This window comes from Leptidea sinapis, chromosome 13, assembly GCF_905404315.1.
Source record: "Leptidea sinapis chromosome 13, ilLepSina1.1, whole genome shotgun sequence".
Taxonomy (NCBI): domain Eukaryota; kingdom Metazoa; phylum Arthropoda; class Insecta; order Lepidoptera; family Pieridae; genus Leptidea; species Leptidea sinapis.
In genome coordinates, this window is record NC_066277.1 from 3,541,156 (window position 1) to 3,609,157 (window position 68,002).

The 68,002-nt window shown below is 36.9% G+C and overlaps 3 protein-coding genes across 5 annotated transcripts; 2 read left to right on the forward strand and 1 right to left on the reverse strand.

Annotated features, from left to right (window-relative positions):
• The first annotated feature begins 12,518 nt into the window (after positions 1-12,518).
• LOC126967775 (uncharacterized) lies at positions 12,519-20,070 on the forward strand. 2 transcript variants are annotated; one of them, XM_050812463.1, is made up of 7 exons: positions 12,519-12,610; positions 13,528-13,697; positions 14,248-14,349; positions 15,733-15,872; positions 17,657-17,774; positions 19,295-19,555; positions 19,598-20,070. In XM_050812463.1, exons 2-7 carry the CDS (start codon positions 13,685-13,687, stop codon positions 19,960-19,962), a joined length of 999 nt encoding a protein of 332 aa, XP_050668420.1. In that variant the 5' UTR covers positions 12,519-12,610; positions 13,528-13,684; the 3' UTR covers positions 19,963-20,070. The 2 variants fall into 2 exon arrangements, with proteins under 2 accessions (XP_050668420.1, XP_050668421.1); XM_050812464.1 differs by having other exon boundaries at positions 19,295-19,429; positions 19,514-20,070.
• A 418-nt stretch (positions 20,071-20,488) lies between these two features.
• Positions 20,489-35,067, forward strand: LOC126967789 (collagenase-like). The gene is made up of 8 exons (XM_050812485.1): positions 20,489-20,592; positions 22,075-22,126; positions 23,428-23,590; positions 25,445-25,614; positions 26,449-26,550; positions 29,137-29,276; positions 32,884-33,001; positions 34,843-35,067. The coding sequence occupies exons 1-8, from the start codon at positions 20,548-20,550 to the stop codon at positions 34,917-34,919; spliced, it is 867 nt and encodes a 288-aa protein (XP_050668442.1). The 5' UTR covers positions 20,489-20,547; the 3' UTR covers positions 34,920-35,067.
• A 1,652-nt stretch (positions 35,068-36,719) lies between these two features.
• On the reverse strand, positions 36,720-59,225 carry LOC126967760 (DNA ligase 1). 2 transcript variants are annotated; one of them, XM_050812435.1, is made up of 12 exons: positions 59,061-59,225; positions 49,945-50,114; positions 44,512-45,038; positions 44,272-44,434; positions 42,911-43,121; positions 41,818-42,085; positions 41,448-41,548; positions 40,673-40,940; positions 39,851-39,961; positions 39,184-39,335; positions 38,125-38,347; positions 36,720-37,766 (listed from the first exon to the last, which is right to left on the reverse strand). In XM_050812435.1, exons 2-12 carry the CDS (start codon positions 50,108-50,110, stop codon positions 37,572-37,574), a joined length of 2,385 nt encoding a protein of 794 aa, XP_050668392.1. In that variant the 5' UTR covers positions 50,111-50,114; positions 59,061-59,225; the 3' UTR covers positions 36,720-37,571. The 2 variants fall into 2 exon arrangements, with proteins under 2 accessions (XP_050668392.1, XP_050668391.1); XM_050812434.1 differs by having other exon boundaries at positions 40,673-40,985.
• Between the last annotated feature and the right edge of the window lie 8,777 nt (positions 59,226-68,002).

Sequence of the window (68,002 nt, forward strand, 5' to 3'; positions counted from 1 at the left end):
GTTTTCTATTAAAGCGTATTTTTTTAAAACTATTATTTATTTTCCTCTAGTTTTATTTGGGATTGTTCCGTTTTTTCTCGTAGCCAAGGAAGTACTTAATATAATAAAATAATATTTACAGATTACACTGATATGGATAAGGGACGAGTAAGCCGAATCAATTACATGTTATCTATATAATTATCATATAATTAGAAAAACCCCAAAATTCGAAAGACACTAGCTTTATCAGATCGAATTTAAATCAAATCTAAGTAACTCGTTAAATTGAGGATTTATGAGAAGTGGCAAGATACTCATTGCCAAATTAAATCAATATTTAGAGCTTCAGCATTTGAAAAATCGACGATTTGCTTATAAATTTCTCTCATGCGTTGATATAGAATTTTCACTTCAAAAGTTGCACAATTAGTCCCATTTATTCATCCCAAGTGAACTGTTAAACTCACCACGCTACTAAGTACGTCTTGTTCGACTTTTTTACCATATCACCTCGAGCTTCCGACATTATGATGCTAGAAAAGTTGTGATATATTCCGCAAAAATAGATGCGTTTTTACCAACAATAAATAAATCAAGAATTGAAATCAATTAAATGTAACTAGTGTGGAATTAAATACAGCTTTTTTATTATTATTATTATTTTACTATCACACCAAACTATCACAAATTACAACACATGTTGCTTTCAATTTAATTAATTTTCGCGAAATAAGTAAGTAATTGTAATTGTTATGGAAACACGAATTGATCACAGACTGTCTAACTTAACGTACTTATAGACTTTACATAAGTAAAACTTAGGTAAGTGTAAGCTTAGAATAATCTTTAATTCGTTTTTATAGCTATTTGTCTGCTGAAATTTTGCTGAGCAAGATAGCCCAATGCAAAAGTCAAGTTCGCGTTTTATCACACTCAGATTCGATTTCACCTTAGAATCTAACAGAACTATTCAAATGACTTGAGTTTTCTTTAGTGTTAATTCCGCCAATATTTGTCTTTAAACAATTCGACACGTGTTTCGCGTCTACACGAGGCATCCTCAGGGCGTGTTGTCTCGCCAAAATCGCCAAGATTTTGGCGGAAATATAGGCGGTATTAACACTAAAGAAAACTCAAATCATTTGTATAATTATGGATTTCCGCAAAGTAACGCCTACTTCAATAAATTATCTATATAACAGAACGTTTAACACTCTTTCTGTTTTGCCAAATTTTATGTTGCATATAAACCCCCGTAGTATTGCCGTAAGTTTTACTATATCTATATATAATTGTGAATATACATATTTCATGACTCCGATAATGACCCGAAACTTTACGAGTACCTACCCAAACTAGGGCTTCCAATCCCGCGGCCTGAACTCAATCTCGGTATTTGCGGGATTACGAATTTTCAATCCCGCAGGATCTCGGTATTTGCGGAATCCCGCATATTGAAAACTTAAGGCAAATAAAACAATGAATTAATCAACTCCATATTTATTTACGTACATATTACTATTAAAATGAGCTCAATCAAATTATACCGTTTTTAACACAAAAAAATACAATAACAAATTCTCTATAAAAAATAAAACAACACAAATCGATTTCAAAAAATACACAAAGAAAATTCAAAAATCAACCAAAAAAAACATTTTAAAATGATAAGTTATTACCTAATTACTAGGATTGCCAGCTTTTAATTTAAACTGAAAATGTTACCGAAGGAAACAACATGTCCAAACTGTCGTCTGCCAAACTACTGCCACTATTTTTCACTCCCGCAGATCCCGCGCCCGTAATCTCTCATCACGCGGGATTGGAGAAAGGCGCGGGATCCCGCAATACCGAGATCTCGGTTTGGATTGGAAGCCCTAACCCAAACCATGAATATTTTACTATTTTTGAATATTAAACCCACAAACATATATAATAATTCTGTCTATGATTAAACCACTAGCTTAGGCTCATATTGACAAATCAAAATTGGTGACGCGTTAACGGGCTGTCAGGTCGTCTAAAGTATATTATTTCAAATCAAATCAAAATCACTTTATTCATGTAGGCCACGGAAATGATACGAGAACTTATGAATGACAAAAAAATACTTTTCTTATACAATTTACCGCCACTTCATAAAGGGTTGAGCTAATGTGAAGAAGAGGTAAGAAACTCATTGCCTATGTCTATGGCGTAGTATATTCATTCCACTTTCACTCCTTGGAGACCATTTTTTTGCACCAACTATTCACAGCAACTCTCGGAACTAGAAGTTGGGCGAGTGGTATACTTTTCTTAATGAAAATAAGGGTCGAGACGAGCATGACGTTCAGGGGATGGTAATTGATACGCCCTGCCCATTACAATGCAATGCCGCTCAGGATTCTTGAAATACCCAAGAATCCTGAGATGCAATACAACTGCCTGTCACCTTGAGACATAAGATGTCAAGTCTCATTTGCCCAGTAATTTCACGAGCTACGGCGCCCTTCAGGCCGAAACACAGTAATGCTTACACATTACTGATTCACGGCAGAAATAGGCGCCGTTGTGGTACCCGTAATCTTGCCGGCATCCTGTGCAAAGGCCTCCCACTATAAATAAGAGATAGGCACTTACCATAGCCTTGGAAAACTCCAAGGTACACTACACTCCTGACCAGGCAATGGTCGGACAGTCCTAGAGATATATCGGTACCTAATTATCGGGATTTGTGTTTAGAATAGAATAAAAATTTATAGATGACAAACCACCAGCACACAATTATTAAATAGCAAACGAGACTGAGTAGTAAATTCTTAGAACTAACTAATAAAACCAATTAAATAATACAATTTATTGCTAAAAACGCAAAAAGGTGTGCGGCAGTGAATGTCACCAAATGGAGTTAACTCAGTAATAAACTGCAATGGCGTGGCGCCAATGTAGCACTGGTTTTCAGTAGCCCCAACATTATGGAGACCTATTGAATATAATTCAATTAAAGTTAAAATTAGTAAATAAAGGCAGTAGAGATATATTTTTTTTAATTATAACTCTTAAAAAAATAAAAGAAAATGAATGTAAAAAGAAGATCTAAATGTACGATTGAAAAATTTAAAAATATGTGGTTATCTATATATAAAAAATGAATTGCTGTTCGTTAGTCTCGCTAAAACTCGAGAACGGCTGGACCGATTTGGCTAATTTTGGTCTTGACTTATTTGTGGAAGTCCAGGGAAGGTTTAAAAGGTGAATAAATATAAAAGTGTACGAAATTAAATAAAAACAACAATTTTGTTTTTCCTTTGATGTGTCCCCCGTCGTCCGATATTTGTTTTGTATGGACATATTTTCTATGAGAGAATTTATTGACGCACGGTTTAACAGTTCTGCTGTAAAACAATTTCATTACAACAACAGGGAGCATATTTTACGAAATAATTCTTGATGTTATGAAATATTATATATAAGATACATAATAGCTTTAAGGGTAAATGTATACACTTCTACAATAAAGTCCCAGCCACTGTTCAGGCATTGTCTATAAATAAATTTAAATGTTTTATAAAAAAATGGCTCTGTCGTAAATCCTATTACTCCACTGCTGAATATCTAAATGATCGGACAGCCTGGGACTAGATTGTGATTATTTTATAGCAACTGTACAATATTGTATATTTTTATTGAAAAGAGCGCAAAAAAAAAGAATGCTGGGAGAGTTTCTTGCGCCGCTTCTTCTCTCTCAGAGCGCCATTTGTTTCCGAAGCGGTAGTAGTATCTAGTAGTATAAGAAATGACATCAAAAAGAATTCTAAAGGAATCAATTTTGAGAAAATAAATGCCTTTTATGCCTTTTATGCCTTTTTATTATTGACAAATTCATAAAAAACAGTATTTTATTTATTATATACAGAACAACGTCTGTCGGGTCAACTAGTTTATAATAAATAAATGATAATATAAATTATGGTATAAGATTTAAAAGAGGTCAGTTACACAGGTTTTAAATGTCATTAAGTTGGTAATTTTTTGTTTAAATATTGAAATTTTGAGTGGTATTGCTAAGTTGCAGTGGAGGTCGTAAATCTTACGCCTTACGCCTGCCTTAAAGACCGGCAACGCTTCTATGATTCCTCTGGTGTTGCAAGAGAACGTGGGTGGCGGTGATCACTTAACACCAGGTGTTCCATACGCTCGTTTGTCCTCCTAACAATTATTAACGTGACATTTTTCATTAAGAGTCGCGGACCAAGTCGCGAGTAAAAGCTAGTCTTATAATTGAATCAATCTAAGAAAAATGATTCACATAGCTTACGGCCGTTCCCAATATTCAGTCTATCTCTTACTTAAGATAAAAATCGTAACTATCGTTGACTTTTCTGTCCCTATACGGTAACTCATCTTTTCTGTTTGTTTCTGTCTGTCAATGGGAGGACGCATAGCTTACCAGCAGTAGAAGTTTGTATGGAAATTGCAATTCACGCGTCCCAATGTAAGACGATTATTCTCAGCTAATTACTGACAGTAGAAGGTAGTAATTTATGTCTATCTGTAGATAGTATATTGGGAACGGCCGTAAGTCAACATAACATGAAAGATAAATATCGTATTAATAGAATTATTCGCAGAAAACATATTATGTACCTACCTGATTAAGGAAAAACCCAGGACATATAATTATTAATGAACAAAGATTATCTTTATCTTTTGCATATGTTTGAATTACATATCTGTTTTTATTAGATTATCTGTTTTCGATAATCGTAATCATGAAATCATCATGTTTCTGACTATTTAAGACGGGTGAGTAAATTATACGGAACAGAGGGTCGTAGAATCTAGACAGAAACAAAATGTTCGGTTACATATTATTAATTGGAAGCCTTCTGTGTAATCAGGTATCTAAATTCAAATTCATATATTATTTCTATTAAAAATAGGTTTTTAACGTCAGAAATACTTACACCCAATTCAAAAATGTATTCGCCTGAACGGGCAGGAAAATCTGGCAGGTCTCTTTTTTAATGTATGTTGAAACATTTTTTTTATATGTGTCGCTACACATATAAAAATTTGTTCACCGCCCCGGTCCCTCCATTCTCAAATTGTGGTCGTTAGGAAAATAATTTAAAATTAATTTAAAATTATTAAATAAAATTCATTATACTAACCTTCCTGTTTTCCTTAAATGTTAAAAACCTTTTAAGACAGCTTTACGAAATTCTTTGAGAGAAAGAAAGAAAATGTGTGCTCACACCTCTCTCTCCTGCCCCTACAGTAATCTTCTTCACTTAAATCTTCACTAAGTGATATCTATCTCCCTCTCAACTTCCGTTCGCCTCACGACTTCACGCATTCACCAGCTGACTCCCCATGTGTCCGTCAAAGGTGCATAAGGAAGTCTTACTTCAAAAAGCTAAGACTTTAGCTGCCAGTGAAAGTTGCGTGCTAATTAAAATATTTGTATGTGTATAGGTTTCACCTCACCTTTCCAGTGATGAAAGTGAGTTGAATACGTCGCAGTACATCATCATCATTTCAACTGGAAGACGTCCATTGCTGGACAAAGGCCTCCCCCAAAGATCCCCATGACGGTCCTGCGCTGCCCTAATCCAACGTATTCCGACGATCTTGACCAGATCGTTGGTCCATCTTGTGGCATCTCTACGTCTTTCGGCATGTGGTCGCCATTCGAGAACTTTCCTGTCCCAACGGCCATCTGTCCGTGGAGCTATTGCCACTTCAGTTTCGCAACCACTGGGCTACGTCGGTAACTTTGGTTCTCCTACGGATCTCGTCATTTCTGCATAAACTGCACTGGAAACTCCAAGCATAGCCCTCTCCATTGCCCTCTGGGCAACAATGACCTTCCTTGTAAGGCCCATAGTTAGCGACCACGTCTGTGTTCTGTATGTCATCACTGGTAACACACACTGGTTAAAAACCTCGTCTTCAGACACTGTGGTATTTTAGACGAGAATATTTCACGGAGCTTCCCGAGCGCTGCCTATCTGAGTTGGATTCGACGAGTGACCTCTTTCCTGAAATGAAATGCCCAACTGGATGATTTTGGAGTACATACGAATTCGTAAATAAAAAACACTTTATTAGATGGCCGTGCTGAAAGATGACACCGACGAAGTTTAAGGCAGTTGGAGACTCCGAGCTCGTCCTTATTAATCTCATTTTTACAAATATGTTTCCTCATTGCAGGCACTGTGCCACCTGATTCCATCTCAAAGGGTACTTCATGATGAACTCTACAAAGCACCTACCGCGAAACAATCAGGTAATTAATGTAGTATGCAATACGTTGTTTTTCTTTAAAAATATTAGTCTCACTAATATTGATATTTAAAAAAATAATAAGATCTGTATAATCGTCAAAGAAGTTGCTGTTTTAGTCTACGATTCTCGGATATACTTATGTATTAAGCTAATTGTTTCAAAAAGAAATCATAATTACTATTATGCTTCAATATTTTTAAATTTAATATTACTAAAACTACAAATTAATATACAACAATATCTATATATATTAGAAATTAGTTTGTTCATTAAAAACATGGTGAACTTTTTAAACCAGCAAATAACTATTCCATATTAGGATTAAGAGATCCAACTCGCCTTTTGACGCCATAGTGTAGAACAGCGCTTCATCAAAATAACGCAAATGTTATGTCTATTAAGGTCTTTAACCACTTCTAAAAATATTAGTGAGAGCCTGCAACAATAATGCATAAAAAATTAAAGTTATGGCTAATAGATAAAATGCTTCTATTTTAAAAGAATTCTTTAGCCGAAAATAAAAGTATTTAAAAATTATTATTTGAGAGTGGTACCAACATACTATATATATAAATAAAACTATATAAATAAAATAATGTTTTTATATGAATTCGTCAATAATATATCATAACATCAAAAATTACTTCGTAAAATATGCCCTTGCTGTCGTAATGAAATTGTTTCACAGCAGAACTGTCAAACCGTGCCTCAATAAATTCTCTCATAGAAATTATGTATGGACACATCAAAGGAAAAACAAATTTGTTGTTTTTATTTAATTTAGCAGCATTTTCGTATTTATTCACCTTTTAAGCCTTCTCTGAACTTCCACAAATAATTCAAGACCTAAATTTGCCAAATCGGTCCAGCCGTTCTCGAGTTTTAGCGAGACTAACGAACAGTAATTCACTTTTATATATATAGATAGATAGATTATTGAATTATAGCTATGTATATAGCTAATAATTGTAATATTGACAATCAAATATTTGTACACAGACTAGTAAAAAAGAAGGACTCCGCCCTCTTTTAATACTATAATATCATTGCTCCGTGCCGTGCTATTAAGTATTAATTAAGCAAGTGAAGCACCGTTATGCTAGTGTGTGTGCGGTTACGGGGGATACTAGTTACACAATTTTTTCTCCCTTAAGTAATCATATATGGCCACAAATACTTATATAGTATCGTTTTTACAATTTTTCACAACGCACAACGGCATTTTTAAAATATTTAATTGAGACGCAAACAGATCTGTCACAGACAATGACAATTCTCATAATGGCCGCCTACCGGCCTTTTTTTTTTTTTTTTTATGGAATAGGAGGACAAACGAGCGTACGGGTCACCTGGTGTTAAGTGATCACCGCCGACCTTACTCTCCTGCAACACCAGAGGAATCACAAGAGCGTTGCCGGCATTTAAGGAAGCGAGCTGATACTGGGGTGCGCCAGACCAGAGATGACAGCAATACTCCATGTGAGGCCGGACCTGCGCTTTGTAGGCCGGCTTGAAGTATTGCCGTGCTCTATTTATGACGCCCAGTTTCTTTGAAGCCAGTTTGGCTTTGCCCTCCAGATGGCCACGGAATTGGCAATTGCTCGAGATTTCGAGACCCAGTATTCCGATACTAGGCGAGGCTTTAAGGGAAGTGTTCTCGAAGAGCGGTGATACGGCAAATCGGGTTTTTTTAGTGGTAAACGCGCAAACTTGAGTCTTCTGGGGGTTAAATTGGACAAGGTTCAACTTACCCCATTCCGCGACCTTCTCGAGAGAGGACTCGATAGAAGACACAAGTTTCTCCCGGCACTGGTCGACGTTTTCCCGAGAGAGACCTGCATGGCCCGTGTATACGGCATCACCAGTGCTGTCGTCTGCATAGCAATGCATGGAAGTTTTGCGAGGAGCGCCTTGTGCCATACACGATCAAAGGCCTTCGCTATATCCAAACCAACTGCCAGGCCTTCCCCCTTGCTTGCAATAGCCGCCGCCCATCTATGTGTTAGGTATACCAGAAGATCGCCAGTCGACCGACCATGGCGAAAGCCGTACTGCCGGTCGTTGATCAACTGGTGACCCTCAAGATATACCAAGAGCTGGCGGTTAATTATGCTCTCCATGATTTTGGAGAGTAGGGAGGTAATAGCAATAGGCCTGTAGTTTGCCGGATCCGAACTGTCTCCTTTTTTTGGGATCGGATGGACAAGGGCTGGCTTCCATGAATCAGGGACTACGCCTTTTGAATAAGAGTGCCGGAATAAACGCGTTAGCACCGGCGCCAACTCAGGGGCACACATTCTAAGCACGGTTGGAGAAATGCCATCCGGCCCGCTCGACTTCCTGACGTCCAACGAAAACAGAGCTCGCCTAACAGTTTTCTGTCGGAACTGTACTTCAAGCATGGAGCTCTAATACCGCGGGATGGTCGGCGGTGTTTTTCCGTTGTCGTCAAGAGTCGAGTTGGAGGCAAAAAGAGTGCACAGGAGATCGGCTTTCTCTTTTGCCGTATGGGCCAGGGTGTCATTCCTCATGTGCAACGGCGGCATGGACGGCTGGTTGAAGTTACCAAGAGCAGCTTTCGACAACGACCAGAACTTGCGTGTTCCGGTCGGGTAACTGGAAAGCTGCTCGCCAATTTTGACGACGTGCTTCGATTTCGCACGGGCGATTTGCCGCTTAAAAAATCTGGAGGCACGGTTATATTTCCTCTTCAGAACTTTGCAGTTCGGATCCTTTGAGCCCAGCGCCGCAACCCAAGTTCGATACGCCTGTTTTTTGCAGTCAGATGCTGCTTTAACTGACGCATCGAACCAGGGCTGTGATCTGCCACCGATCGGTACTACAGAGCTTGGTATAAAAATATCCATGCCCTGCAGTATCACATCGGCTACTGCAACGGCGCAGGCACTAGGATCATCCGAAGGGAAACAAACCCCGCCCCAAGGGTAGGATGCAAAAAAGGAACGCATCCTATCCCAATCTGCCGACTTGTAGTGCCAAACGCGGCGGGTCGCTGGTGGTCTGCGACGTTGGCGTCGGATAGGCACTACACTCCTGACCAGGCAATGGTCGGACGTTCCGAGAGGGGCGTCGACAGAGACCTGGTAACCATCGGGATGTGTAGTCAGCAGAAGATCTAATAAGGACGGCATGTGGCTATCCACATCCGGGAGCCGCGTCGGCGACTCAACCAATTGGGACAGACCATACGCCAATGCAAAATTATGCACAGATCGCCCTGCGTAGTCTGTGGTACGTGATCCAAGCCATTCGGCATTGTGCCCGTTGAAATCACCCAAGACTACGATTTCAGCGGAGGGGATCTGAGCAAGCACGTCATCAAATGCCGCTTGAACGCAGCCCATGAGGTGATCCGTTTCTGCGTTACCACTATGGGACCTGTAGACACACGCATAGATGCGGACGCGGTGCTCTAAATCTACGCGGAGCCAGAGAGAAGACAGGCCCCTACCCTCAAAATTGCCGAGACGGCGACAGCAGATATCCTCCCTAACGTACACACATACCCCGGCATGAGGCATGAAATTATGCTCAATTTTGTACCCGGGGTACGTTAAATATGACGTGTCGCTAGGTCGAGATATCTGTAAGGAAACACAAGGCCGGCTGCGCCGTCTCAAGGTGGTGGTGGACGGCGTTTAAGTTGGAGTGAATTCCCCGGATGTTACAAAAGTCCACATTAAGCGTGGAGCGGGGTGCCGTGGTGTTGCTGCCCTGTTTGTCCTGTGACATACGCGGTACTGTGCCCTCCCCAGAATACGAGGGGCAGCCCGAGCGCGAATGCTCGGGGAGGGATTCTCCGGCTCTACAAGAGCCGGTACCCTCCTGGGGTACTTTCTTTTTTAGGACCGCTCTCATATTTTGTTGGGGGGGGGGGGGGGGGGGGGGAATGGCCTCCGGTCCTCGACACTAATCTATGCGAAACATAGCGGCACCAGGCCGCTACTTCACGCCGGTATTCTGTGCGAGTGTGGTAAGTAACCCGGATGAGTCTGGCCCGATTGTGCAGACGTCATAAGACAGCAGCGTGACTCTCCCACTTTCAAAAAGCCCGTAGTCGCCTCTTACGACACCCTTGGACCTGGGACTACCCTATTCTTTTTACGCCCCGGGGCAGCACAGGGCAAAATAAATTAACCTCCCGGCCTGTAATAAATTTATTCTATATGGTGGTTTCCCTGAAGTATGGAAACGTGCAAACATTGTACCAGTTCATAAGAGCGGCTCTAAACATTTTGTGGAAAACTATCGTCCCGTTTCTATTTTATCCGAAGTAGCAAAGGTTTTTGAACGACTTGTTCATAATGAACTTTATCCTGTTGTCCATAGTACAATTTTAGAGGAGCAACATGGTTTTGTTAATAAGCAATCTACTATTACCAACCTAATTAATTTCACTTCTCTTCTATTTAATAATATGGACAATAACGTTCAAACAGATGTGATTTATACTGATTTTATGAAGGCATTTGACAAGGTGGACCATGAAATTTTGTTAGGTAAAATTGCTTTTAATGGTATACGTGGTAATTTGTTACGCTGGTTTTCTTCTTATATTACAAAAAGAACTAAAAAAGTAGTTATTAATGGATTTAGGTCTGAAAGTATAGATGTCACTTCTGGCGTACCTCAGGGCTCCATACTTGGACCTCTCCTGTTTATTATTTATGTTAATGACATAAAGCAGTGTTTTCATAATTGCAAATTTTTACTAGATGCTGATGATCTAAAAATATTCAAGTCAATTACAAACCTCAACGATTGTGAGTTAATCCAACAGGACCTAAATAGATTATCTGATTATTGCAGAAAGAATAAATTAACATTAAGCCTACATAAATGTAATTCTATCAACTTTTCAAAAAAAAATGCATTATTAATTATAATTATTCTCTTTGTAATGTTACATTGAGTAAAGTTTTATCTGTTAGGCACCTAGGAGTTATCTTGGATAATAAATTACACTTAAATCTTCATATTGACAAAATTGTTAATACTGCTTTCAAAATGTTTGGATTTATCATGAGAACATGCATTGACTTTAAGAAGCCCTATACTTTTTTACATTTATATAAATCCCTTGTATGTTCCCAATTGGAATATGCCTTTCCTATTTGGCACCCTCTTTATAAAAAGTATTACGAAATGATAGAAAATGTCCAACGTAAAGTCTTAAGATCCATGAGTTACAGATGCTACTATGGCAATTACAATATGTCGTACGCAGATTGGATAGATAAGTATAAATTACTATCCCTTCAATCAAGGCGCAAACTTCTTCAATGTATGTTTCTGCACGGCATTATACATACCAAATTTGATTGTACAGAATTGACCAACAAATTAAATTATGTAATTCCTAGAACAGCCCATATCCGAGGACTGTATAATCGTAAACTTTTTTCAACTGGTAAATTTCGTACTAATGCAGGAATAAGATCACCTCTGCATCAATTAGTTGACAATTACAACAAAGAATTCATTAGTGTTGACATTTTCCATTTATCCGAGAGCCAGTTCAAGTGCCAAATTAAAAAAAAAATACTGGATAATATTTGATTTATTTACATACATTCTTTTAAATACCTACTGAACATCATAAGTACTTTAGGTTAATATGATTGTATATATAGTCATAATTTAGTGAAGATTTGTGTAGATAATTATTTCTTTTGTTTTCCTTTTTGTGTTTATTAATTGTTTGATTTTTATAAATTTAATTTACTCCAACTAGCCATAATATTAAGAACATTGTTTATTTCTCTTTAGTTTCAATTAGTATTGTATAAACATTTCTTTTTGTACCTAACACTGAATACCTCAAAGTTTTTCATAGTAATATGTGGATAGCGTATCTGACTACAATTTTATTAGACTTAATTGTTATTTCTTTATGTAACTTCTTTGTAAGTTGTAGTTAATTGCTTTTCCTAATAATAATAAAAAAAAAACGTGTTACCGTGTATTTACACGTTAATCGGCTTGTTTTGGTGTTACACTGTTATGTAAGGTAACACGGAGTCCTTATTTTTATACTAGTCCGTGTATTTGTATGCCTCTTTATTGGCGAATTGGTCTATCTATCAATTGTTAAGAACTATGTTATCACGACTCATACAATTAAATACATATCATTTCAAAAAAATATTTTCTTAGGCAGTTTTTTGCAAATAGGCCCAGGGGCACGCATCTCGGGTGGATGGACCGCCCAACCTGGACAGCATCCTCACCAGGCTTACCTGAGGATCACCAGTCAGATCGGAAACATACTTAGCTGTGGAGGATCTGTCGTACACCCAAATTGGGTACTCACTTCAGCAAGTTGCGTTGCAAAGTAAGTTATATAATCCTACAAAAAATTCATACCAAATCTCTTGTTATTATTTTTCGTTCAGCACAAGAGCTGTAAATACAATCTTATAATAACTGATCTTTTGCGTTTTGCCCCGTGCTTCCCCGGGGCATAAAAAGAAAGAGAAGTCGAAGGCCCAAGGGAGAGGCGACTTAAGGTATTAGTAATTTACCAGTGGGAGGCTTCTTTGCACAGATTAATTATCGGTACCACAACGGCGCCTTTTTTCTGCCGTGTAACAGTAATGTTTAAGCATTATCGTATTTCGATCTGGACAGCGCCGTAGCTAGTGAAATTACTCGGCAAATCAGACTGAACATCTTATGTCTCAAGGTGATGAGCGCAGTTGTAGTGTTTCTCAGAATTTTTGGGTTTTGTCAAGAATCCTGAGCGCCACTGCATTGTAGTGGGCAGGGCGTATCAATTACCATCAACGCTGAACGTCCTGCTCGTCTCGTCCCTTTTTGTCATAAAAAAACTGATCTTGTGACTTGAACAAGTCCCTGTATCGCATTGAACCATTCAGTTGCCAACAACGCATCAGTCAAAATCGTAGTCTTGTTATACAAGGGTGGAAAGTAGGTTATGTAAAACATATATATATATATATATATATATATATATATATATATATGTTTTACATAACCTACTTTCCACCCGTGGGTTTTTAATGTCAGGAGTTTAAAAATTTTAATTTTGAGAGTTAAATGCTAAGACGTACGGATTCATTTATGTTTCTTCGAATAATATCAATTCGTTTTAAAGGCAAATGAGAGTTTTTGTAAAACTGAGCGTGCCAACTCAGTCTAATCCTTTACCCACAAAATACAGTATCTGCGGGCCTAACGAGGTGGAATGAATGGGTGGAAAAAGCTATAAATTGAATGTATTTCTTTCAGCCGTGTCTCTGTAATCGTCCAAGCTGGTTTAACTCAAGTTTGGAATTCCGAATACACACTAAGCAGTTGGGAATGGTATACCCACCCCACATTTAGCACAGTTTTGGCAACCGTAGCGCAGCCGAACGATATTGCTCTTGTCAAAGTGGCTATACCGATGACTTTTTCACGTAAGTTTTATCAATATTTTTATAGAATTGGACAAAATAGACGCCGACATAGCCTAAATGATAGCGAAACTGAAGTGGCAGCGGGCACGGCACATAGATTGACGGACAGATGGCCGTTGGGGCAGTAAAGTACTCGAATGGCGACCACGTACCGGAAGACGCAGTGTTGGTAGGCCCCCACAAGATGGACTGACGATCTGGTCATCGCCGGAATACGTTGGATGAGGGCAGCGCAGGACCGATCGCCGTGGAAATCTTCGGTGGAGGCCTTTGTCCAGCAGTGGACGTCCGGCTGATGATGATTGTGATGATGGACAAACTAGAGCCTGACCTTACCTGATGGTACTGATCACCGCCGCCCGTCTTGCAACACTAACACCTTTGTTGCAAGACGGGCGGCGGTACAACGTAGTTTGCAGCTGCAGTGGATTCATAATACATTGTAAATTAGTTTACAAACACTACGATCTAGTCTTAGTTAATTATTTGGTAGGTAGCCATTAAGTGAGGCACCATACCTTCAAAATAACTTAGCCACCTTTTTTTTCAGGGAATTTGTCTCCAATTTTACTGCAGCCAAGCATTGATGCGTACACGGACTATTCTGGTCTTCAACTTTACGCCAGTGGTTGGGGAACCATGGGGACCAATGGTAAAGAATTCACAGCTATTACTAAATTAAATTATGCGTCATTCATACGAAACAAAAATAAAATTATGGCAACGTTAATTATTTTTAAGAACATTTCTACATTATTGGACTTACTTTCTACATTCCGAGATTTCAGTTTCACGTACCAAATACCTTCATTGACGAATTTAATATTAACTAGTAGGAATTGTTACAAAGAAAATAGTTTGGTTCGTTCTGTTCCTTTTCCAACGTCCAGGGACATTTTCACTCCACGACCACGCTATTTGCTAGAAAGTTCTACTTCGCAAAGCGACTTTTTGGAGACTTTTGGACCTCTGAGATGTCCATTGCATGTATTTAATATCCATCAGTTACAGAGGCTTAAGCCCGTTTTGCCCCCTCTAAAAATACCATTAATTCCGGATGCCGGCTACATTATGGATAACACAACGGCGTCTATTTCTGCCGTAAAACAGTAATGTGTAAGCATTACTGTGTTTCGGTCTGATGGGCGCCGTAGCTCGTGAAATCACTGGGCAAATGAGACTTAACATTTTACGTCTCAAGTTCACGAGCGCAAATGTAGTGCCGCTCAGAATTTTTGGGTTTTTCGAGACTCCTGAGCGGCACTGCATTGAAATGGGCAGGGCGTATAAATTACCATCTGATGAACGTCCTGCTCGTCTCGTCGCTTATTGTCATAAAAAAATCCTTTTATAAGCCGTTATTTATAAATTAGTTAAAACTGCTTTATCAGTTCTTGGAACAGAAATCAAACTATTTTCCAACTAAAATAGTAAATTTAAACAATTAATTAATAATTATTAGTTCATTTCTCAATTTTTTATAAATCGCTTGGCAAACTTGACTCGCATCAGATGTTTCTGGCCGTGTGCAATTCCTATCCCGTACTTATGAACGTAGTGTTTTTGTGGTGTTAGATATTATGTCCATAAATTTATACATGATTTTGATAAGTATTCTGCTTTTTTCAGAAAATACTGACTGAATACTGAATATTTAAGATTTGTTAAGTATTCTTTACAATCAGTTACAAATCTACATATCCCGTCTTTTATTTAATAATTCAAATTAGTGGGGAATTGTTGATCAGAATTGAACCCACATAGCGAAACTGAAGTGGCAGTGGGCAGGGCACATAGTTTTGCAAACAGATGGTCGTTGGGCAGTAAAGTCCTCGAAAGGCGACCACGTACTCGAAGATACAGTGTCTCCCCACAAGATGGACCCACGATCTGATCAAGATTGCCGAAACACCGATCGTCATGGCGATTTTTGGAGGTCGCCTTGGTCGAGCAGTGGACCAGCTATTTCGGCTGAAGTGATGATGATTGAACCAACACTATAATATAACACCCGTTCGTTTTATATTTATTTCAGGTCCAGTCCCTACAGACCTTCAATGGGTATACTTAAGAGGTATTAGCAATGTGGAATGCAGGGCATTATTTGGCACTGTTGTCAATGAGAACACTATTTGTGCACGTTTCTATAATAACACGGCACAATCTATCTGTGAGGTAAATATAACTATGTTCTTATTTTTAATTATATCTTTAAACGAGCAATTCTTGTATATCTGAATCTCGGAAACGGCTCCAACGTCAACGAAAATTCATAAAATTTAGAATACAGGGCATTTCAAGGGCGATAAATCGATTTAGCTGGGTTTCAATTTTAACAAATGTAGTTTTATCCGTTATAATCAGAAACAGCTACAATAACTTTAGAATACAAAGGTAAATTTCGACACTATATACAAGACTATAGTAGCTCAGATGGGACATTGGGTGATCCGGAAAGCAGAAGACCCGGTTCGAATCCAGATGTCCTATTAGTTTTTTTTTTAATTCAAGTTTGTACATTCTTAAAAATCCGAGCAAGGCTCGGTCGTCCGGATATTTATATCTTTAAACGAGCAATTCTTGTATATATATAATCTGAATCTCGGAAACGGCTCCAACGAAATTCATAAAATTTAGTATACAGGGCATTTCAAGGGCGATAAATCGATTTAGATGGGTTTCAATTTTAACAAATGTAGTTTTATCCGTGTTTTAATGAGAAACAGCTCCAATTACATTAGAATACAAAGGTAAATTTCGCCACTATATACAAGACTATTATAGCTCAGATGGGACATTGGGTGATCTGGAAAGCAGAAGACCCCGGTTCGAATCCAGAAGTCCTATTAGTTTTTTTTGTTCAAGTTTTGTACATTCTTAAAAATCCGAGCAAGGCTCGGTCGTCCGGATATTTATATCTTTAAACGAGCAAATCTTGTATATATATTATCTGAATCTCGGAAACGGCTCTAACGAAATTCATAAAATTTAGTATACAGGGGATTTCAGGGGCGATAAATCGATTTAGCTAGGTTTAAGAAGACGAATCGAATCCAGATGTCCTATTATCTCTTTTTTTTTGTTCAAGTTTTGTACATTCTAAAAAATCCGAGCAATGTTCGGTCGTTCGGATATTATTTACTTACGCGCGAATGCAATATTAGACCTGCAGAACTAAGTATCACACTTTTAAAATTACCATTTCTTCAAAACTCGAAGTTATAGATTTAAAAAAGAAATGGCTGTAGTATGTGGAAGGTCTCCTCAGATGGTTATTTCTTTATATGGAAAAGGAGGATTAACGAGCGCATTTGTACCCATATCGTATCGTCCCGGAATCACCGCACAAGGAAGCTCTTTCCACAGCCTTGTAGTACGTGGAAGAAAGCTCCTTGAAAACCGCACTGTGGAGGACCGCCATCATGGTGGGGATGATATCTTAACTTGTGGCGTGTCGTGCGAAGGTGGAATTCGGCGACAGGAATTAGGTGAAAAAAATGATTTCCAGTCTCTTCGTTTCTTCGCTCCACCTTCCGGACCGTTCGTAAAGTCACACCTATCATTCTTGCAGTACGAAGCATACTGATTCGAATAAGGACTATAAGTAAATCCTACTACTCCACAGCTGAATATCTAAGTGATCAGGCAGCCTGGGACTAGATTATGATTATTTAATAGTAATAGAAATGACAGCTCAATATTGTATATTTTATTGAAAAGAGCTCAAAAAAGAATGTTGGGAGAGTTTCCTGCGCCGCTTCTCCGTTCTCAGAGCGCTATTTGTTTCCGAAGCGGTAGTAGTATCTAGTACATTAGAAATGACATCGAAAAGAATTCTAAAGGAATCAATTCTGAGAAAATAAATGCCTTTAATGCCTTAGATTAGACCAGTATGGCAGACCCTTCAGATGTCACTAAAATGGTTGGGTGATTGTACGATTTTTCTTCATAAATTACAGGGAGACAGTGGCGGTCCATTGGTGCATGTGAACTTCGATGGCTCGCCAGTGCTGGTTGGAGTAGCATCCTTTGTAGTAAACCGGGAGTCTGGTGGATGTCACTCTGGACATCCTGGAGGTAAGCTGCAAAAATAGCAATACATTATTATTACACAACAAAAATTTATACATTTCGCTATTAGCTAGCCTTAGTCACTCAGCGCTTTAGGCACGGAAACATACCTACGGGCGTGCGTAATCCTCGAGTAATAATAAATTAATAAAATTAATGTATCTATTTAAAAATAATGTACAAATAATTTATTCGGAAACAAATTAATTTCGATCATCGAATATTCTATTAGATCTAACCCGACTGCACCGCCGTCACGCACGTAGTGAACGCCGGCAAGCGTCCTTTGCCTCCACCATAGATACACTACTTTGATAGAAGCCCGACGAGATAGTCCTCGTCCTGTAATCGTTTAAAACCACTCACATTCACATCACAAATCACACACCTACAATAACACTACACACAAATAGTCACACACTTACATACACTCACACATACATATATCACCGCACTCGCCGGCGAGTGCGAAGTCTCTTCAAACCTAGAGTCCACTGGACTAACAGATATATTAGATCGTTAGTGATCTTCTCTCCATCCAGCCTAGTGAGCAGGCGGTCCGAGGTTCGAGTCTCCTTCCGAGACGCCCCGCGCCTGTGAGCTACATTTTCGGCCTCCAAGGCCCCCGCCCGGCTTCGCTGTAAAAACCTTCAGGGCTATCAGCACAGAGGAGGTTTTTGGTCGGTAGGGGGTTTACCCCCGAGCCCGACATATGGGCCCCGTTTCGGGGTCTTCAATACGTAAATGTATTTTACTCCTCTCGAAAAAAAAATACTTGAGATAGATGTGCCACTGATGTTTTTATTTTGTAAAATCACTGTACCCAGGCTAAGAGATGGCGCTGCGTTATTTTTACGCTCGTAGCGTACCGTCGCTAGATGGCGCTAATTAAGATTTTAGTTTTTACTATTGCTGTAGACCGTATTGACTGCATACCTACTGAATACTGATGTTTGTTTTAATTTTGTGGTTGGAAATTCTTATTCTTTTATTAAGTTCAGGGTATAGCTTTAAGTAAGATGAGCCATTTAACAACACGATAGTCAAGTGTTGTTTTAATAAGTAAGTTAGGTGAGTTTTTTGCTATCACTAGCGCTATCTATCCATCTATCATGTATGTAAAATGATCGCCATCGTGATGAAGTTGCAGCGTACCCAATAGAATTGATGGCTGCACTTTCAATGCAAATTTTTTTCATGTGCGAATGTACGGAAGTTGCACCCCCCTGGCCTCCACCAAACCACCCCATCCCACTTCTGTCACCTATTTATCAAACGCCACAAAGTGTTCGACTAACTGACACATTTGTAACGTTTGCTATCTTCGTCAATTAACCCTTAAAATTCTATTAAAGATTAAAATATATAATATAACTAATGATAATTTGAGAATTATTCTATAATTCGTAAAAACTACAAAAAGTAATAATATTTAACTGCTGATTTACTTATCTACATGTGTGTACCCGCAATTTTTATGATTACTTATAACGGAAATATCTAATAATTGCTTATTTTTTTTACAGGTTTTATTCGTCCTGGCCCATTCCACTCATGGTTCCAACAGGTCACTGGATATAACTTCGACACCAACCAAACATTTTCAACACCGACGACTCCTAGTTATACCACCACAACACCAACATACAATACGACAACACCTAGTTATAATACCACAACACCAACATACAATACGACTACACCTAGTTATAATACCACAACACCAACATACAATACGACTACACCTACTTATAATACCACAACACCAACATACAATACGACAACACCTAGTTATAATACCACAACACCAACATACAATACGACAACACCTAGTTATAATACCACAACACCAACATACAATACGACTACACCTAGTTATAATACCACAACACCAACATACAATACGACAACACCTACTTATAATACCACAACACCAACATACAATACGACAACACCTAGTTATAATACCACAACACCAACATACAATACGACAACACCTACTTATAATACCACAACACCAACATACAATACGACAACACCTAGTTATAATACCACAACACCAACATACAATACGACAACACCTTACTTCAGTACAACGACTATTCTTTACAATACAACATCACACAGCTTCAATGAAAAGGCAGATAATGATAATGCTATGTATTCGAACGTAGAATTCGCTAACAACGACTAATAATAAAACAGCAAACCAATAATGACGTCCTCGCCTACCGTCATCATGGAATAGCTTCGATTTCGAACAATTGTTATGGAAATGGAATAAAAAAAATGATTATTTCAATGTTTTGTTTTTTTTAACTCATAATTCCTATATACCAATTATAGTTTTTTACTAGCTGACCCGGCAAACGTTGTTTTGCCATATAAATTATTTTTAGAGTTAGACCGTTTCTAGGATATTGCAACATTAACTTTTTTTTCTAAAATGCAAGATTTTTTCTAAAATAACTTTACTCATTATTACATCAGCTACCTGCCAATAAAAATCCCGTCAAAATCGATCCAGCCATTTCAGAGATTAGCCGGAACAAATATACAGACAGACAGACAAATTTTTTATAAAATGTTATTTAGGTGTATGTACCGTATATATATACATGTTGTAAAAAACGGTTATCAGACAAAACAAAACAGACACTCCAATTTTATTTATATGTATACATTCATCGATCTATGTCTTTCAAAAGTTAGATATAAATCTCAGATATAAGTAATTACTTCATTTCACAAATAACATTTGCAAAAACAACACGTGGCAATGTGGTTTCGAGTCGTATTCCTCGCATTTCTTGCAGCCCATCAGGTAATTTGTTTGTTTTTAATATAATCTTAATATTATTACCGTCACGAACTGGCTAGATCAGGTTAATACCGGAAACCGGAGTATTGCTGTCATCTCTGGTCTGGCGCACCCCAGTATCAGCTCGATCCATTTGACGTGCAACGCAGAGCAGCTCGAATTGTCGGGGACCCAGTGCTCTGTGAACGGCTGGATCACTTGGCTAGAGATGTCTCTTCATCGTGCGTCTTCTACCGCATTTATCACGGGGAGTGTTCCGAAGAGCTGTTTAACTTGATTCCTGCCGCTGAATTCCACCTTCGCACGAGACGTCACAAGTTAGGATATCATCCCTACCATCTGGATGGTGGCGGTCCTCCACATCGCGGTTTTCAAGGAGCTTTCTTCCACGTACCACAAAGCTGTGGAATGACCTTCCTTGTGCGGTATTTCCGGGACGATACGACATGGGTACCTTCAAAAAAGCGCGTTCACCTTCCTTAAAGGCCGGCAACGCAGGAGCGTTGCACACACAGGAGCGATTCCTCCGGTGTTGCAAGAGAATGTGGGCGGCGGTGATCACTTAACACCAGGTGATCCGTACGCTCGTTTGTCCTCCTATTCCATAAAAAAAAAATACCACCCGTACCATTTGTTGTCTGCCTTTTCACAACCGTTTTCGATTTGAAAAAAACTTTTTGCACTGCACAGCTTTGTAGAATGATGCACCGGCTGCAGTATTCCCGAACTGATACGACTTAGGTACCTTCAAACTTAGAGCGTACTCACACTTTATTGTATTGCTGATGTCTACCCTTGGTTAATTTTTGCACTTTCGATCACGCCTTCTAGCCCGTTGTCCCCTCTAGTATAAATAAAAAAGATATGGGTACCACAGTCGCGCATTTTTCTACAGTTTCTCCAACAAATTTATTCATCCTCTATTTGTCTTTTTTTTGAGGGGTGATGCAGCTAAATGAAGTTACTGGGCTACAATCATGGTGCTACTTACAACTCTAGGTTTTCATTCTTAATAACTGCAGTGTGTTTCATTTATTATCAGCCCCGTTACATACTTTTAGTTATGTATGTAATACGCTATTTCCGAACATAAAATGTTTGCCAAGACTATCAAGACATTAGAAACATCATCTCTGTTTGTATATATTTTACTTATAATTTCTTCCAGCGTTGAAAATCTTAACCGCAATGTCCACAAGGTAGTTAGTTATGAATTTCCTCTTAAAACCTCTGCACTTTTTAATGCGTCGTTTCTAATGTCATCCTTAAAAGCACTCACTTCACGTTTAGCCATTACACCATTAGTGATAATTTCTTACACACAAACTAAGGAAAATTGGTGAAACTCGTGTTAAGACTCGTGAATAGTGTTGGTTTTTCGGCAAAATTCATATCTACCATCTTAGAATAAACTCCTTACTTATTTAAATTTATTTTCTCGCCTTTCGCAAAATTTTTCTCATTAGTAACTTTTATTTATTCTAGGCGCAGGGTGAAACATTGACTGCTGGCTATGTTGAAGATGTAAGGCTGGATGGTACGTAGCTTAATAAAATTTACTAGAAAATAAACAATTTTTTTCTAAATTAACCAAATCTGGCTAAATACTTCAAGTTTTTCTAAAGCCCTACTACAGCGATTGACAAATGCGCATCTTTGTTGTTGGGGTTGTCGCAGCTGCAAAAACACTAAGACTAGGTAATGTCTACTGCTGCTTCAGGATTACGCTAGATTGTACACAGACCAAAATATGTATGGAAGGGATCCACTCATCATTCTCCTCGACCTAACTTTAACAGATTACAATTTTGTCCTGAATTGGGACAACTTCTTGCATGATAAAATTTCTTCAGCAATCCACAAACTTCTATATGAAAGTAAAGACATTGCAAGGGTAAAATACTTTTAATGGTCTCTTTTTTATCGATGGTCTCCATGCTATCGTCCGACATAAATGAGCGTTACTGCTCTGCAGTTTCAACTATATCCTGTCAACTGTTGATCCTGTGACAATTATTGTCAGGGTATATAATAATATTATCTCCGTACATTTGATTCTTTCTTTGGAATCGTATCATTAAAAGATGCATGGCCAAGAATTTACCTATTTTCATTATGTTTGTGTCCAAAATATTATGTAAAAGATTTACCGCACAGACTTCGATATTATTATTGTATCGATTCTTACAAAAATAATAATTGAAGCTAGTTCTAATTTTTAATGATTACTATCATAATATGCCTCTAGAAATAATTGTAATCTTATCGATGTAATATAAATTTGATCGAACGTTTTTAATCACAGATAGACGACGACAACTGTTAATAATTAATGTTTATAATTCACATGCAAGATCTTCTATGGAGAGAGCTCATAAGTGCTAGAATTCTGGCAAATATCTCTCGCTTACTTTATTGTCTTTAATTACTTAATACATATCCCTTTATACTCTTGACTTCTTTAGGCATATCATTTGTAACGGTGTAACTAAACTATCCGTCAGTTTTAGTTTCTATATCTTTTTTTCTTTCACTCATTTTATATGGGTGCTAATTAAACTGACTCCTAATTAATATCATTATTCTCCATTCTAATCCTCTTTATTATTTAGTCAGCCTCTATCAATGCACGTCAAAAAAATACTATCATTTTAGATGTTAGTAACTGTAACTACAATTTTGAAAGATAGTTATTACTAGCATTTATATTTATAGAATTTATGCAAGCAGTAAACTTCTAAAATATTAACATAACCTGGGCCTTATATACAAAAACTAACATAAATAATCAACGATATACCAGAGATATTGAAAATTTGTTGATTGCTTCTTTCGCAGATGTGACCCAATCTCGTATAGTATCAGGCTGGGAGGCAAACCTTGGGCAACACCCTCATCAGGCAGCTCTGAGAATTCTTAATTGGCAGTGGCAGCTTATCGGATGTGGGGCATCTGTTATCCATCAGAACTGGGTTCTCACTGCTGCTCATTGTACTGCTAAGTATGATTTGTTTTGCTAAATCGTATACTTTTGACGTGTTTTTACAAATTGTGGTTAGTTTGCCTTATGTTTTCGTTGTTATTTAATGTAATTCCCAATATTTTTCATCTCTCATGATATTATTTGTCTTATTCTGCACTGTTATTCACATTTATTTTGCCTTTATCAATTTATTCTTGTACTACAACAATAACTTCTCTTTTTTGAAAGATATTCTTGCACGACGATAACTGTAAGTTCTGATTGATGGCATTAGATAAAAATGAAGATTTCTCTTCTGTTTTTGTTTTCAAATCTTACCAATTACCTTACCTGATAACCAGCATTTTTGTCAGCTAAATGTAATGTAGGGAGAATACGCAATAAAACTGATGCCATGAAACGGATATTTATTAGTTGTACTTAAATGTTCACCAGTTTGATTTATTTTTGTTTTAAAACCTTTAATAAAAATCTTTTCTCTAGTTCGTAATAATGACGAGGTAGAATAAAAGAAAAATTGATGGAAAGCTGTGGCGAAGAGCCCTCAAACGGATAAGGGAGCTATTATCTGTCCCACAAGGTGTTTGTTCCTCTATGAGTTAGATATGCCCATCCAAAAATGTAAACTAAACATCTGATACTTAATGCCGCATTTTCATATAATATATTTATAAATAAGTTAATTTTAAATAATAAAGATTTTATCTTGATCACGTGCTTGTTATCACAATTTCTGATAAATCAGTAAGTAATTACAGTGATATATTTGTCTATATTTGTTAATTACACTTTTTAGGTTATCAACCGGCCCAATGTAATAATGCTAGTCAACAAGTTCAAAAACGTTTTAATTATTGATAAAGAACCCAATTTAAACGATTGTTAATAAATTATCACTCAGGTTAAGATTAGTTCTAGAACTTTTTACTAATCAAACACGATTTGGAGTGACGTCTAGGAAGAACATTACAAAATAGTAAATACACGGACGAGTAAAAAAATAAGGACTCCGTGTCACCTTACATAACAGTGTAGCACCAAAACAAGCAGGTAAAACGTGTAAATACATTGCCCCACGCATACACTTACACTAATACAAGCCGATCGGCCGCAATTATGAGATTTGCCATCGTCTGTGACAGATCAGTTTGCGTCGCAATAAAATATTTTAAAAATGCAGTCGTGCGTTGTGAAAAAGTGTAAAAACAATAACATAAAAGTATTTCTGGATATATGATTATTTAAGGGAGAAAAAATTGTGTAACTGGTATAACCTGTAACCGCACACACACTAGCATAAAGGTGCCTCACTTGCTGATATCACGGCGGAGTATAATGTCCTAAATTTTAAGAGCATGCTTCCAAGAAGGATCAATCCTAGATTAAGGGTTCATATATGGATAAAATTGCCTAAGGATGTGGATGTCAAGATCTGTTAACCAGTTCAAGAATAGATTGGACAATCATTTGGAAAATTCCAAGCACTTCCGCAAATGAAATAGACGCATCAGCGAAAGCTGCTATGTCTATTATAAATAATAATAATTATATATTAGCACATAAAAAATTGCAATTCACATTAACTTTGTAAAATATTATTGAAACAATTGTAATTTTAATGCTTTTGCTAAAATTATTAATATTTTATACGTTGGTGAAACCTCTTTTAAAATATTAAAGGCTTATGAGGCATTTATTTTCACAAAATGGATTCCCTTAAAATTCTTTTTGATGCCATTTCTAAGGCAATAGATACTACTACCGTTTCGGAAACAAATGGCGCTCTGAGCGAGATGAAGCGGCGCAAGAAACTCTCCCAGCATTCTTTCTTTGCGCTCTTTTTAATTTTATTGAATGGTTTTTAATTTTCAGCTACCAATATGTCATGGTGTATGCTGGGTTGGTGCAACAGTCCAACGCAGAATACTTCTCTACCTCATGGGAGTGGTACAACTTCCCCACATTCGACTCACAAAATCCAAACTTGGTACAAACAAATGACATCGCTCTTATCAGAGTTACAATCCCTATGACTTATACAAGTGAGTTATCTTTACTATCAGATAATATAATTAATCACTATCATAAATCTGTTCAATCTGCCTGTACTTTATTTTTGCTTTCTTGTTATAAATATTTAATCGATATTACATACATACACCAAACGTACACGTAAATTTTATCACTAAATAGCTTAGATCATTTAATTTTATACGTCTAGGTAGACTATGACTGTTGCGAAAGCATCGAAAAAGATTGAGCTTAGAACTAACCTCTATATTGAGCAATTCACGCAGAGTAACACAGTGTCATACAAATCGCGAGTGTAAGACATACCTTGTCACGCACATCAAACTAATATTCCTGGCCTGTTTTTATCGGCTGTCTAACAGCAAGAGACTCTATCTAGACGTTTAGGTTATCTAAGCTAAATAGTTCCCCCAACACTACGCCTTCAGGTACGTGGTCGCCCTTCGAGGACATTACTGCCCATCTGTCCGTCGAGCTATGTGCCCTGCCTACTGCACTTCAGTTTCACAGTAATTTGGGCTATGTCGGTGTCTTTGGTTCTCCTACGGATCTCCTCATTTCTGATTCGTTCACGTAGGGAAACTCCGAGCATAGTCCTCTCTCGCTTAGCAACAATGAGCTTCCTCATAAAGCCCATAGTAATCGACCACGTCTGCGCTCCATATATCATCACTTGCAACTAACATTGGTTAAAAAAACCTTCGTCTTCAGACACTGTGGTATTTTGGACGAGAAGATTTTACGGAGAGGACGGAGAGTCAAATAGATTATAAATCCAGAATCGCGATGTGATAAAATGATTCAGTTAAACATAATCTATCAGCATTTTACTATCCTATTTTCAGACGCTTTGAAAAGGATCCAAGTGCAGTCGACTGCCGACGCGTTCAGAGAGTATACTGAACTTCAAATGTACGCAAGTGGTTGGGGAAGGACCTGGACTCTAGGTAACATTACTTTTACAATTTATTTTGCAAAGTATATTGTTTACAGTGCATTATATTCTTATACTATCTTCATTATCTTTGCACCGAATAACCTTTGCGCCGTAGCTAATGAAACTACTGGGCAAATGAGTCTTAACATCTTTTGTCTCAAGGTGACGAGCGGAATTGTAGTGCTGCTCAGAATTTTTGGGTTTTTCAAGAATCCTGAGCGGCACTACATTCTTATAGGCAGAGCGTATCAATTGCCATTAGCTGAACGTCCTGCTCGTCTCGTCCTGTAGGATCCTGGGCGGCACTACACTGTGGCAATAGGCAGGGGTAATTACCATCAGCTGCTCCATCCTGTTCGTCTCGCCCCTCAATGTCATAAACGCCTCAGATTTACAGCTGTTTTGTCCCTTAATATGTCTTAGAACGGTTACAACAACGGAGACTAACAAAAGTTTTTAGCGCCATTTATTTCCTCGGAGGTGGTATTTGCTGTACACAGATGGTTTTTGGTAAAATTTACTGACAGTGTCCTCTTCTTTTTTGGTATGTGTAGTTATGGATTTTAATTTAGAGATTATTGGATCCCAGGTGTTAGATAATTTTAGACCATCTTCTCTATTGAAATTTGGGTATTTTTTAATTTCGATGGCTTCACGTAACAATCTTGGGAGAAATCTATTCTCTTTTACTAAGACTTTTGGTTGGTCGAACCGGATGTAGTGGTTAGGACGGTCTTTTATGTGTTCACATACAGCTGACTTAGAGTGCCGTCTGTGTTTGATATCGTATAGATATTACGTTTGGTTTGCCCAATGTAAGACAGGCCACAGTCGCAGTCCAGTTTATAGACACCTGCATCTTGCAGTGGAATATTACACTTTACTGGTCTCAAGAATTGCTGAATCTTCTTGTGTGTCTTGAAAATAGTATTAACTGAAGCACGTTTTAGGATCCTGCTAATTCTGTCTGTAATACCCTTTACATATGGCAGGTAGGCTGGTTGACGTGGCACTGTTGGCGCCTTAACTTTGTTCCGATGCTGACGAGGAGGCCGCAGTTTGTTCTCATGGAGTACTTTCTCGATATGCTGTAACTCATTGAGATGGTCAGCATCATATAGGCAGTGGGCTCTCTGAAACAAACATTTACCGACAGAAAGAAGTTGTGATGGGTGGTGATGGGATTCACCGTTTAGGTACCTATCTGTGTAGGTTACTTTTCTGTAAATAGTGTGGCTTATTGAACCGTCTGCTTTGCGTATAACTAAAATATCCAAAAAAGGCAGTCGGTTGTTGCCTTCTTTTTCAAATGAATTTAATATTTGAATTAATTGAATTAATATGTTCTAGAAATGCAGATATTTTTATCCGTGGGTAACACTAAAAAGGTGTCATCTACATAGCGTTTATAAACTCTAGGTTTGACAGGAGCCGTGACAAATACTCTTTCCTCGAAGTCTTCCATAAAAATATCGGCTACACCGGGTGATACTGGAGAACCCATAGCCACTCCGTCTACCTGTACATAGAATTCACTGTTCCACATTAGGTACCCATGTGATAAGCAATGGTGTACAATATCTGCATATTCAAGAGGCATATTATGTTGTCGCAATTTTTGTTTTATTATATTGGTACATTTTAGTAAAGGGAGGTTGGTGAAAAGTGACTCATCATCAAAGCTTAGCATACTTTCGATGCTTGATAATTTGAGGTCTCTCAAAGTTTCAACAAAATGGTAAGAGTCCTTCACATGAGTACTGGTGTTTCCTTTAAGAGGTGTCAGTACTTTAGCAATGTGTTGGGCTAGTTTGTAAGTGGGTGAGTCAATTTGGCTAATAAGTACCCCTGAAAACGTGATCTGGAAACGTCGGGTTAACTAAAATAAAAATGTAACTTTTACGCAAACATATAATGTAAAACCGTTACAATTACACGCGTTTTAATCCTTTAAATGTGTAACACTCGCGTTAATCAAAGAAAATACTTTGGAGATACACATACCAGCTCCTTGCATGTGTCATCTAATGTCATGTGTATACGCTAACTGGCATGCCTGTAACTGGCTTACATGGAGCTAGCACAACATTTGATTTACTTGCACGCCCGTTGGGAGGTTGGGAGGTTGCCAAACTGGCACACGTGTACAGACATGACAGTTACGGGCATGCCAGTAGCAACAACACGTTTTTGTTTAATTCACTTCGACTTTTATCCATTTTAGCGCGCAGGAGTAGGTGGGCACAACTTGTATGCCAGTTTTACTTGCAAATGTATCCGCAGTGTGCTTGTTACTCGTACATGCCAGTAACTTTCATGGTAGATACTTTCCGATTTACTGGCACGTGTATCCCCGCGTTAGGGTATAAAACTCGAATATTCTCTGTGGACTTGGATCTGGCTTGAATGGAGATCTAGACAGATATTTTCTCAAAATTGATTAGTTCAGAATTTGTTGTCATTTCTAACACTAGCAAAGCTTCAGAAACAAATTCCGCTCAAAGAAGCGACGCAAGAATCTCTCCCACCATTCTTTTTTTGCGCTCTTTAAAATTGAAATTTACAATATTTGTTATGTATATAAATATTTGTTTAGGACCAACTTCAGAAGAACTTCGGTGGGTATACTTGCGTGGAGTGAGCAGTTGGGAGTGCGGTGCTCTCTTCGGAAGTCTCGCAACCTCAGCAACAATTTGTGCAAGATTTTATAATGTCACGTCGCAGTCCATATGTCAGGTAAGAATATATCGAGTTATTTTGCTGAGCGGTGTGTGTGTATGTTGTATATTGAAATAATTATCTGTACGAGACGTTTAACGGCCGTTCCCAATATACTATCTACAGATAGAGATAAATTACTACCTTCTACTGTCAGTAATTAGCTGTCAATAGTCTGAAGCTGTCCCAATATACCCGATACCACCGGTTTGCCCCCTGGTGCTCGAATGCCCAGGTTCGGCCGGTGGAGTAGCGACCTGGAAGTGGAAAGCGGAATGGCCGTAGCTGAAGCCAACCTTCCAGCCCTCATCACAAAGTCGTGGAGGAAGAAATTTGAAACATTTTGTCATAAAATCCTTGCTGACGTGCTGCCACGAAATGGCAGTAATGTTAAGGTCAAAATACCATAGTCTATAAGATGTATATAAATTGTTGAAAATTAGAGAAATTAAATAATTTATTTATATGTAATAAGAAAAATGTACGTCATGTATAGAAAGGTTCCCTATATCAAGTATAAGGACCTTTATACAACCTTTGTCTTTAAAAAAAAAAAAGAAAATGTATTGATTTATTTCAATTTAAGAAATTCTGCATTAGACTTTAGCTATTAATTATAAATATCCGGACGACCGAGCCTTGCTCGGATTTTTAAGAATGTAAAGGGTCTTCTGCTTTCCGGATCACCCAATGTCCCATCTGAGCCATAATAGTCTTGTATATAGTGGCGAAATTTACCTGTGTATTCTAATGTTATTGTAGCTGTTTCTCATTCAAACATGGATAAAACCATTTTTTTTAAATTGAAACCTAGCTAGATCGATTTATCACCCCTGAAATCCCCTGCATACTTAATTTTATGAAAATCGTTGGAGCCATTTCCGAGATTCATATATACAAGAATTGCTCGTTTAAAGATATAAGATTAGACTATAAAAATGTGTGTAGACTTAGTTTAAGATATATTGTAAAAAAAAAATGTAATTATAAATATTAAGTCGATTTGAAGTTAATTGTATTTTAGTAGTAATTTGTAGTTAATAGTAGATATTGTGTATTTAGTCTTAGGTGTAAGGTTGGGTGTTATTATATACAGTATTTTAAATAAAGTATTACCCACCCCCAAACCCTGCCGCTCAATGGCAGTGAGGAAGTAGCCGTAGTAGCTCCTCTGCCCTGGGACGCAATTTGCCAGGGAGGTAGGCCACTAGTTAGAAAAAAAAATATACCCGATAAGTCATTCTTATCGCCTTATATTGGGACGCGTGAATTGCAATTTCCATACAAACTTTATATCGCTGGTAAGCTATACGTCGTCCCATTGACAGAAAGCGTGTACGGATAAGGTGAGTTACCGTCGATAAGTTTATTGAGACAGAAAAGTCAACGATAGTTACGATTCTTATCTCAAGTAAGAGATAGACTGAATATTGGGAACGGCCGTAAGAAGTTAGCCAGAGTTGAGTGCTCCTTCATAGGTCATGGCATTCAATTTTAATTTAAAATACCGGACAGTAGACCAGGATTCACTGAGCACAAATTCAAGAAATTTACTATAGTGTAGTATATTATATAGAGGATAATGATGCATGGTTCTTTTTTTTTTTTCAATATCATCATCATATATTTTTTCATATTTGTTTTCCGCTTCGACCTTAAGAAGTAGATAAAGCATCAATAAATCCCTTTTTACTCTGTTGGGCTTTAAGCATGTCTGTATTTAATAGTAACGTAAAGTAACCACATTAGTTAGAGTTCCATTGCTACGACATAAATATAAAAATCAATCATAGGTATATCTCTCTTCGCCAATGCAGCGTTCGTACGTTTTGATTCGACCGTTCTTTCTCTGTCTGGCCCTGAAAGACGGACTGCCACGAAATAATGTGTTTCATTTCTCATAGTCGGAAAGTAATGCTGTCTTGATCTGATTATTGGGTGGAAAATGCTGCTTCCCTCCATAGAGAGGGAAAAACTCATACAAATTACATCCCACCTAAGGGCCGGAATGAACTTTAAAAATAGAACTGCTGTCAGCTGTGAAGAGTTTTATGTAAAAAAACTATTTAAAAAAAATCTGCGGCCATGTGACTTTCGTGTGAACTTAGCGCTAACTTCTTTGAGCGGAATATGCCTCAACAATTACGCGGTGAGTTCCATATTTATTTAAAAAGTCGACTTAAATTGTGCTAATTTGACAATTAATTTAAAATAGGTGCTACTAATATTATTATATATTATCAATGAATAGTTTAGATGAACAAATACTTTTATTTTCCTCATATTCGAAATGAAAATTAGAGTGTTTAACACGGATAAAAGAATCAATTCCTACTCGGACTATAGACGCCCTTGCTGCGCTCGGGCTACTAAATACCTCGGGGATTGATTCTTTCGACCCTCGGTTAACAATCTACTATTCATTTCTCGGGTTAATATATAAATATACAAGCTAGCTGTTCCCTCCCGCTTCGCTGGGCTAAATTCAAAAGGAAATAAAGTAAAACATAAATAAATAAGTAGCCATAAACAGCATCGAATGGTGGTAAATTCATCTCGATACGATCAGTGGTTTAGGTTTGAAAGTGCCTCACAAAGACCATTTTAATTATAAATAAATATATATATATAGACAGATATGGCTAATGGTGCTTTCTATTTGTAACAGAATTTCCTAAATTGGTTCAGTTAAGATAGAGATAACCCCTTACAGCTTCACAAACTTTAGCTCCTTACAATATTTTTTTTATGGAGTTGGAGCACAAATGAGCCTACGGGTCACCTGGTGTTAAATCACCGCCGCCCACATTCTTTTACAACACCAGAGGAATCACAGGAGCGTTGCCGGCTTTTCAGGAAGGTGCAGGCGCTTTTTTTGAAAGTACCAATGTCGTATCGCCCGGAAACACCGCACAATGAAGTTCATTCCACGGCTTTATAGTACGTGGAAGTAAGCTCCTTCAAAACATCACTGTGGATGGCGACCACACAACCAGATGGTGGGGATGATATCCTAACTTGTGGCGTATCAAGCGAAGGTGGAATTCGGCGGCAGTAATCAGGTGAAATAGCTTATCGGAACACTCCCCGTGATAAATGCGGTAGAAGACACACAATGAAGCGACGTCTCTACGCAAGTAGCCAACTGATCCAGCCGTTCACAGAGCACTGGGTCTCCGACAATTCGAGCTGCTCTGCGTTGCACGCGGTTGAATGGATCGAGCTGATACTGGAGTGCGCCAGACCAGAGATGACAGCAATACTCCATGTGTGGCTGGACCTGCGCTTTGTAGAGCGCTAGAATGTGAGCCGGCATGAAGTATTGCCGTGCTCTAATGACGCCCAGCTTCCTCGAAGCTAATTTGGCTCTCGGGTATACTCGTATATTCAGATGATATTCAGATGATATATATATATATTTATCTCGAAAACGGCTCCAACGATTTTCATAAATTAGTATACAGGGGATTTTGGGGGCGATAAATCGATCTAGCTAGGATTCAATTTAAAAAAATGTAGTTTTATCCGTGTTTGAATGAGAAACAGCTTCAATAAATTTAGAATATAAAGAGATATTTAGAATATTTAGAATATTTATTTAATATATCTTTAATCTTTATTACAGGGTGACAGTGGCGGTCCTCTTGTCTATGAGAACGACCTAGGAACTCCAATTCTGGTCGGTGTTAGCTCTTTCGTGGCTGGTGTCAACAGTGGCGGTTGTCATTCTGGACATCCTGGAGGTAATTTATCTTTCAAACTATCATCTTTAATGCAAAGAGCTTTTTTGTATTTGTTTATGTCATAACCCTCGAACGATCACCATGAATTTTTTAAGCAAGTTTTTAACTACAGAAATGGTTTGGGTATAGAAGATTTAAAAGTGGAATATTTCAGTGAATATTCAAATTTAGAAATAATGTTAATTGATTTTTTTTATTTTAAATTCAATTTGACCAACGGTCTTGCTATATTTGTATGTTTCAGAAATTATTGTACTTTTTAAAAATTTTGGGCTTTTTCATCTTAATTATTTTTTCTTTCCCTGTGAACTCCTAAACTAATGAACGGCTTTTAATGAGGATTACTTCTTGGAGTGCAGTTTAATATAACTTGAGAGATAAGATAGTTTTTATTTCGATTTGGGGCCCATTCTTTCTTGGTTCTTTTGATTTCCAATTACTGTTTTGTATGGACATAACATTTTCTATGAGAGAATTTATTGACGCACGGTTAGACAGTTCTGCTGTGAAACAATTTCATTATAACAACAGGGAGCATATCTTACGAAATAATTCTTGATGTTATGAAATATTATTTACAAATTCATAAAAAAACGTATTTTATTTATTATTTACAGAACAATGTCATTCAGGTCAGCTAGTAGCTACATATTTGAAACATATTAAATATTTTTATAGGCATAATTTAAAGTAATATAATTATTTTAAGAAAATTTTAGAAGCTAATTAAATCACAGTATGTATATATACATAGGCTTAACTTCTTGGCAATTTTTCTTCGGTCACGAGAAATCGGTGTGAATGACATTTGTAGTAATTTTTGAAAATAATTTTATTTATTATTAACGTTGAAATGACTGGTGTCTGAAAATACATCGCAACAATTTGTATATGTCGCAGGGATATGATAAAAACAGTGATGTGGCATAACAGATAACAGCAACACGGTTTTATTATTTCTTGAAACAAATTCAGTTATTTGACCAAATACCAGAGTTGGGGTTTATTTGGTAAGACTTAGACATAATTTGGTAAGAATTGCAGTATCGTGATGCAGGTGGAGCGGGTGAGAGGGAAAGGGGAGGGAGGGAAATGTCCACTGTCCCCTGGCACACTCCCCCACTCCCATGAAAAAGTAACGCACCATTCTCTTGAAAATCAAATTAATGTAACCTAAGCTCAAAACAGATAAAAGTTTCTCTAAAGGACAAGTAGAAGCTTTGCTTCGCAGGGCCCATATTATTAAAAAAACCACGAAACCACCTAACCTGTCCAGGTCTGGGTATAACTTAAGTCTGAAGCTCGCTTGGCTCGTTTTTTTACATTATAAGTTCTTCTAGTCGCGTCATTTACTGTCATTTCACGGAACTCAGGGAATTGACCAAATCTCTATTACTATCATTTCCCTGCGACATATCTTATTATATATAAATTACGTGACACGTTGTTTGTCCGCGATGGACTCCTATACTAATGAACGGATTTTAATGGGGATTACTTCATGGAGTGCAGTTTGGTCCAACTTGAGAGATAGGATAGTTTTTATTTCGATTTGGGACCCATAATTATTTTTATTTTCAATATTTGTTTTGTATGGACATATTTTCTATGAGAGAATTTAGTGACGCACGGTTTGACAGTTCTATTGTCAAACGATTTCATTATAACAACAGGGAGCATTAATTCTTGATGTTTTGAAATATTATTGGCAAATTCCTATAAAACAGTTTTTTTTTTATTATCTACAGAACAACGTCTGTCGGGTCAGCTAGTACATATATATGTTTTAGATCTGTCGCTTTTTTTTCATTCTTTAATCGCTATAATTGTCTTTGTTCCAGGATTCATTCGCCCCGGTCCATTCCATTGGTGGTTCCAACAAACTACTGGAATAAACTTTGAGAGCCTTTCGGATTAGCTTCGACAGTTCGGCATACACAACGGAATAATAGATCACGCAAGATAGCTTCAAGACGTTAACTGAAATTTTATATAAGAATATCTAGTTCAGTCATATATTACATTATATCTGATCAGTTGATATTAAAAAATAAATAAAAGGATAACTGGTTCTTTAATTGTTGTTTCTACAAGTCAAAAATAATTAATTAAATAATGTGTTAACATAACGTAACGAATTACGTTTTTTTGAAGAACAGATATTCATAATAATGAATATTATCATCAGCCGGAAGACGTCCAGTGCTGGACAAAGGCCTTCCCCAAAGATCTCCACGACGACAGGTTCTGCGCTTCCCTCATCCAACGTATTCCGGCGATCTTTACCATCTTGTGGGGGACCTACCAGCACCGCGTCTTCCGGTAAGCGGTTGCCAGTCTAGGACTTTTCTGCCCCACCAGCCATCTGTATGTTGGAATGTGTGCCCCGCCCACTGCCACTTCAGTTTTGCAATCATTTTGGATATGTCGGTGACTTTGGTTCTCCTACGGTTCTCCTCATATCAGATTCGATCTCGCAGGGATACTCCGAGCATAGCCCTCTTCATTGCCCTCTGAGCTACCATGAGCTTTATTATCAGGCCCTGGTTGAAACCCATCGTCGTCAGACACTGTGGTATTTGGCCCGAACACTACCCATCCGAGTTGGATTCGACGAGTGACCTCTTTCACGAAATTGGACCTGCCTTACTGGATTGTTTATCCGGGGTAGATGTACTCGTCAAAAATTTCGAGAGTACAGTTCCCAATTGTTAAGGGAGTAGGTGCAACATGGACATTTGACATGATCTTCCTCTTGTTCATATTCATTTTGAGACCTACTCCTTGGGAAGCTGTATTGAGGCCATCGAGCATATGACTTTAGTCTTCCATCGTCTCTGCCATGTCTCTGCGAATCGAAGGTGAGTGATGTTGATGCCTAGTCCGTTCCAGTCCAGAAGCTTAAAGACATCTTCCAACGCAGCAGTGAATAGCTTGGGCGATATGACATCGCCTTGTCTGATTCCCCGCTGCAGTCGGATAGGCTTTAAGATCTGATCCTGGAGACGGACTGACAAGGTAGCGTTTCCATACAAACACTTCAACGCTTCGATATATTGGTAATCAATGTGGCATGTGTGTGGAGAGACTGAAGCATCGCCGAGGTCTCGATCGAATCAAAGGTTTTCTCATATTGAGGCCATCGAGTATGTAGCTGATGCTTATTTTTTTCTAACCAATCCAAGTTCGCGGAAAATGACGAAAGCCTTGTCCTATAGACATTTTTTAAAACAAGGTGGGAATACAGTAATGATAAACACATATAAATTCATAATATTTCTTGGAAGAAAGTGAGATAGGTAGCATTATAAAGTGTTTTGGTACCAGGCGATCATAGTTGAAGAAGAGATTGTCTTATGTATGACGCGAGTAACTTTTAATATATTTTGACGTAATGCGCTCGAAGTATTACTATTTAGACACTAGGAGAACATAAATATGGTAGCGGTGATAGTAATGTCTTTCATAGCGGTTGAAATCATGCATCATCCTAGCAACATGTACCAGGACTTCATATGCAGTTTAGAGGCTCATGCACAATGCAGGTTTCACTTCTGACTGAGAAGTCTGTGTACTTTGTACGCACTCAATTTTCGTATTTATTCATCTATACGCTAGTATATTATCTATGGGTATAGACACATTATAGTAAGTAATTACTATTAATATTTCTGTCTTCCAAAACCGTTCTGAAATCGAATAGGTCAATAACACACAATTTCATCTCAAAAGCATTCTGTAAATATTTATTATAAAAATCCGGAACAACGTACATTAAAATAATAAAATTAAAACAAATATATTTTAATTATATACAAAAAGGTTATAAAATTGAGTATAAATAATTACAATTATCATATTATATCTTCTTTATAATTGTGCTATTAATTGTCTTAACTATAAGCAACAGTAGTTGAATCTTCTTTTTCTTGACAAAATTACTTTGGTTTATGAATTAAAACTACTCTATATGTCGACACGAGTAATTTCTAAATAAACATATCCAGAATTTCTTGTTAATTTCCAATTGGAAAAATGTTCAATTGAACTTTGTGCGATAAAGATCGGATTGATTATTTTAGAGGATGAAAGTCGTAGAAAATTATCGCCGTCAATCCCACAGTTATGACATTCAACCACTGACATACCACTGGACAGGCTGTTCGTTATGTTTGACAGCAATTTTTTCTGCCTATTTGAAGCGCCACTCGCGAGCGTCCAGAGAACTAATTTAGACGTATAATACAAATGGCTGCGGGAGAAGCGTTAAATAAAGTACACATTTTTTTTTGTAAATAGTTTCCCACCATCGATGTTTGTTTAGCTGAGGTCGTCATCACTAGTTTTAGTACCGCTATGGCCAATAGCGCCAAAATGGCGACTATCAAACAGGCACAAAGGCATTTTGACAGCCGCCAGTCCAGTGGTAAATAGTAGAGGTTAGTGCATTCAACAGTCTTTAATATGTATTTTTATTAGTATGTATATTTAACGCAACATTTTAACACATGGAAGCTCGGATGTTAGGCACTTAATGCAATGTAAAATCTTGATTAGTTGTAATAAGTTATCAGAGATCTTCGATAAGAGAATCCAATTCTTTCTTAAGGCTTAGAGACTGCTCTTTCTGTCCTAATACATCATCTTTTAGCCTATCTACATTAGCCATTAATAAAGTATTGCCTTTCTTCAAAGCGTTCACTCTCGTTTCATGCCTCTTCAATCGTTTTACGAGATTTTCTTTCTTCTTTGGTAAAGGTGCATCCTGTAAAGAAGTCATATATCAAGGTATTTAAAAAGGAAAGAAAACATTTTACGAAATTTTTTATCATATTTTGGCTAAGTATTGAATGGTTATTAAACAATAATACAAAACTTTATTTAATTTACTCGTATTGCTAATCTTTTCAACTTGTAGACTACTGTTTATTAGCTATTTTTAAAATAAATGTAATTAATCTAGTATCCATTTAAAATACTTAATCAAGCGTAAGCACAAATTTATATAGTTTTACATCTTTACCTTATTGTTTGAGCAGTATAAGGATTCTGGTTCGAGTCGAATTATTTTAGAACATATTTCAATTAAGTAAACGTTTAAAGTACAAAATAATGTTTATTACCTCTGGTTCACTTTCACTTTCGGTCTCACTCTCTGTATCCTGTTCAGTTTCTGTCTCAGTTTCTTCTTCTTCTTCCTCTTCTCCTGACTCTGTCTTTTTCTCTTCTTCAGAATCTTCCTCCTCGTCTTCATCATCTTCGTCATCTTCTGACCCTACCTCTTTCATCATAGTGGCCATTTTGTCTACTTCTCTTTTTAATTCCTTGTATTTTCTTTTCTCCTCCCTGTTAGTTGTTAAATTATTATAGTTACTACATAACACAACACTAATCCACGCCAAACATTTAATATCGATATAATGCACGATTCCTTGTTGGCATTCAACCTGCAGCTTATAATTAATTATTATAATCTTGATTGATATTTTGGTAGCTTATTATTTTCTAAAAATACACACAGATTGTTGTTTATATAATATTATTCTGCTATGATTTTATTTTCCACCTTCTACGACATATAATTGGAATGGATTCTCTTCTGACTCCTCAGGCATTACAAGACCCGTGGGCAGCAGGGATTAACTATCAACTCATCCCTTAATAGTTTATAGCAATGACGTCATATAGAAACAAAACCAAAATGTGGCACATGCCCCCATAAATGACACAATATTTTAGCTTCGACTGCCACATCTATACATTACTGCGTTTATTCCAGTCGTATAAAAATAAAAATATTATAGGTCAATCGGCAGCAATGTAAACATTTTTTCAGTTTAAGCTGCGTATGTTGAATTTAAAAACTGATTTGGACAGTGACATCAGTGGAGTAGTAGCAGTTAAGTTTTTTTAAACCCTGACCAAAAATAGGGTTGCTATAGAACGTCATTGCTTTATAGGATTCTTTCTATTCTATAAAAAGACCAGTCACGCCTCACCACATGTCTCCTTGATTCATTTTCCTAAATATTTCCTTTGATGCACAATCTCAATTTTCAGTATGCAAACCTTCATCAAAAATCTATGGATGGTTTGGTAACACATGAAAGACCATAGTAAAATCTAGTTTTATTTATATAGATTGATACAGTCTTATTTATAAATCGCGTAAAGTTACTTACTTCAAAGCAGCCTGTTGATTCTTCAGTGACATTTTATATGCCATCCTTTCTCTTTTCATATTGTCCTGTTTTTCTTTCAGATGTCGAATTTTATTTCTCATGTTGCGAACTTCTTTCTCTAAGCGCTTTTGTTTCTTTTCTTCAGTTTCCTCCTATAATTGTTTAAATTATACATTATAATGTTATTCAAATTGAGAAGCAACAAAATTTAATGTGTTAAATGTAAGTAATTTAACATTATTGTTTTATAATTATAAACTCATGTGTGCGCGATTGTTTTGAAGTTACCCATGTCGTGTCGTCCCGGAACCCCACAAGGAAGTTCATTTCACAGCTTTGTTGTACGGGGAAGAAAGTTCCTTGAAAACCGCACTGTGGAGGAACGCCACAAATCTAGACGGTGGGGGTATTGTGGGGGTATATTGATAGTGGGGAGGATGAACTTATATAACTTATTAGAGTTATATTACTTATATAACTTATTATATAACTTATATAACTTATTGGAGGAATAACTTATATAACTTAGAAAGAACTTATAACAAGCAATAAAGTAATAAGCACATTATTTTTAAAACTATTGAAAATCTAGTCGAATGTGAGAAATTTTATGGTAATAGTATGCTTAGAACGTCATTGGTAATAGATGTAAAATAGGTCAACTTACTTCTTCCTCATCAGATTCTTCTTCTTCTTCAAAACTTTCGTCTTTTGTTATTGATAATTGTCTAATGGCGTGGCTTGATCGTCTTGAACCTACGCTGTTAGGAGTTATACCCTGAAAAATAGCTTTACTATTATCAAATGTTTTTAAATTAAGTCGATTACTTTTCGAACATGACTGATAAAATTAATAAGTTAATATCCCGTAACATATTCTGGATTTTTGCTTTTGTTATGTTGACCAATGGTTATTAACAAAAGACCGTGTAACAGGGAATGAGCAGGCAGAATGAGCAAAAATGAGTTATCGGACGTAGCCCATCACGGCAATAAAGATAATTTTACTTAAACTTTTTCAAACATCCCCATGAATTAAAAGGTTTATTCGAATTAACAAGTTTTTTGCTGCTAATAAAATGAATTCATGATTGTTTTTAAAACTAACACATGCAACAAATTTGGCCAATTTTTTATCTAGGCTTTCAGTAACAGACACATAACAATAACAATTTTTTGCAGAATACTTTGCCCTTTGTGACCATTTATACTTTTGTTAGGTAGCTCTTGTTCAGTGTAAATAAAAGCATTAATAAAAGCATTAAAGGTTAGAACCGTCATTTTTCTAATTTCATCAGCTTCAGCGGAATTAATATCTATGTTTAGTGAGTTGCATTGCTTAATAAAATTTAACCATTTCGTTTGGTTTTCAGTTAGAAACTCCTCTGACTGTAAAATACCCTCTACATCATTCTGTGAATTATTAATAAGGTTATCAATAAAAAGGTAAAATTATTCAGGGATTATATCTTTAAGAAACAATAATTACCGATAACGCTTGTTCCAGTTTCTTTTCTAATTCAGAATTTTTTCTTTTAATTTCTTCCAGCTCCGTTAACGCATCATCTCTTTCTTCAGCAGCTTCTAAGTATTGTTTTTGTAAGTTATCTGCTGTTTCTTTCGCTCTATCAACTTCTGATTTCAAGCTATTAACTAGACGTTCATCGTACGCATCCGTCACGGATATAACAGTTTTATGTTGTTCTTGCTTTATGAATGCCCTTTCTCTAGCTAGCTCAGCTTCTAGATTCTGTATCCTAGTTAATAATCGTTTATTTTCACGTTCCTGAGCTTCTTTATTTCTAATGGAGATTTAGAAAGCAGTGTTAATAAAAGATAAACAAGACGATTATTTTAAAGATATGCATGTGTGAAGTGTCTCGTTAATTAAGAAAGAAATTCTATCTACTAAAAAAGTTTTGTGTAAAGAATTAAATAATTTCAAGTATAGGATATTAAAAATATTATAATGATAAGATTTTTTTAATTTTAATAATGTTCTAAGTTTACTAAATCAATTAAAATAATGTTAACTAAGTAATGGTGATTTTATCGATGTTCATGTATACTAATAAATTTTGTCAAAGATTGCACATGCACTGTTTTGAGTTCTAGCCTACTACATATTGCTTAATAAATGTCAGCAAATAATAATTTATTGGCAAACTATATCAAATATATTACAAAGATGAAAATGCAGTTAGTTTTCGACCTAGAAGTGTTTAGTGTCATGTACTACAAGAGTTCTAATCTAATTTATTCACCTTAGTTCTATTGCCAGAAGTTGCTTAGTTGATTGAAGATCATCTCTTACTTTATCAATATCATCCATCTCGTCAATTTCATCTTCCTCTGCTCCCGGCATCTGATATACAACAGTTTTTATGCAAAAAAATTATTACACTTATTCAACCCTCTCATTTAAGTCCCAAGTGAGTTAGTAATCATCATTACTAAGGGAAGTTCACACACTGTTGATGTGTTTCCGAATCATATATATTTTAGGACGTAATTACCTATTTAATATATATCCTAGTTGCATTATTAACCCATTGTATTTGATACAATGAGTATAATAAAAATAAGATTATTACAATAAAAAATAACTTATCAAGAAAGGTAATAAAATATTACCTCAGCCACTGACGTTCCCGATGGGGAAACTGCCAAATTAGCTTGTGACATAGACTTTTGTACTTGTTCCTCTATCGTCATTTGTCGCCTGAATTTTCTAAGTCCTTCAAGATTTGGCTTACTGCGGTCATTACATTTAACTTTCTTTAATCTAACTCCTTTGTTAATTTCCTTCAACAGCTCGTTATGTGAGTTTGGCTTTTCTGACTCGAAAATAAACTGTCCTTTATTCATTACGACCACAGATCTTGTAATTATTGGGTTTGATCTAAAATATTAAGATATCAAAATTAGCAATGATTAAAAAGCATTATTTTGATGTCACTTTTGATTATAAATGCTTATAAGCCCATTTTCACTTTCAATAGTTGTTTTTTAAGTTCATTTTCAGTTATAAAAGTTAATTTGACTCGTTAACATTATACGATTCTTGAAGTTATAATTCAAATAAAATTATCTCCTAAGAAAAACTCAACTTATCACACTATGAACTCAAAAACAGAAAAGTGTTTTCATTCTCAGGGAATATATTCTAACTTTGAATATAGCAACTTCTATATGGATTCAAAGATGAATCTAGGCAGCACACAACATTTTCTAACAAAGAAAATAGGGACGAAAGGAGCATCTTTTCCCATTACAGTACAGTGTTGCTGAGGATTCAGGTAATTATGAAAAACTGATATTGTCCAGTAATAATTCTACGAGCTAAAGCAACCTTAAAACCGAAATACAACAATGCATGCACATTACTGATTCACGACAGGAAAAAATTCCGCTGTGGTACCCAACTAGCGGCGTCCAGTGCAAATAGGCCTCCCACTGGTAAAAAACCTAAGGTCAGCAAATAGAATAAATACGTGATTCATTTGGATCTTTAAATAAGTATTTACACATACACAGATTCAGATAAAAATAATTTAAAGATAATCATTATAAATTACTGAAGCAAGTCAGTAGATAAAGTTCTAACGGACAATTAACCTTCTATTTCATTATATTATCACGTTTATGTTATTAATTCACAGATTTACTAACAAATTAAAGTATGTCTTTAGTTTGGTACTATAATAAATTTTGGATAAATACGTACCGATCATTGCATTCAACATGTTTAAGTTTTCTGCCCTGTTCAACTTCTTTCATCATATCACTCCAGTCAGGACGTCTTCTTGGTCTACTGCGGAGTTGTTCTATTTTCTTCAATTTTGCTGGGTCAATTTGAGGTTTTTTGAACTCAGGTGGTGGTGGAAGCTTTGGTGGTAATGGCGGTGGCATTGGAGGAGGTGTTGGTTTCAATAAGCCTGAGAACAGTTTACAATAATATAATGTTGAACTTTCGATTTTGGTATCAGTCTAGCATGGTTAATCTAATGACAGCATTGATATATTTGACGTATGGTTATGGTTTGTAAAGCAGCTTTAGTACAGTTAAGTGCTTTGCTGCGATCAATATGATCTATTGTGATACTGTTATAGTTATACTATCAGATTGTTATGAGCTCACTGCTAAGATTGATTCTTTCCTAGAATCTTATTATATCTTTCCCAATGAGTAGGCTCAAATGGGTGAAGAATTGGATATTCCAAAGAGATTTCAGAATAAACAAATCAACCAACTGTTATTCTATTTCTAGAACTGAAAACATTATCTTGTTGCTATTTTTATAGACACGATTATGACCAATAATGTACAAATACAATTTTTTATCGTATTTTACCATTTGCAATCCAATTATGTTCCACTTCTGTCATTTTCAAATGTAACACAACACAAAACCGAATGTGAATCTAGTTATTTTTGTTCACGTGGTTATAATTTCCACCTGAACTGCGTTCGTGTTGCACGAGAAACTATTGCAGACTATTTTAGATCACATTTAGACCACAAACTGTCTGCTCCATACGACATCAAAAGGTTTGTGCAGAATGCTAACGATATCCTTAACTGAGGGCAATACTCTTATTGTCAAATAATATTACACTAAAGAGTTATGATTATTGCAATTTCTACTAATGAAACTAATAAAATATGTTTTGCTTTCTTCGAAAAATTGTTTGATACTTTTATTACCATCAAAATAACTCTTCTTTTATTTAAAGGATGATAAATTCGTTAACGACGTGTTAACAAATAAGTTGACGTGGTAAGATAGCTGGAAGGGAAAATTTTTGAAGAATAAATTTTTATTGTTATAAAATACAAAATACTGTTGTATTTTCCAAATTTTTTTTATGAAAATAAGGTACGAGACGAGCATGTCGTTCAGTTGATAGTAATTAATACGCTCTGCCAATTACAATGCAGTGCCGATCAAGATTCATGAAAATCACAAAAATTCTGAGCGGCAAAAAGTCTCATTTGCCCAATAATTTCACTAGCTACGGCGCACCGAAGTACAATAATGTTTACCCATTACTGCTTCACGGCAGAAATAGGAGCCTCTCACTTACTTCGTAAACTTTCATTTTTGGTAAGTGTGTGTCCTTTAGGTATTTCATTATTAAGTGTTTTATCAATGTTTTCTTTCACTCGTTCATGAAGCGGATCCCTCCATTTTTTCATCGCAATGTCATCCTTGGATGGCGCCTTTTGTAAAGGCTTTCGTGGCGGAAGCTGAAACACAAATTTTTTATGTTGCTGTTGCAGTAAATTAAAATGCACAATTTATGTTAAAATAATGTAAATAATACCTTTGAAGGAGATTTCTCCAGGGGTGTCGGAGGTTTCGTTGCCATGTTACATTTATCTTCTTCACTGTCTTGTGTTGGTTTTTGACTAGATTTGTCAATGTTTTTGTTTTCTTTTATAAGAGAGTTAGGTATGCCTTTACCGTTAACAGTTTTGTCGTTTACGGTATTATTAGATTTAGAAGTTCCATTCTTATCTAATTTTTTATCGCTGATACTAACAGTTTTTTCTTTGGGCTTTTCTTCAATTGTTCTAACGTTTTTTAGAATTGGTTTTTCAGGTACTTTAGATTTATTTTCTAATAATTTATCAACTGTTTGTTGAGTTTTGATATCAGCACTTTTGTCATCAGTCCTTGGCTTTTCAACTGTTTTAAGTGACGATTTAGTAAATCTAGGTTTTTCGTCCGGTGGTCTAGCCGCTTTATCAGCTTGCTTTGCGAATGATGGTTTTACTAACTTTTCTTCAACTGCTTCCGACGTCCCGTTTTCAGTCTTTTCTCTTATTGTGGCTTGTTTCTTTAAAAGAGCTGTAAAATTCAATTTTGAAATATAGGTTCTGAATAGATTAAAAAAGAATATTTGAACTGCTACCAGAAAAAGGTACTTTTTACCAAACAAACTCAAAGTGTAGAAGTTCTATTGTTTATTCAAGTATGATCTAAGCTCAGGTCTATCGACTAACTTCATAATAGTCTGCTAACTTGAAACATTGCTAATTCGCACTCTGTCTTCTTCTATTGACCTAAGTGAGAATGAGAAAAAACACTCCTTAGCGGCTGTTAAAAGTTAGCGGACCATTATGAATAAGGGGGTAATGGTTTATGTATTTTTAACCGACTTCAAAAAAGGAGGAGGTTCTCAATTTGTCGGCATTTTTTTTATGTTTGTTACCTTTAACTAAACTTTCGACTGGGTGAACCGATTTTGAAAATTCTGCTTTTATTTGAAAGCTGGTTCTTCCTGTGTGGTCTCATTGTAATGGTCCAGATCTGATAATGGCATCCATGAGAAAAACATAAGTCTTAAATTTGCTATACAGACGTACAGCAAAGTGGATGATAAATTTACGAATAACTCAATATCGCGCGAACCGATTTCGATGATTCTGTTTTTATTGGAACGGATAGACTTCAAAGATAGTTTGGTGAGAGTTTGGTAAGGTTATGTTTACGGAATCCATGACAAAGTATCAGAACTCTTCAATTCTTAGGAGCAAATTAACGATACTCGGCCGAATCTTTTTTATACTATCCGGATATTTAAGTCATCTACCATAACATATTTATGGTCAAGTAATTGTCGTAGTCGAATATGATGATCAATGGGACTCCTTAACGACTTACAGTAACGGTGCGATCTGTGGCAGATATTCTGTCTTTAATCAAATTGCAAAGCGCTTACGTTCATTGCTGCATTGAAAAATTTAATATATCTTCATATATTTAGACAAATTGTATAATATATATAATCGTAACTAGAATTAGATTAATTAATTAGATTGTATAAAAATACGCAAATATTTTTTACCATTTAGTGCATATTATATCTATTGTTTTCGAATAGTGTTTATGAAGTCGGTTGTTTTTTTGTTAAAATTTTTTAATTTAGAATTTTTTTGGTATTTTTTTAATTATTTTGCGATGTTAAAGTTTATTCTGGGCTTGCTTTAAAATTTGTTCTGTAGTTATTATTCTATATTGCACAGAATTTTGATATCCATGATTGATTTTTGATATAATTTAGCCTACAATATAAGTTAAGGTTAGTTTGCTTATTTATTAGTTCCTTAAATTATGTACTGCATTTGGGAGCACACACGGACGTAAATAAATATGGCTGCTGCCAAGATGGCCGACCTTCGCTATTTTGGTACGATTACTTGTCAAATTGTGCTATATTTGATTTGTAATCGTATTATTACTTAGCACAAACGTATTTATTACACACGTGTCAATTTTAATAACGATCATTACAAACACCAGGTCTCTGTAAGATTTTGTTCTGCGGAAGCATGAAGCAAAATAAAACAGAGCGTCTATCACAAAATGTTTGAATAAATCATAGCATTGGTTCTCTAAGGTAGAGTTTATTTTGTAAAATGCGCGTTCCGTCTAAAAATACACAAACCGTTGGCGTCGACTCTCGTAGATAATCTCAATGACGTTCATAACATTTGTAACAAGAAGTTTAATGTAAAAAATCCTTAAGAATTGTAATAAATGAATAATTTTATCAAACGTCATATTAAAAAATATATAATATTAGATATTTTAGTCTAACCGTTATTTCGTTCTGCAAATCTTAATATATATAAATGACGTGACACGTTGTTTGTCCACGATGGATTCCTAAACTAATGGACGGATTTTAATGGGGATTACTTCATGGAGTGCAGTTTAGTCCAACTTGAGAGATAGGATACTTTTTATTTCGATTTTGGACCCATAAATATATTTATTTCCAATATTTGTTTTGTATGTACATATTTTCTATGAGAGAATTTATTAACGCACGGTTTGACAGTTCTATTGTGAAACAATTTCATTACAATATTTTACGAAATAATTGTTGATGTTATGAAATATTATTGACAAAATCATATAAAACAGTATTTTATTTATTGTGTACAGAACAACGTCTGTCGGATCAGCTAGTTAAATATAATTTTAATGTGCCGTTAGTTCAAAACTAATTTGTATTTATATAAACGAAAGATATTTCGAGAAAATTCAATCATTGGTAAAATACCAATGATTGAATTTTCTTTGTTTTATTGAAATGTTAAAACAAAAAGGCTATGTTGAAATGTTTGTGTAAATAAAAGAACAGAATAATAGGTACAATTAATAGGTAACAATATTGTTAACAAAAGGTTTTACTCTAAATCACAATAGTATATACCTTTAGAAAGTTTAGATTCAATCCAATGTGCTCAAGGAAGTGAGAAGAGCCTTGAGGAACAGATCACTAAATAATATTTAATACCACGAACAATTTATGTTTATGATTGGTCACAGCACGTCACATGAAAGTGTACTTCAGACTAACGAAGATGGTGGACTCATGAGAGCAAAGTATCGAGAAGTGCCAAACTTTCAGCCACTTGCTTACGTCATTATGGAGAGAAATATAGTATATTATTATATGCTTTGAGACATTACGAAAGAAGTTTATATTTATATTATGATGAAGGTGAAACATCGAACAAATGTACGAATTAAACTTTGAATTCATTAATAATTGCACACAGTAGATAACTATAACGTAACTTTTTTTTATGTTCTGTCAGAAAATCGCATTTCAATAGCATCATCATTTTATAGTATTATTATGAGTTCCTAATTGGTAATTGGTAATCGAAAGAAAGGCTTTCATCTATAGTCAGAGCCCGTATCCTCAGATACTTCGGACATATCACGCGACGTGGAGAGCATGCCATAGAGAGACTTGTTGTTCAGGGAAGGGTCAACGGCAGTAGGTCAAGAGGATGCTCCCCTATGCGCTGGACAGACCAGATCAAAGCCCTAACCAATACTACCCTCAACACATGTGCCATAAGCAACAGCCAGGGATAACTGGCGTAGAATCGTTCGTCGTTCGACGTGACCACGATTGCTCTGTCAAGAGTAATCCGACGAAGAAGAAGAATTGGTAATTGATGGGTACAACGATTACCATATTAAGATAGCTGAGTAAAAACGGATCATCTAATTCCCGGAAGGTAAATGACTATTAAGCTAGAGAACCCGGGTTCGAATCCCAGTAGGTGCAATTGTTTAAATGATGAATATAGATGTTTGTTTCCGAGTCATCGATGTTTATATGTATGTTTAAGTAAGTATATTGTATTGAATATATCGTAGTCTTGTACCCATAGTACAGGCTATGCCTAGTTTGGGGCAAGATAATATGTGTAAAAGTGTTTTTATTATTATTAAAAAAATCTATAAATACTATAGACATGTTTGGGTATAGTGAAGTAAAAACGGATCTGGTGTTAAAGCCGGAAGGTAAACCTATGACTACTATAGACATGTTTGGGTATAGTGGAGTAAAAACGGATCTAGTGTTAAAGCCGGAAGGTAAACCTATGACTACTATAGACATGTTTGGGTATAGTGGAGTAAAAACGGATCTGGTGTTAAAGCCGGAAGGTAAACCTATGACTACTATAGACATGTTTGGGTATAGTGAAGTAAAAACGGATCTGGTGTTAAAGCCGGAAGGTAAATCTATGACTTCTATAGACATGTTTGGATATAGTGGAGTAAAAATGAATCTAGTGATAAAGTCAGAAGGTAAACCTATTAATACTATAGAAATATTATTTATTTTGCATAGTTAAGTAAAAAGGAAGTTACATGTTTGAATACGTACTATAGACATGTTTATAGGCTTGTTGGAATTGTTAAGAGACGAACTCGTATCTATATATATAATGAAAATTGTCTTTATTTGAGGCTATTTCAAGCCTATATCACTGATCGTATCGACATGAAACTACCACCATTCGATGCGAAATTTATCCTAGGTGGTTCATAGCTACTTTATTTTTTATTGTATTTGTAATAAGATGAATAAAATTTAATTTATTTCGTTTAAAACTTCGCCCAGCGACGCAGGCGGGAACAGCTAGTGATTCATATTATGAAAATTTATTAAAGGAAATTATTTCATAATTGATCTCACGAGAATTGTTATTGATGTGAAATAATATGTCACTAAACCACAGAATAATGAGTTAGTAACAGAAGCCTCACTTAGTTACACTTTAAAAAAACAGCTACCTTAGATGTTTACCAATAAGCACATAAGCATATGATTCGTTTTGAATTGCACTGTTTGTAGCTGTATTGGTTGTGTGATTGGGTTCATAACACATTGATAATTCAATTTACGCACACTAACATCTAATCGTATTTACTTAATGAGTTTGAGCTCATCAATCACTACATTAATTAGGTACAAATATTAATAATTAATCTAGTTACATGAACGAACATGAGTGAACTTCCTTGTGCGGTGTTTCCGGGACGATACGACATGGGTACCTTCAAAAAAAGCGCGTACACCTTCCTTAAAGGCCAGCAACGCTCCTGTGATTCCGCTGGTGTTGCAAGAGAATGTTGGCGGCGGCGATCACTTAACACCAGGTGACCCGTTCGCTCATTTGTCCTCCTTTTCCTTAAAAGAAACATAATGTTCTGTATATGCATCTAGAGCAGTAGGTCCTAAAAGGTTGTAGGTACCACAAAATAGTTGTTTCGTTAAATGAAATGCGTAGAAGTAGTAGGTAATTTTCAAAATGATTCATAAACTGAGATATGAGGTAACAAACAGTGGAATTGGGAACTAACCAGGAATTAACCAGCTGAAACTCCAAATGAAACAATAAATAAAATCCATTTGTAATTATTAACACAAATTACTTACGCTTTGAAGGTTTGGCTGGCTCGGCATCAGAGACTGCAACTGATTTTGTACTGGTTTCAACCGGTTTCAACTTCTTCTGCGTCCATGGGGGTGGTGCCTCGGATTCCTTGCTCTTCACCCATGGTGGTCGCTTTGGAGCTGTGCTATTTAAATTACCAATGGGCATGGTGCTGCAAAATGTGTCAGATTGTTTGAGAGTGTTTTGGTGTTTGACTCTGAGTGACTAGCAAATATTACTGAATATTAACAATCATATTACTTGTATACTTAGATTAAACGCCCAAGTGGGCGTACTCGGGCCAGTCTCGAACAATGTGTGACGTTGACGTACCACATGTTCTGTTAAACTTTGCAAATAATTGAAACTAAAATTGCTAAATTTCAAATTGTTGGTTGCGTAGTAAAAATTTGTAAAAATAATGCTACAAGAAATAAGAAAAACACTGGGATCACATATCATCAGTAAGTATTTTGTATTTTATTAATTTCAATGTAAAATAACCCGAAGCGTATGTTACAAAATTTGAAAATTTCATTTAGTGCCAAGCACACAAGCATCTCATAGCTACCGGAATAAAAAAAAACTATTATTATAATATAGTGCGGTATCTAGATGAAGTTCAGCGGCAAGAACATAGGACGCACCAACAATAATTAGCCAGATGTGATTTAAGTATTCATTCAATAATTAGTTTACTAGTACACAAATAAAATTTGAAAAACAAAACTTTATGAACGATGCGGGATTCGAACCCACGACCTCCGGCGTTCCGTGCCTTATTTGTAATAAAAATAAAATAAAAAATAATCAATATACAAAGCACATATGATACGATAATTTTTTTTATGGATTATGAGGGCAAACGAGCGTACGGGACCCCTGTTGTAAGTGATAACTGCCGCCCATATTCTATTGCAACACCAGAGGAATCACAAGCCGGCCTTTAAGGAAGGTGCACGCGCTTTTTTTGAAGGTACCCATGTCGTATCGTCTCGGAAACACCGCACAAGGGAGCTCATTCCACAGCTTTGTAGTACGAGGAAGAAAGCTCCTTGAAAACCGCACTGTGGAGGACCGCCACACATCCAGATGGTGGGGATGATAACCTAGCTTGTGGCGTGTCGTGCGATGGTGGAATTCTCTAAGCTAAGGAATTGAGCCGTCAATTGGATAAGCTCACAGAATCAATCTATAATGAAATATCTATTAGTTTTATCAAAAGTTTGAACTTAATTTGGCTGCAGCGCTGTCCAACCAAACAGTTTAAGCAAGCAAAACTACAACACATACGTACAGTATTCACGTGTCCAAAAGGTCGAAAGTTTTGAGAACTCGTTTCGTTCTGCAACAATTTGTCGCGAAAAGAAGTGACATCTAGCCTAGACAGCTACAACCAAGCAATCATATGCGTGTTGTCGCTACAAAAGCCTATCAAAGACTTAAGTGAATTGATGGTAGGTGTATATAATCTGTGTTACACATTCAAATTGAGGCGTCTACTCTAGCCCCCTTATTCATAATAGTCTGCTAACTTAAAGCATTGCTAATTCTCACTCTGTCTTCTTCTATTGTCACTACCTCTTGACCTAAGTCAGAATGAGAAAAAACACTCCTAAGCGGCTGTTTAAAGTTAGCGGACCATTATGAATAAGGGGGTAAATCCGTATTAAGTAACTATATCAATCCTCAATGATCTGAACCTGCCATTAATAGGTATATAATAACCCAAGATACACATTTCTATAGGCAAGCCTGTCTCACTCCCCGTGTAGGTATCGACCTCTACAGAGAGGCTATCCATTAGGGACTCACGAGCTAGTTACTTCACCTATCCGCCCGATATGTTTTAAAAATGGAGAAACATAAAAAGAGCAAAGCATATTAAAGGTCATTGCGATCCAAATTTAAATTTTTAAGCTTCCTAAAGAAGCTAAAACAATCTAATTTAAAGTGATTATTTGTATGTATGAAATTACCATTCATTATCATATTTATTATCTAAACTAGTAGGTTCGATGGTCGTTTTTCGTAATTAGACCAAGATTCGACCGCAAAAAAGTTGTTTGTTACATAAATATAGTATTACCAAAGAGGACGTGTGCATGTTAGTGCAATAGCAATAATTTGAATATCAATACCGTAAAATTTGGTTTGTTTTTTTTTTTTAAATTTTTTTAAAAATAAAATAAAAAACAAACAGCAAATTTTCAATGAGAAGTGTTTATTTGTTTATGAAAATAAGGGACGAGACGAGCAGGATGTTCAGCTGATGGTAATTGATACGCCCTGCCCATTACAATGCAGTGCCGCTCAGGATTCTTGAAAAACCCCAAAAATTCTGAGCGACACTACAACTGCGCTTGTTACCTCGAGACATAAGATGTTAAGTCTCATTTGCCCAGTTATTTCAGTAGCTAAGGCGCCCTTCAGACCGAAACACAGTAATGCTTACAAATTACTGCTTCACGACAGAAATAGGCGCCGTTGTGGTACCCATAATCTAGCCGGCATCCTGTGCAAAAGAGCCTTCCACTGGTTTATATACGTCTAATTTAAATTCGAGCTTTCGTAACAATTTTTTATGAAAATATACGGTAATTATAAGGTAATATCTTAACTAATTATTAAAAATTGTAATATAGTGGTAAAAAAATAAAAATAAAATAAAAAAGAATAAATATACAAGGCATATATGATACGATAATTATGATATGATAATGCTAGAAGTATGATTTGAATTGAATTTGAATTGAAGCGATTATTATGCATTATCAAATCAAAAACGTTTTTCTGTCCCTAAATTGTCTCCGATTTTTGGGTAGTGACAAACGGCCGTTCCCAATATACTATCTACAGATAGAGATAAATTACTACCTTCTACTGTCAGTAATTAACTGTCAATAATTTGAAGCTGTTTCAATATACCCGATAAGTCATTCTTATCGCCTTATATTAGACCAGTACCGAAGCCTTTGAAAATGATAAAAAGTGAAACAAAATAATAGTAGGATGAAACCCATTGGAAAAGGACGAGAATATAACAAAAATTAAGGGAAAAATAAATTACGGGCGATCTGAGGTCGGGAAGTGGAAAAGGGGGCCCGTTCTTGGCCCGTTTCTTTATTCAATTTATATTAATGACATTATAAACATAACAAGATACAAATGTGTCCTTCTCTTTGCAGACGATATTTCCATAGTTGTGGCTTCTGACAAAAATGCCTCTGTAAGTGATCATGAAGCTGACATAAATATGACGATGAATTCAATTAGTCAATGGATTAGACATAATAACCTCAAGATAAATCTGGCAAAGACAAATTATGTTCATTTTAACGCAATTAAACGCGAAACCCCAATTCTAAATGTTAATTATAATACCACCACTGTTAACAGAGCACATCAAACAAAGTTTTTGGGATTGCTCCTGGATGACACCATTAGATGGAAATCACATATTTCTAACGTTTGTAGCAAGATCAACAAATTTGTTTATGCTCTTCGGCAAATAAAAAAGTTACTTGTTTACAAACAACATTATTAGCTTATCACGCTTACATTGAGTCTGTTTTGAGTTACGGACTGTTCTTGTGGGGTAATGTCTGTAATTGTACAAATATTTCTAGGGTTTTTATATCGCAAAAAAAATGCATGAGAGCAATTTGCAACGTGCCACCTGATGAGTCTTGCAGACCTCTGTTTGGAAGACTTGGACTATTACCACTTGCTTGTCTTTATATCTATGAACTTTGTGTATTTGTGAAATCTAATAGTGATTTATTCAATAATGTTTGTAACACTAACCCTCAAAGAAACCGCCGGGATCCAAATAGACTAATTTTCGACGAAATCCCACTGACCTTGCAGTCTGACAAGAGTTGTCTTGCTATGAGTGTCAGAATATACAATAAATTGCCCATTAAATTAAAATTATTAAATAAAAGACTGTTTAAGAAAAAACTTAAACACTGGTTAAGTGAGCGACTATTTTATACGATAAATGAATTTCTGAACGCGACTAATGTCATAACATAAAATGTGAAACTTTTTGTTAATAATTAATTAGACAAAATTTATTATTATTATGTCAGTCTGTTATTATTTTATTATTATGTGAGTCTGTAATTCTGTATTATTTTTTAGTATTATGATAATTAATATTCATTGTTTCTGACATGTAGACATATATCATCTAATCTTGTTATGTGTTATTTACCTTATACTATTTACTGTATTAAATTAATTTGCATGTCTAGTTAAGCCTGGCGCAACATGTGAAACTGTATGATTATACCATCGTAATATACCATGTTTATACGCAAATAAAGAATTATTAGATTGATTTATTGATTATTTCAGTTACCATAAACCTATAGTTTCAATGATAAATATTCCTGAATAACCTACATGTATTGTAAGATAATAAATATTTTGAACAATATTAACATCTCATTTATTTAATAAAATAACAAAAATTGTTTGTTTATCGGTCACCACGCTCAAAAAGTGTAACTTGAATTAACATCAAAGAAAAAAAAACAAAGGAAAAAATACTGCATAATTAAAATAAATAAATAATAATAATTGCATAAATTTATAAAAAATGCAATGCAATAGCTTTACCGCGGCAGTCCCCGAGTGCCACACGTCTTTTATCATAATGTACTAATTGTGGCTTTGGTCTAATAGAATGTCTATCAACATTCATAGTAGAAGATTGTATCAGGTATCACTAATCTATACGCCGGTACAACGTATAAAATAATATGTGAACACTTCTTCTTCCGATACAGGTATTTCCGATATAACAAAAAAGAATATGTAAAGTGATAAGTGTTGTCTAATGCTGGTTATCATATCTGACTTATGATAAAAATTAAGTATTCGAACCGAAATCGAATAAATCCAAACATTAACTCTTTCACACACATTTAAAAGAATTTTTTTTATGAAAATAAGGGACGAGACGAGCAGGACGTTCATCAGATGGTAATTTATACGCCCTTTTACATTGCAGTGTTGCTCAGGAGTCTTGAAAACCCCTACAATTGCGCTCGTCACCGTGAGACATAAGATGTAAGTCTCATTTGCCCAGTAATTTCACTAGCTACGGCGCCCTTCAGACCGACACACAGTAATGTTTAATTTGAACCCTATAACACAGTCATTAGTGGCTCTGCCTACTGAGCTAGAGGTCCCGGGTTCGAATCCCGGTAGGCGCAATCATTTAAATGATGAATATGTATGTTTGTTTCCGAGTTATGGACGTTTGTGTGTCAATATTATATTATATATTATAATAATTTAATACTTAATTAGAATTATAATAATATGGTAACTTCCGTTAAATGTGACCTTCCGCAAATCTCAACAATGTTGAACACATCCGCGAGACGCTGAAATATTGGTTATTTTTGCGATAGTCTTGTTCGTAAAATATATCACATACTGGCACGTACATTTTATATCCTGTCATTAAAAAAGCTAATTATGTTTAAAAAGCATTGAAGACGTAAATAATTCTATAGTCATGGCTTTTTATTATTAAGATTATTAACACTGTTCACTGTTTTGATATCAAACCTTATAATAATTAAAGATCATATTTATTAATAAATTACTGTAATAATAGAATTTAAAATTAATCGACTTGAATGCCAGTATTCGTGATTATGGTCAATTGACAGTTTCATATTGGTGTTGTCAGTTGACTGTCTCTATTTTACATTTTAAGAGATTATTACAATTAAACAATAAAATTTATTATTAAATAAATCATGCGAAATAAATAAAATCAAACACATATAAAAATTTTAATATATTAAAATTCGGCTCGAAGGACCACGATGTACGGTATTCTGGTTGCGGTACAGATTATGTTATGTTTGATTCATAAATTAAACTAGACTTTAGAACAATTGGTTTATTGAACTAAGTCTAAATTGTTTAAATGGTAAATGGTTATGATTACACGCGAACCGATTGATGCTCGAACGTGAACTGGGGGAAAATGTGGAAACACAGAATCGATTCGTATTGTTTTGACGGTTCTTTAGCTCTTATCACTACATATTATAAAAGAAAGTCCTCCGCCGCGTGTCTCTCTGTATGTTCGCGATAAACTCAAAAACTACTGCACCTATATTTACGCTGTTTTCACCAATGGATAGCGTGGTTCTCGAGTAAGGTTTAAGTATATAATTTGTTATGTTTTTGTATACATTTTTGTATATATTCACGAAATTTGTTGGAGATGTCGGAAAAAATAATCCCTCTTTGAACGAAAACGCTGTCTAAACCCTTTGATTTGATATAACAAAATAATGTATGATGGAATTGTGTATCTTATATAGTTCTACAGAACAGTCCGCAATGGCATATATATATCTCTTAAGGATAACATACTATACCCACTTTCATATCTTCAAAATTTGCAATTATAAAGCGGTAATGTTATAGTAACAAGATTGTTAACCGAGGGTCGAAAGAATCAATTCCCGAGGTGTATTGAGGCCCGAGCGCAGCGAGGTCGGCTATAGTCCGAGTAGGAATTGATACTTTTACCCGAGTTAACCACTCTACTTTAATTTCGAATATGAGGAAAATAAAACTAGTTGTTTATCTAAGCACAGATTAGTATCCCGCCAATTTACGTCGACTTTTTAAATTTCAAATATGGAACTTACCGCGTAATTGTTGCGGTTTATTCGGCTCAAAGAAGTTTGCGCTAAGTTCACACGGGCTGTTTAGAAAGTCACATGGCCGCAGCATTTTTTTTAATTAGTTCTTTTTTTACATAAAACTCTTCACAGCAGTTCTATTTTTAAAGTTCATTCCGGCCCTTAGGTGGGATGTAATTTGTATGAGTTTTTCCCTCTCTATGGAGGGAAGCAGCATTTTCCACCCAAGAATCAGATCAAAACAACATTACTTTCCGAGTATGAGAAATGAAAAAGCCGTTTGCACAAATACGATATTAACCCTTATCATTTTATATTAGTTGAACAGCATCTGTCGGGACAGCTAGTTAATATTAAAACCTAACTCAAGTGCCAGTTGACTCGTTTTCAATAACGTATCTATAGTTATGGATACATTGCAGTCACCGTTTAATGACAAGATCTTATCTATCCATAGTTATGTCCAATATAGTTTAAGTCCAATGCTTTATGTCGATAGGTTATTGAAATGTAAGTATGCGTAAAATGATAGATATGTCTACCTCTAGTACGTTAAACTAAGGATAGATAGGTTATTGAAAACGGCCGTTTACTCAAAGGGTGTCACTACGCTTTATAATAATTATTGTACAGTATACCTAATATATAAAATTCGCATGCCGCGGTGTTTGTAGTTAAACTCCTTCGAAACGGCTTGACCGATTCTCATGAAATTTTGAGTGAATATTGGGTAGGTGTGAGAATCGGATAACATCTATTTTTCATCCCCCTAAATGTTAAGGGTGGTCCACGCCAATGTTTTTTTTAATTTTTTTGACATTTTTCTTTAATTTGTATAATTATGAGTCAGCATTAAAAAATACATACAACTTCAACCATCTACGAGCAACAGTTACTTTTGCATCGCGATTTTAATATCGGCAACACAACGTTTGCTGGGTCAGCAAGTAACACTATAAAATTTTAAAATGTTTTTGTAAAGCACCAAAAGAGGGCGCTATAAAAAGAAACAAGAAGAATATTAGCAATTGTAATACACACTCTGTTAAAATTTCGTCATTATTTTTTTTCTTATAAAAGCGTGTATGCACTTAATATGTATTTTTCATGAAAATACGGGACGAGACGAGCAGGAAGTTCAGCTGATGGTAATTGATACGCCCTGCCCATTACAATGCAGTGCCGCTCAGGATTCTTGAAACGCCCTAAACGCGGCACCTCAATTGCGCTCGTCGCCTTGAGACATATTAAGATGTTAAGTCTCATTTGCCCAGTAATTTCACTAGCTACGGCGCCCTTCAGACCGAAACACAGTAATGTTGTGGTACCCATAATCTAGCCGGCATCCCGTGCAAAGGAGTCTCCCACTGGTGTGAAATATAAATAAAAAATATGTCCGCAATAAGTACATTCCACAGTAATTTTTTATATGTTAAAATTAGTTCCGGTTCGTCTGTTTTGTGTTTGCTAATTTTAGTTTTGTTTTGTGTTGGCTTGTCCGAGATATAATAAACTTGGTAGTTTATCGTATAAGTACTTATTATACAGATGTATAAAATGTTATTAAAGGTTCGATAAATATTGTAACTTTTATGTCTACGCAACAAACCTCTTTAAGTACGTACTTTTTTGAAGTGAAACTTTCTCATACGACTTTTTTTTTATTTTATTTATTGAAGTGAAAACTTTACCATCATTGTGATTTGAAAGTCGATGAAACGAAAGAGTGACAGTAAACAGAGCAGACACATAAATTCATAATAACATGGGAGATAATGAGATAGGAAGCATTATACAGTGCTTTGGTACCAGGCGATCATAGTTGACGAAGAGATTGTCTTATATATTCGAAGTAACGTTTGGCGCGGACTGACTAGGATTGTAAACGCTACAACCAATCCTACAATATTTGTGTTAATCATGTGGCTAAGCTGCAAATGTGCATTTATTTTACTGATTTTCTTTTTTTTATTAAAAATTTACATAGTAAGATGAATAATTGTGCGGTGGAAGTTTTAGAAAAGTACTAATTCTATTAAATTCTGTAAAAAAAAAAGAATGTTGCTACAGCTGAAAATTCAGAGATTTTTGACTTCAAAGTTCATTTTTGGGAAGCAGCTTGTTTGATAGATAGATATTTCAAATTACATATAAATATTCTATAACGGTTCAAAATTGTCTTTGGGCACTGTATTTTTTGCGTCGAAATATTTTCAATGTGTCATGTTGTAATCGACTCTCTAAGAAACCAATTTTTGTGGATGTTGGGGTATGACCGCACCTTAAGTCACAATGGCTAAGTATTTTAGTGCGATTTAAAATATTAATGCCTAAATATATCAAAAAAAAAAACGCAAAGAATGCCAAATGAAACATCATCTAGCGTTTACTAAGAGTGGTTTTACATGAATCGAGTGTAATTATTTTGTTCTTACTTGTTTTTCGTGTAGAGAATTTATAACACACACTTTTCAGGAACTAAACCACATATAGATTACAAATTAACACTTTTCAACAGTCGAAATATATCAGAACGTATAACACGCGCGTTTCGCGACTTGTGAAGGAATTCCGTGATCGAGAATCTCTCTGGAAATTATAAATAGCTGAGTCGACGTACAAGTTTCATCGCCGGGATGTTTAGATTTCGTTGGATTCTTATTGGTTATAATGAGAATACTGCGCGACAGCGTCATTATTTCGTGGATGTATTCAGCACAGCTGATATGCTAAATGCATTCATGTAGATATTTTTGAGAGAATAGAATTGTAATATATTTTTTATTTCTCATACTCGGAAAGTAATGTTGTCTGGATCTAATTATTGGGTGGAAAATGCTGCTTCCCTCCATGGAGAGGGAAAAACTCATACAAATTACTTTCCACCTAAGGGCCGAAATGAACTTTAAAAATAGAACTGCTGTGAAGAGTTTATATTTTAAAAGAAATAATTAAAAATAATGCTGCAGCCATGTTCTAAACAGCCAGTGTGAACTTAGCGCAGACTTCTATGAGCGGAATAAGCCGCAACAATTACGCGGTGAATTCCATATTTAAAATTTTATGTCGTCATAAATTGTCCTAATTTGACAATTAATTTTAAATCGGTACTACTTATATTATGATATATTATCAATGCATAGTTTTGATAAACAACTACTTTTATTTTCCTCATATACGCAATGAAAAGCAAAGTGTTTAACACGAGTAAAAGTATCAATTCCTACTCGGACTATAGCCCTCGGGAAAAAAAGTAAATACCTCGGGAATCGATTCTTTAGACCAGGGATGCTCAAGCTTGAACTGCTGGCGATCTACCTCAAAATTATTAGACTACGATCGATCGGCTCTGAGAGGCTTCAAGTATGTGTGATGAAGGATTGTCGTCTAGGTAGAGTGTCACGATGACATAGATATTAGTTTCGCGAAAAACATGCATTTTTTTAGTTAAGGTAAGTGTAGGTCTTCTCTTAAATGTCAATGAAAAAACTCATAAAAATTATTCAAAATTGCGAGTTTATTGGTTCTTACAAAAAAAACACGTTCGAAAGTTCTAAGCTTAACTATATTTAGTAATTTAGTAATAGTGACTTTGGATGTTGAAGCGTGACACTGCATGTCCTGAGCATACTTTTCATAAGATGGAACGTAATTTCCGATTTTAGTTTATTATAGCGGATTTTTTCTCGAGATCGACTCATAAAGCACTCGCGATCGACCGTTTGAGCACCCCTGCTTTAGACCCTCGGTTAACAATCTACTATTTTAAATTTTAATACAGTTGCTCAAAAGTGGCGTATTTCAGGGACGTATAGCGTTCGGGATGTGGGCTATTAGATACTTGTCCTTTTTCTTTACCTTTTTCGAACTCGTGCGTTCTCTTTCCCAACTGTCAAAATAATGTCTATTAAAAAGAAAAAACCAACCACGAAGTTTTTATGATTTATGCAAATATTTCTAAATAGAAGCTACGAATTTGTTTCAATATCAGATTTAGTGATTTGATTCAATGAGTCAGGTTAGGTTTTATTTCATTTCATCTCATTAAATTTCATTTTCATTTCATATCAATAAAAAAATCTACTGAAGACTTGGCTGTATGGGCATAGTTGTCTTGGGTGCCATTGGGTGAAGAAATAAAAAAAAAATCTCTGCTTATTCTTTTACGGTTGGCGCCATTTTCTTCGATTAGTTAATTGAGTTTATTGTGTTTTTATTATTCTATTAAATTGATTCATTTTTTCGCAACTGTATTAAAAATAGTTGTTCAGTACACGTGCGGAACCGTCATTGCAACTTGTTCCGACTGTCAACCCTCACCTTCGGCTGCGCCTCGGCTCGGGTAGACATTTGTCGGAACTCTTTGTAATGAGAGGCTTTAGGCACTCGTAATGAAATATACTATATTTACCATAGGTAGTTTTTTTTAAATGAAAATAAGGGACGAGACGAGCAGGACTTTCAGCTGATGGTATTGATATGATGATCGCCTGGCTCATTACAATGCAGTGCCGCTCAGCATTCTTGAAAAACCCCAAAAATTCTGAGCGGCACTACAACGGCGCTCGTCACCTTGAGACATAAGATGTTAAGTTTCACCGGTAATTTAACTAGCTACGGCGCCCTTTAGACCGAAACACAATAATGCTTACACATTACTGCTTTACGTCAGAAATAGGCACCGTTGTTTTACATATTATCTAGCCGGAATCCTGTGCAAAGGAGCCTCCCACTGGTAGTGACAATAACATAACATTTTGCAGCAACACGTCAGTTCGTAAAGGGTCTTTGACATGGGGAGAAGAACTGACAAGAAACTCCCAGCTCATCTTTTAAATAATTTAACAACTAAGCCTATTTAATATAATATTATACAATTTATGGTGGCCTGCGCAGAACCAGACAAGAACCAAGCATCATTATCGAGCAGGTGTTCTGAGCGGTGGCCAATAAAATTATAATTTTATAATATAATATAATATTGGCACACTTTTACACTAATTATCTTGCCCCAAACTAGGCATAGCCTGTGATACTACGGGTACAAGACTACATAGATACATAGATATATTTATAACAATATACTTATTTAAACATACATAAATACATAATAATATACACACTTTTTACACAAATTATCTTACCCCAAATTAAGCATATATAGCCTGTGTTATGGGTTACAAGACAATGATATATTTAATACAATATACTTACTTAAACATACATAAATACATATAAACATACATAAATACATTTAAACATCCATGACTCGGAAACAAACATCCATATTCATCATATAAATGCTTGCACCCACCGTGATTCGAACCCGGGACCTCTAGCTTTAGTAGGTAGGGTCCGCTAACCACTCGGCTATACAGTTCGTCATATATTATATATACATATAAACATCTTTCGGATAAAAACATGTTCATAATTTATGAATGTTTGCACCTACCGGGATTCGAACCCGGGACCTCTAGCTCAGTAGCCAGGGTCACTAACCACTGGGATATTTGGGTTGTCATTTATTATCATCTCATTTAATTCGTATACTCAGGAGATGAAAGAAGCAATACAAAACATGCTGAGATGTACAGGGCTGAGTCTATGGACACTAAAGTCATAAAAGGCAATATAAGGGATTAATTTCCTCAAAATTAGTTCCTTTAGAATTATTTTTGAAAATTTATTGAAGTAGGCGTTACTTTCAGGAAATCCTGCCCTGCCCTGTACTTTCCCCGGGGCGTAAAAAGAATAGGGGAGTCCCAGGCCCATGGGTGTCGTAAGAGGCGACTAAGGGCTTTTTAGAAGTGGGAGAGTCACGCTGCCGTCTTTTGACGTCAGCACAATCGGGCCAGACTCGTCCGGGCTAATTACCACACTCGCACAGAATACCGGCGTGAAGTAGCGGCCTAGTGTGCCGCTTTGTTTCGCATAGGTTAGTGTCGAGGACCGGTGGCCATCACCCCCCCCGAATATGACAGCGGATCTTAAAAAGATTTTATGCCATGCGAACTACCCCAGGAGGGTACCGGCTCTACCAGAGTCGGAGAATCCCTCCCCGAGCACTCTAACTCGGGCTGCCCTTCGTATCCTGGGGTGGGCACAGAACCGCGCATGAACGAGGACAAACGAGGCAGTAACACCACGGCACCCCGCTCCACACTCAACGTGGACTTTTGCAATATCAGGGGAATTCACTCCAATTTAAACGCCGTCCACCACCACCTCGAGACGGCGTAGCCGGCCTTGTGTTTTCTTACGGAGACGCAGATATCTCGACCTAGCGATACGTCACATTTAACGTACCCGTCTCGGCAATTTTGAGGGTAGGGACCTGTCCACTCTCTGGCTCCGTGTAGATTTACAGGACCGCGTCCGCATCTATGCGTGTGTCTACAGGTCCCATAGTGGTAACACAGAAACCGATCATCTCATGGGCTGCGTTCAAGTGGCAATTGACGACGTGCTTGCACAGATGCCCTCCGCTGAAATCGTAGTCTTGGGTTATTTCAACGGGCACAATGCCGAATGGCTTGGATATCGTACCACAGACTACGCAGTGGTTGTCCCAATTGGTTGAGTCGCCAACGCGGCTCCCGGATGTGAATAGCCACATGCCGTCCTTTGTAGCGTTATAACTTACATGTTTTAATAATCGCGTAGTTAGACTGTTAATCTGATCAATTCGCGGAACTGGTTCCCCGCGGGGAGAGACGCGCGGCGCGCGGGGTTTTCTTCGATTGAAGACCGTCGCTCGCGGTCCGCCGGAGAGACAAAGGCATCGTCGTGCGAGGAACACGAGACATCGACTCATACGCCGCGGCTAGACCCTAAACTGTTTCGCGTCTCGCTGTACGAGCGCATTGTGAGTTTGTTTAAACCCCGTGTATCGGGTAAGTGTTGATCATTCCTTGCAATTTTAAATCTTTATATTGTATAGGTAAATTATGCAAGCTTGTCGGCCATGGCGCTAAATAACGTTTGTGTTCTTTTGTTCTCCACGTGTCACTCATGCACCGATCATTTCGCATAATCATTTATTAAATTTAATTTCATTCTGTAACGTATACTAACGTGAATTAATTTTCTATTTTCATAATTAGTTAAATTTAATTAAAGTAGTTTCTTCATTTATTTTACATATTAGTTGATTGCCTAGTACCTTATGCTTATTGCTATTTAATAATAATTGTAATTAGAATCCTTCATTTTAATGCTTTCTTTTAATTATAAATGTAAACTCCGTCTGATTGTAACTTACGCATCCGCCATCTTGTACAGAGCTTTTTGCTGGCTTGACCGCGTGGTTGCAATCAGAGGAGAAGAAGCGGAATAACTTTTATAACACGCTGGATGTAAATTCCAGGGTCCGAGGTTGCACCTACAACCTGTCCTTGCTGCATGTATAGCAGGCCGGTGTTACTTCCTGTACGGAGTCTCCGTGGTTGTACCTCCTATCGGCACCTACACGACTGCAAGGCCGACGCGTGTCTCCGTCTACTTCATCTGGGGCCTGCAGCCATCGGCCACAAGCCAGGGCAGTACTCGCCCACTACAGATATTGGGTGGCAAATTATTTGACGGGCCTTTTTTATCCACGGCCTTGTACTACCACTACTAATAATAAATTCCTTGTGCTGACCAGTGGGTTTATTTTTCTCTTCTATTACCACGAAACCCCCAACGTCACACCTTATTGGATCTTCTGCTAACTACACATCCCGATGGTTACCAGGTCTCTGTCGACGCCCTTCTCGGAACGTCCGACCATTGCCTGGTCAGAAGTGTAGTGCCTATCCGACGCCAACGTCGCAGACCTCCAGCGACCCGCCGCGTTTGGCACTACAAGTCAGCAGATTGGGATAGGATGCGTTCCTTTTTTGCATCCTACCCTTGGGGCAGGGTTTGTTTCCCTTCGGATGATCCTAGTGCCTGCGCCGTTGCAGTAGCCGATGTGATACTACAGGGCATGGATATTTTTATATCAAACTCTGTAGTACCGATCGGTGGCAGATCACAGCCCTGGTTCGATGCGTCAGTTAAAGCAGCATCTGACTGCAAAAAACAGGCGTATCGAGCTTGGATTGCGGCGCTGGGCACAAAAGATCCAAACTGCATAGTTCTTAAGAGGAAATACAACCGTGCCTCCAGATTTTTTAAGCGGCAAATCACCCGTGCAAAGTCAAAACACGTCGTTAAAATCGGCGAGCAGCATTCCAGTTACCCGGCCGGAACGCGCAAGTTCTGGCCGTTGTCGAAAGCTGCTCTTGGTAACTTCAGCTAGCCGTCCATGCCGCCGTTGCACATGAGGAATGACACCCCAGCCCATACGGCAAAAGAGAAAGCCGATCTCTTGTGCGCTCTTTTCGCCTCCAACTCGACTCTTGACGACAACGGAAAAATACCGCCGACCATCCCGCGGTGTCAGAGCTCTATGCCTGAAGTACAGTTCAGACAGAAAACTGTTAGGCGAGCTCTGTTTTCGTTGGACGTCAGGAAGTCGAGCGGGCCGGATGGCATTTCTCCGATCGCGCTTAGAACGTGTGCCCCTGAGTTGACGCCGGTGCTAACGCGTTTATTCTGGCACTCTTATTCTAAAGGCGTAGTCCCTGACTCATGGAAGTCAGCCCTTGTCCATCCGATCCAAAAAAACCTCCCTGCTCTCCAAAATCATGGAGAGCATAATTATTCGTCAGCTCTTAGTATACCTAGAGGGTAACCAGTTGATCAACGACCAACAATACGGGTTTCGCCAGGTTCGGTCGGCAGGTGATCTTCTGGTATACCTAACACATAGATGGGCTGCAGCTATTGAAAGCTAGGGGGAAGGCCTGGCAGTTATCCTGGATATAGCGAAGGCCTTTGATCGTGTATGGCACAAGGCGCTCCTCTCAAAACTTCCATAATTTGGGCTTCCCGAGAGCTTGTGCAAGTGGACCTCCAGCTTCCTCACTGGGCGCAGCATACAGGTCGTTGTATACGGATATTGCTCTAACCCGAATCCCGTGAATGCTGGAGTGGCCCTAGGCTGTGTGCTGTCTCCCACGCTGTTTCTTCTGCATATCAATGATATGTTGGACACCTCCAACATTCATTGCTATGCAGACGACAGCACTGGTATTGCCGTATACATGGGCCATGCAGGTCTCTCTCGGGAAATCGTCGACCAGTGCCGGGAGAAACTTGTGTCTTCTATCGAGTCCTCTCTTGAGAAGGTCGCGGAATGGGGAAAATTGAACCTTGTCCAATTTAACCCCCAGAAGACTCAAGTTTGCGCGTTTACCACTAAAAAAACCCCATTTGTCGTATCACCGCTCTTCGACAACACTTCCCTTAATGCCTCGCCTAGTATCGGTATACTGGGTCTCGAAATCTCGAGTGATTGCCAATTTCGTGGTCATCTGGAAGGCAAAGCCAAATTGGCATCAATGAAACTGGGCGTCATTAATAGAGCACGGCAATACTTCAAGCCGGCCCACATACTAGCGCTCTACAAAGCGCAGGTCCGGCCACACATGGAGTATTGCTGTCATCTCTGGTCTGGCGCACCCCAGTATCAACTCGATCCATTTGACCGCGTGCAACGCAGAGCAGCTCGAATTGTCGGGGACCCAGTGCTCTGTGAACGGCTGGATCACTTCGCGTTGCGTAGAGACGTCGCTTCATTGTGTGTCTTCTACCGCATTTATCACAGGGAGTGTTCCGAAGAGCTGTTTAACCTGATTCCTGCCGCCGAATTCCACCTTCGCACGACACGCCACAAGTTAGGATATCATCCTCACCATCTGGATGTGCGGTCCTCCTCAGTGCAGTTTTCAAGGAGCTTTCTTCTACGTACTACAAAGCTGTGGAATGAGCTTCCTTGTGCGGTGTTTCCGGGACGATACGACATGGTTACTTTCAAAAAAAGCGCGTACACCTTCCTTAAAGGCCGGCAACGCTCCTGTGATTCCTCTGGTGTTGCAAGAGACTGTGGGCGGCGGTGATCACTTAACAACAGGTGACCCGTACGCTCGTTTGTCCTCCTATTCCATAAAAAAAAATGTTCTTTACATACAGAATATTAACATTCAAATTCTTGTACAATCATGTTGTAAAAAAAGAAAACAACTACACTAAGATCTGGGATCACCCGGAAAATGTAGAAAATAAAATATTTATTACGAAATTTAAAAGAATTGTGAAATCTGAGGAAGTTGGGTTACTTTTTATGATGAACAATACTCAGCCGTCATGCTCGAGGCGATAAGGCGAGCGCAATCATAGTATGTTTAAACACATTATAATTTATACATACAATAAGGCTTAGATTAAGGATTAGTCTCCGCTGCGCTCCAACTAGACACCGCACTACCGGAGCTACATAGCAATAGCTTTTTTATTACGGCAACTATTAGATGCTTGTGTGCGTGGCATCTTGACACTCAATGGCATCTGTCAAGTCTTGTAACATACGCTTCGTGTTATTTTACATTGAAATTAATCGTTTGTCATCGGCAAGTTAGTCGTTGATCATCGTGTAAGCATCCACATTCCACAGGATCGTCCGTGATCATTTATTGAGCGGCAGTCCTTCAAGATGGACGTGGAGTTCATAGCTGGTGCTACCATTCATTTAACTTCAGTATACAAATATTTATGTTTGGGTTTCCATATTTCTGGGTAGTTCTGATAAAGTTCTACGAATTTAAATATTTCTTCATAACTTAACAACGCTTCGACGACCGCGACAAGGCGAAGTACGTACGGCTTCACTCACTGTCCAGTATCCTCCATTGAATGAATGATCGGCGATTGTGTGAGCACGCGCACGTAGTTACACGCGAATTCCCTTTGATGCGTGGCCGATAAACCGACAAGTCACCGATCGCCGCGATCACTATGACGATTATCGGGCGTTTTCTATAACCTATTTATCCTTAGTTTTACTTACGTATACATTGCTGTCACCGTTTAATGACAAGATCTTATCTATCCATAGTTATGTCCAATATAATACGGCCGCTCCCAATATTCAGTCTATCTCTTACTTGAGATAAAAATCGAAACTATCGTTGACTTTTCTGTTCCAATAAACTTATCGACAGTAACAGACACTGTCTGTCAATAGGACGACGTATAGCTTACCAGCGATAGAAGTTTGTATGGAAATTGCAATTCACGCGTCCCAATTTAAGGCCAGAAGAGTGACTTATCGGGTATATTGACAACTAATACTATTAAGCATGTCGAGTTAGCCTGTAAGTGGAGTATACAACATTATAAAAGAATTTTTAAATGTATCTATAGATTAAGATAGGTGTATGCACGTTGGCTTCCTAATAAATAAATAAATAAAAAAAACTAATTACTGACAGTAGAAGGTAGTAATTTA

Coding starts and splice junctions, on each gene's coding strand:
- LOC126967775 (XM_050812463.1), top strand. Junction 14,350..15,732: donor GGGAACCATGGGGACCAATG/GTAAAGAATTCA, acceptor TATTTATTTCAG/GTCCAGTCCCTACAGACCTT. Junction 15,873..17,656: donor CGGCACAATCTATCTGTGAG/GTAAATATAACT, acceptor CATAAATTACAG/GGAGACAGTGGCGGTCCATT.
- LOC126967789 (XM_050812485.1), top strand. CDS start 20,548: ATGTGGTTTCGAGTCGTATTCCTCGCATTTCTTGCAGCCCATCAG. Junction 23,591..25,444: donor GCTGCTCATTGTACTGCTAA/GTATGATTTGTT, acceptor TTTAATTTTCAG/CTACCAATATGTCATGGTGT. Junction 29,277..32,883: donor CGTCGCAGTCCATATGTCAG/GTAAGAATATAT, acceptor TCTTTATTACAG/GGTGACAGTGGCGGTCCTCT.
- LOC126967760 (XM_050812434.1), bottom strand. CDS start 50,110: ATGCCCATTGGTAATTTAAATAGCACAGCTCCAAAGCGACCACCATGG. Junction 45,039..49,944: donor GCCAGCCAAACCTTCAAAGC/GTAAGTAATTTG, acceptor TGAATTTTACAG/CTCTTTTAAAGAAACAAGCC. Junction 38,348..39,183: donor AATCAACAGGCTGCTTTGAA/GTAAGTAACTTT, acceptor AACAACTAACAG/GGAGGAGAAAAGAAAATACA.